The sequence below is a fragment of the Quercus robur genome, chromosome 4 (assembly GCF_932294415.1).
Source record: "Quercus robur chromosome 4, dhQueRobu3.1, whole genome shotgun sequence".
Taxonomy (NCBI): domain Eukaryota; kingdom Viridiplantae; phylum Streptophyta; class Magnoliopsida; order Fagales; family Fagaceae; genus Quercus; species Quercus robur.
The window spans coordinates 35,109,611-35,181,007 of NC_065537.1; the positions used below are offsets into that span (position 1 = coordinate 35,109,611).

Consider the following 71,397-nt stretch of genomic DNA (forward strand, 5'->3'; position numbering starts at 1 on the left):
TAGCCAAAGTTCAAAGAAAATCCAATTAAATTTTGATTGGATTTTCAATTTTACATCACTTGTTTCATTTAATTTTTAATTTTGTGCCAAGTGAAATATTTAGTGTAAAAATTAAAGAGTTCAAATCCAATTAGATTCTAAATTAGATTTTAGTTGGAGTCCAATTTTATGTCGTGAGTCCATCTTTTTTTTTTTTTTGGCAATTGAATTATTGGGTACAAAAACTGAAGAGTCTAAGTTCAATTAAATTATAAATTATATATATAATGAGAAACAGTTACATATTTTAGAAATGTACGGTTTAAAAAAAGTGTGAGCTAATACCATAAATAATTTGAACATCTTCTTAAAAAAATGTATAATTTAAATTGTGTAATTGTAATTGTTTCTAATGGTACCCATGCTACATATTACTGCAGATATTCCGATCTCGAATCAATATAATCAAATTGCTGGAGGCTCATCAATGTTTCTATAAAATCCTATTGAACCTAATCAAAAGTCTACACCAACGGATCATCATATCAGTTATCAAATTCAAAGTTACTATAAGAATTCATATCAACGCCACTTTATAAAGACGCTATCTAGGGTCAAAACTTGAGGCTAATTATTTAATGGTTCGATTCTCAAAAAAAAAAGTATTTAATGGTTCAAACTTCAAAGTGTACAAGACTACAAGGTCTTCTCTATAGCCAATATCTAAGATTGGCTATGAGCTGTTTACAATATGCAAATCCATCAAACTGATAATGGATGGTGTCAATATAAAATAAAATCGAAAGTCAATATTAAAAAAAAAGTTATTTTTAGAATAATGATATGTAACATCCTGAAGCTTTAAAAACTTATGTTGCATAATACTTTAAAATAATGAAATGTAAAATAGTGAAACTTTAAAATCTTATGTATATATATAGTCATTAAACTGTCCAATGCACAAAATAATTAATAATAAAAATTAGTTTATATATACGTTCACTTTTATTATTGGTACAATCATTTGAAATTAATCAAATTCTATAATTTGTACAAAGAACTATTGAAATATTATTTAAATAAATCCTGATTTCTTTGTCTTCTTCTATTGGATACATATTTTTTATTTGTAGCTTAAGATTTTGCTAGTCAGAAATTGTTTCAATCACCATATCATTGTATTACAAATTATAGATTATAAATGATATATTTTATACTTCACGCTTAAAAAACAGAAGAGTTTACCATATGATAATTGTATGGGTAGGTAGAGCTTCAGTTTGAAGTTTTTGCTTGACTTTTTTTTTTCTTCAAAATATATAGTATTTTAAAATGCTTAGAGATGAGTTTTTAGTGTTACTTCGACAATCCTCCAACACACTCAATACAAAAGACATTAAAATTTAATAAAAGAAAGAGAATTGTCGGGTCTGTGTTTATAGCGCGCAAATGATGATTTTTGTTTATAAATGATTTTACAAACGAGTTGAGTTGATATGTAATAAAAATAGTGTTCATCCAAATAATAAAAAAAATAATGTTTTTCCAACCAAAACTTCTAACGAAAAAAAAAAAAAAAAAAAAAGTAAGAAATTAAGCAAGTAGGCTACATTCTGTTGATTTATGTGTGAATGAGTGGCCCTACCTATCTTAAAAACTGTTCAACCAAATTAAGTGAGTGAGTGAGGAAATGTTGACAACAAGCCAAGATTTCAGAGGAATTTAATTGTGGTGATAATAATGAATTGAATAAATCTGACCTATATTAGTATCTATGGGGCACAGTGCATTGCGGCCGCCAGCTATTCATATATGTACGTTTTTTTTTTTTTGGTAGGAACATATGTACAATCGTAGTAGTAGTGGTCTACTAATCATGATGGGACTGGCCTGGCCTCCAGACCCAGTGCAAGCGGCCTTGTGTTGTCCCTATATATTATATATAGCCTATAGCCTATACTACATTATCTTTAATCTCTAATCGATCGATTTCATATTTTGCTGTAAAACCTGTAAATGTTGTTAAATACTGTTTGGCATGTGATTTCAAACCACAATTTTCAGTATTTAAATACTAAAAATTGTGGTTATAAAAAAAATCCAGAAATGTTTTCGTTTTCTTTGTTTGTTGTTTTATTGTAAGTTCATGGTTTTAATACCAACCAAAAGTTTCTCTTTTACCATCCTTTCCACAATTTTTTTTTTTTTCTCTTTTACTATATATTACAAGTTCACAGTACTCACAATATTAGCATTGTGAAACCCTGATTTTAAAGTGAGAAGGAGAGAGAGAGGGAAGTATATCATGCATTTAAGTATTTACTATATAGCAAGTAAACAGAATTGTGAGAGGATATGCTGGCTCTCATCTATATTCGTATATGTCAAAAAACAAACTAAAGCTTTATTTGGATTCGCAACATGTTTTGGACGTCTGCGTTTCAGGCACTTTTTTTTTTAACCAGCATGTTATGCACTGTTTATTGGCCATGAACAGTGATTTTAGGCTAATAAACAGTAAAAAAAATATTTTTTTATTGTTTTCAGAATTCAGATTTTAGCAAAATAAGTTGTATCCAAACGCACACTAAGGCCCTGTTTGGTATGGCAACTCAAACACATGTTTTCAGGTTTTAAACAATATTACACGTATTTTTATACACTTTTTCACCACACGTATTTCAACACATACTTTCAAATAAGAAAACACATGTTTTCAAGTGCATGTACCAAACACCCCTTAAAGATTTTGCAGAATGGGGTTTTCAGTGTCATTTTAAGGGGCTAAAAAAATGAAAGAAAGTTATATTTGTCAAAGTAGTTCAAGACTCATTGAAAGCGTAAAATTCTTTGATAAATTGTCTTGATATCATGTTAGAGATAACTACCTTCTATATATATATATATATATATATATATATATAAATGTTAGAAATAAGGAATCAAATTCAACTTTTATTGAGAACAATATTGAGTGTAAATATACACATACAATATTATAAAACTAATCTTTCATTAACATAATAATGAGTTTCACTAATTAAAATAATTAATAAATCAACCATTCATGTTAAAGGATAAGGTATCATATCAATGAGTACCTAATAATTTTTCTAAATAAAGCTAGTAGTTTTGTAGCCAAAATCCTTCTATTTTAGTATAAATTTGGATCTAAATGTTCCTCCCCATTTATTGAGAAAAAAAAAAAAAAAAAAAAAACATACACACTCGTTGCGTGGTTTTGTGATGGGTGCTTTGTGGTTTATAATTCTTCCAATTTTTTAAACATTTGTAATTGGTTAAATGCCAAATCCAATTGTTAGTTAGGTTATGTTTGGTTCAATGGAAGAGAAGAGAAATGAAAAGGGAAGGGAAAGGAAAAAGAGAGGGGAAAGAAAGTTATTCCTCAACTGTGTTTGGATAAAAAGAGAAAGAGAAAGGAAAAATGTGAGGCATTTTACACTTTTATTCTTTTAAATTATAAATTAATAAAGATATGAATGTCATTTCACAAAAATAGTCAAAACATTTTAAGGGTATAAGAGTAAGTTTAGGAGAAAAAATAATGGATTTCATAAAAACCTTTTTCCTCCCATTCTTCTTCCTAGCTATCATTTCTAACCAAACAAAGGAAGGTCATTCCTTTCTTTTCTTCCATCTTCCATCAAGCCAAACAAAGCCTTAAGAATTAAGATACTAGTGCATTTAAGAAATGTTTATTCTAGAAATAATGTCGGACAAGCTGATACACAAAGTTTTGGACAGAAAAGACAGGAAGCATGACTCACCAACAAATCAGATAAGATTAAAAATACTGAAAAGTGGAAAGAGTTTGAAGGAATAATAAGAAGAATGTGTTTATTCCAACGTACGCACAAGTGCACAACACAAAATCACAAGGCGGGCTACTTTTTTTTATTTACTTTTTTGACTCCCTTTATAATGTGAATGGCATGTGGCTTTGCCCTCAAAGTTATACTTATTGGGTTTGAGCCCACCTAACCATTCCCTTGTTTATTCTATGCTTTTCAGGCTCAAGTGGGCCATGTAAATTTTTTCGGTAATTAAGGATTTTCTAATTATGGCAAATGAGCCCAAGAAAAACCTATTAATTTCCATGGAATTGATAGCTTTACATTATGTTATGTACTTATCACCTGGTATTATTGTGAACCCAAACAGGTGGGGTCCGTAAGGCCCATTTCACCTACCAACAGATAACAGAAGCAGAGACATCGATCTCATCAATCTAAAGGGGTCTACGTTTAGATATTTTTCTTTTTTATTTAAAAGACTAAATTGCAATTTACACCATTATAATATGAGATGGTTTTGATTTTTTTTTCTTCTAAAGTTTTAAAATTTGGATCTGTTACCCTAAAGGCATTGTTTGGATTTAAGTCATTCTGTCAATGCACAATGATAGGTATTTATTAAGTATGAATTAAGCTCAAAACGATATCGTTCTTTTCAATCAAAATTACATCGTTCTGAACCCAATTAAAGCCATGTAATATATTATCATGAAGTTTGTTGCTTGTCCATGAATGCTCAGGCACTTCCATTATGATAAGTTATCAATCTAATGGGTCTACATTTAGATATGTTTCTTTTATTTAAAATTTATGATTGAGAAAAAAAAAAAAAAAAAAAAAAAAGAATCTTGAAGCTTGTTGCTCATCCATGAATGCCTAGGCAGATACATGAGATAATCAATAGGATTTTAACACTTATCTTATTAAATCCTAGAGGTGGTTTTAACCTTAAAGTTGTGTTTGGTTGGGTGAAAAGAGGGAAGATAAAAAATAAAAAGAAAAGAAAGAAAAATAGAAGAGAAAATGAGATTTTCTTTGGTTGGAGAGAAAATAGGGAGAAAGGAAGATGGTGAGGTGGAGGAGTTATTACGTGGGCCCACCATTCATTTTCTTTTCAAACTAGAGAAAAAAGTAAGAGAGAAAATGGACCATAAACATAAAAATTATCCTTGTTATCCCATTATTTCAAATTACGATAAGAGCAAAATAGGTTTTTTTTTTTTTTTTTTTTTGGGGGGGGGAGGGGGGTTATACTTTTCTATCCTCTTTACCAAACACACCAAATAGAAAATTAAAACATTATCTATCCTCTCAACAATTTCCATTCTCCCACTTCTCCATCCTCTCAACCAAACTATAAGTAATTCTCAAATTTAATGAAAGCCAACTTGTTTGTTTCACATTTCAAAAATAAAGTTGAAATGGTGCAAAGATCATAAATTGTTATCTATGTATGCGCACTGAAACTAAATTGATAGTGCTTTGATCCTAAAAGTGTCCAATCATATGTATGCACATGTCAAATGATTCAAAATAGTGTCTTAAGAGATATAGGAGTTATATGATGTAACTTTTAAAGTGATAGTCTTAATCAAGCCGTTTTGATGTATGATAAAAGTGACTATGTGTTAGTTTTTCTAAATCACCTCTCATATCTGTTTGTAACTTGCACATTAATTCGTATCACTCACTACACGCATATTCTTTACTACAATTGGTACACTGCAAGATGGTAGTAGATTAGGCCTTTCATAGATATACATATACGGAAGTATGTTGTAATATTGAGCTAAATTGGAAATTCCTTGAAATTGTGTGTCAAATCATGTTCTTTCATTAGAAGTTATGTCCATGTTTTTTTTGGACAATTATTGAACAAGGCTTAATGTCAACAAATTCTCTAATAGATTATCTTCTTGTATTTAAACCAACTGGACGTGGTCCTATTGCTTTTTTAATTTTCCTAGTTGTGTGAACAAGGCTTCTACCCCTTACCTTTTCAAATTTAGCTTTTTGGCTACCTTTCCTTTTGTCATTTTTCCCAAGTGAGCTGATTCCATCTCTGCCAAGTTGAAAGTTTTCCCAACTACTTCCCTTCGTGGTTCTTCTTTCTGAGTTCCCCGAGGTACCAGTCCTTTGTTCATGAATTGTTAGTCCCCAAGTTCTCTGATTCCTTTTTGTATCATTGGGTGGTTGATAAGGACGTATCTGTTCTTTGCTTTTTGTGTTTCTGGGCACTTCTTTTGACCTGTCTTAATCCCATCCTAGTTTTGCTATATGTCCTGAGGACCTCAAGCTCTTAGCAGTCCCTAGGTATCCCGGCCTAGATCTTTTTATTGGACTCCCTTTTGATTTTCTGATTTTTGGCAAGCTGGGCTTCTTCCTTTCTTCCCTTCGTGGGTCTTGGGCTTAAATCTTTTTTAATAGATTTAGGCCTACCATCCTTTTTCCTTGTTGTGAGCTCAAGCCTTTTATTATTATTTTTTTTTCATGGAGTTTAACTTACTGTGCCACTCAGGGCCTTGGTATAGCATTATAACCTTTTAGACCTCAACACACTGATATGATTCAATGTGATTAAAAAAAAAAAAAGAACCATCAAATGTGACTAGTTATGGTCATATGTGCTGTGATCTTGGTATATTAAAAGATGTCAATTAGTTGAGTTACAAGTCTCTTGGTTCTAATATAATATTTTGGTGATTAGTCATAGCAGATTAACTAGCAGAGGTGCCATACCCTTAAAAAAAAAAGTATTTTGAATTTTTTTTCTTCAATTATATATATATATATATATATATATATATATGTAGTAGTGGGGTTTGCATTGCTAAATGGATTTATGCATACGGCAGGCCGAGCTGTAGCCGAAAATCGAATTAGGGCCGAAAAGGGTTGACTAACTCAAGCCCAGAATAGGAGTATATTCTGGTGAGAGCCCATGGTCCAACATCAGATCAGCTGGAAGCCTGGACTCTGGAATTATTATTATTATTATTATTATTTTTGAGTAAAAGTTTAGAAATTAGTTGGAACTAACCACTTGAAAGTGTAACAAAAATAAAAAATTCAGACCACGCAAACAATTGAATAATTTTAGTAGCACGAAACTTTCACACCTATTTTGCCACAAACGACTGTGCCATGGTGGACTATAACTGAGAATATGTATTATTATATGACCCATCATTTTTTTTCTCTATTAATTACAATTTACCATATAAAACGGTTATATTAAAATGTATATGAAAGTGAAAGTGAAAGTGTGTGACACTAAAAAAATTCTATAATATATTTACAAACTATTGTTCACTAATTCTTATTAAACTTATTAACAACATCATTTTTTACAGGTTCCTTTATTGATTTTTTGTTCATCAAAAAAATCAATAAAGGAATCTGTAAATTGACACACGCTACTAGAGTGGTCACTGGTGGTAGAAGTAGACGTCAGGGCACACGCACATTGTTTGGCGCCGTTGCACGCCACGAATCACAATCAGCAAATTATTAATAACATTGGAATTTCCCACGCAAAATTATGAAAAGAAAAATGAAAGGAAGGAAAGAAAGCCCTAGAAAGTAGGAATTTCCCTCCTTTCATTTTCATCAATTACAAACCAAGCAATCTCCTTTCATTTCTCTTCCTCCTCCTCCTCCTATAATACCTCTCTATCGAATTAAAAACACATAATAATAATATATATAATAATCCCAGCAGTAACACAACAACAATGAAGAAACAACAGTTATGAATTTCAAAAAAAATTAGAGAAAAAGGGAATGGTGGGGTCAAGGCCGAGTCTACCTTCATGGTTAACTGCAGCAACTACAAGGGTTGATTTTGAAGGAAACCTTTCGTCCATGTCTTCTTCTTCTGTTTCTGATATGAATTTGGGGTTTGGAGAGAGGACTTTCTCTGCCGCTGGTGCCGCTGCCATCTCTGCTGTTCTCTTTAACCCTCTCGATATCGCCAAGGTGGAACAATATACCTATATATATATGTGCTTTACAGTCACTTTCTCTCTAATTTTCTGCCATTTATTTGATTGATTGATAGATACGAATGGGGAGGGAGACAATTGTTTGAACTTAGACCTCTTGCTCTGATGATATCATATTAAGTTCAGATATTAGGAAGGAATTTAATCATTATTCTAATACTTGGCATTTTTAGTCTTTAACTTGAGGTTTCGTTTCTATGACGACAATATATATATATATATATATATATATTTTTTTTTTTGAGGATGTGTATTATTATTATTATGTCCAGACAAGGTTGCAAGCACAGGCTGCGGGAGTTCCCTATCACTATCAGGGACCATGTCATATGGCATGTTTTTACACAAACACGGTATGCTTACACCTTGTTTTGTGATTCTTTACTTCCAACTTATTACTGTTTATTGCATTTTGTTTAAATAACACAACACTTCTTAAACAAAACAATGTTACTAGAACAACGTTACCAAACGGGCATAGTTATTACTGTTTGTGCAAGAAAGGAAACTTTGATGTCGGTTATGTTGAATGCTTATTGTCTTTTATGTTTTAGATGCTTCCCGATTTGAGATCGACCCCATCATCTGCACGTGCAGTTCTTGGCTCTGAACCACCAGTATGCCCTTCAGATTGTAGCCGGTATACGGGAACACTGGATGTTTTATACAAAGTCATACGTAAGGTTAGTAATCATTCATATATGAGTGTATGCCAAAATTTGTTTCATAACCCAAGTTTCAAAATATTTTTGATGCTTAGCAGCTGGCCTCTTGCAATGTCTTTATACTTTCTAAAATGATAGAAGCAAATAAATAAGCTTGCATTCTTTTGTTTTTCAAGGAGGAGACTTCTGTATATCTACCCTTAAAAATCGTTTCTTTCAATCGAGTTGTGAATTGAATATTTTCTGAATCACTGTCCTGTTTCTTAATAATGCTTTACACTCAGGATTCAGGATCTCTATTATTGATATACTGATGCAGGATTAGGTTTTTGAGGACTCATTGCTTAAAGGTAGAAGGGAAAAAAGGGATTATGAAGTTTATTGCATTTTTAGGGATAGTTTTAACATTTACTGCTTGCATTTATCTCCTTTTACAAGTTTGTAGCCTTTCTGTAGCTTCGTGAGTATTGCATGCCAAATAAGTTTAGGATGTCAATCAATATGAAAATTGTATTTAAACCAAGTTCATTAGTGTCAGCGTAGCACATGCATGACACTTACAATCAGGCTTCTTATAAATGCTGTTAAGTTGCTCTGTCCATGTCTTGCAGATGCACCTGCTGTTATGTGCAGCTTAAAGATGTATTTGTTTTTATATTATCAACTTTGTGTTTGGTCTGCAAATCACTTATCTCTAGAGGCTTCAAGGAGTGAATTTGTGCAGGAAGGCTTTGCTAGGCTGTGGAGAGGCACAAATGCAAGCTTAGTGTTGGCTGTGCCAACTGTAAGTCTCTCTTAGCTTGGAATTTGTTTTATAGTTTCTTCTCAGGATTGATCCAAGCATAACCTATTGTTTGTATCTTTTGTTGTTAGCTGTCTTGATGAAAGTTATTATTATTAATTGACAACCAGGTTGGCATCTACTTGCCTTGTTATGATATATTCCGTAATTCAATGGAAGAATTTACGACTCAGAATGCTCCAAACTTGACTCCATATGTCCCATTAGTTGCAGGGTCTGTTTCACGGTCATTAGCTTGTGTTTCTTGTTACCCTGTTGAACTGGCAAGGACCCGCATGCAGGTCAGTAGTGTTGTATTTGTGTAATACTGAGCTTTTCATCCAAACCAAGAACTTGGTTTTAGTATTCCTTGTACATTTAATAAATTTATAGGAGATTTGACTTTAAAAAAACAGAAATGGAAAAGAGAGAACAGGAAAGGAAAGGAGTAACTTCATTTGTATTGGATTGCTTACATTGTGCTTATTTGAGAGAACATATTTTCATTGGTATATTAGGTTTATAAAAATAAGCTAGGCAAAAAGTACAATTGTACTTGAAAAATTAAAGCTTTAAAAAGTTGTACATGAGCTAAATGGAAATTAGCTCTGTCAACAAGAACTACTTGTATGGAGAATTTGTGCTACATATGTGCAGGGAACTACTGTAATGGAGAATTGTTTCTGATTGATGTTCTTCATTCTGGTTTTCTTGTCTTTTTAATATAGGCTTTTAAAGAAACCCAAATTGGGGTGAAGCCTCCAGGAGTGTGGAAGACATTGCTTGAGGTCATCAACCCACTCAAGAGCACAAACCTTCTTCAAAATTGTGAGTGTGTACTTCTGATATGATTTGTCTAGGTTTTAGTGAGTTCTGTCTCTCATACCCTCTTAGATATGTGGATTTGTAGTTGATGTTTTAGGCAAGATGATGTGGTGATCTTGTAGTTGAGTTGTAAATAATGGAAGATCAGGATTAGGTGACAAGAACAGAGAGAAGAATGAAAGAAGAGATATTAGAAAATAAGTTCAGGAATTAGGACTCTAGTAATTAGTCTTTTGCGTGGATCCTTAGTATATAACATGATTACATCATTAAGTTAATATAACAAGACAACAAAAAATCCTTAGTCCCAAATCTATGGGGTTAGATATGGACCCTCAACAAGCTTATCATGGTTTCACATGTATTCTTATCCACCTTCTATGTTCACCCTTCCTCATTGGTAATGCTAACAATCCCCTTGAAGTTGGAGTATATAGATAAGCATGCCTAGCTCGGAAGACAATTGTTGAAAGAAAATGCATGCTAAGAACTTCAGAAGAATAACAACCAGTTGATCATTTGAGTGAACATAGAGATTGACAATTTGTTTCCTCTTCAATAAATCTTGACTGATGGTCAGATTTCTATGTGCTTGGTGTGCTCATGGAAAATAGGATTGTTATCTTGTGGCCTATTTGTCACAAGTTGTAATATTTGTTTTATGGGTAATAAATATATCTTATTAAAAAAAGAAGCAGATGTACAAAAGAAGAATATAAGGAGGACACAAGTCATATTACCCTCAAATAGCACATAAGGTCTATTCAGATCCAAAGAGCCATCCCATAGCAACAAAATCTTTACTCATCCAATATTCGTAAGTTGGATCTCCCATATTAGGGGGATTACCTGTCAAATGTTTTAATTTTCATTTTTCTCACAGAAGCTTTCACACCATGTTCCCAAGCTAGACAGTTAAACTATTCAACTTCTTGTGATAATTGTTTTAAGCATACCCTCATCCTCAAGAAATGTTGGTTTTTCCTTAGCCATGGCTTCTGCAGTCATATCGAACACAATAAACACATATTGGGACAAGAACCCAATCCAACACAACCAAGCTGATTCAAACCAGAATTAGAAAGGGAAAAAAAATGCATCTAACAAAGGGAAAAAAAATGCATCTAACAAAGGGAAAAACTTAAAAATAGAAAAAAAAAAAAAAAAAAAGCTGAAAAAACTTAAAGGTGTGACACACTCATAAGCTGAAAACCAGAATAATAACTAGCATCACCAAACAACCAATAGCCAACATAAGGACCTAAAAAAGCAACAAACATCACAGAATTCTTATTTGTGTGGAAGACTGAGTAACTCAAATCCATAGAATTGAGAAAAAACTTCATAAAATAAACAAATAACCAACATCTAGGTCCCCCTAAAAAGTCCATTTGGTCCATATGGAAGTGATCCTGTCAATATCAGTAGCAAATCCCCAAAAAGTGCAGATTGAGAGAAGAGAGCTGAAATTTGGGGAAAAGAAGAAATGAAGGGTAAAGGACTCACATAATATGGCTTCAAAAAATTTCGAAATAAATCGCCACAATAGAATTGGTTGTCTGTACTGGTGCTGATGGCATCATATGAATGTTGAAGTTAGCATGCCCCTGTTATCTAACAATGACCTCCAGATTGTTGTAATGGTTTTAGGGTTGGATAAGATTACTTTGGTGCCAAGTTGATTTGTAAAGTATGGAAGATTTGGGTTAGTTGAGAAGAAAGAGAGAAAAGAGATTGGAAAATAGGTTTAGGGCTCAATTTAATCCCTCAATTGTAGCATATCTTATATTTGAGTGATATGACAATTACTAAAATAGCTAGTGCTAATGCTAACAATGGTAATCCATGAAAATTAAAATTTTCATTGGATACTCAGAAGTCCTATTTGTATATTTCTTTCTTGGGTTTTATCAGATATATGATTCTCATTTTAACAGTGCAAAACTATCGTGTATTGTGGACCGGACTTGGAGCACAACTTGCACGTGATGTTCCTTTCTCTGCAATCTGCTGGTCAACTCTCGAGCCGGTGAGATATCATCTTTTCGAACATTTCAATGGATGCAGTATGATTTCTTATCGTGTGTTGCTCCTGCACATATGTCCAACTTGGTGCCACTTTCTCTTGCTGCTTTGTGCAGATCCGAAGAAGAATTCTTGGACTGGTGGGTGATGAAGCCAGTGCACCCTGCATCCTTGGAACAAACTTTTCTGCTGGTTTTGTTGCAGGAATCCTTGCGGCTGCTGCTACATGTCCGCTAGATGTGGCAAGAACCCGTCGGCAGATAGAGGTTTATTTCCGACCCCCATCCTAGTGAACAAGGTTTCTCTCCAAACTAGTTTGAAGAGAAACTCTTCAAACTCCTATTTCTTTTTATTGGATGTGAAATTGAAAATCTAATCGTTAAACTACATAACTCGTCAAATTTCGTTCAAATTGGATGTTATTTACTATTTGATGAATAAACTTATTTTTTATACATAATATTAGACTACAAAAACTTAAAATTTAAATATTTGATTGATGACGTATCTATTGATCTTCTTAAGATTTTGCAAACATGGAGGACATAATAAGAGCATGTAATCCAACGGTTAGATATTCAAATTTCACATTCAATAAAAAGATATTTGAGGAGTTTGAAGGATTTGGAGAGAAACCTTTTCCCATCCTAGTGCTCTTTACTCTTTTCTACTCTTTCAACAAAGTAAAGAGATGAATATAAAACAAACTTGGCCACCAAATAAAAGTGCATTTTAAATTAGATAAAGAGTGAAGAGAGTCAAGATAAAAGAACCAATAAAAAATGTTGTCAAATTCTTCTTCCATTTGTGGGTTTGAATATGCATAAATGACATGTACAGGGAATGGATCCAAAACATTTGGCAGGTCAAAAATATGAAATATGGTCCAATGTATGGCAATGAGCTTCTATTAACAAAAAGTTTTCTTGTGCTATAATATGGTATGCAAGTTTTCTTAGAGGAGGAAATCCTATCATCTCTCATATACTCAACATAAAGCAAGTAATATCCTGCCATCATGCTTTACGAAAAAAGGGTTACCTTAAACTTCCATGCATTTTCTAGTGACTGAGAACAAAAGTGGAAGCATTAGAAACAGATAGTTGGCAACCTTCTGACTGGTAAATGCAAAATTACCTGATGCGAATTTACAATGAAATTTCTTTCATTCAATTACATGTGATATCTTTTCCCCCCTCTCTGTCCTTTTTTACAAGTGAAATATTTGTTCACTACAGAAACAAAATAACTGGAATCCTGGCATAAATTATAAGTTGGCTCCTTCTATGATTTGGCTGTTAATATGGTTTTCTTTTGTAAATTTAGAAAGATCCTGTGAGGGCATTAAAGATGACGACAAGGGAAACTTTGGTGGAAATTTGGAGGTATGTAGCAGTCTTTGGTATCAGATACAAACTGTACGATTCCATATCACTATTGCATCCAAAATTTTAACCGTAGGATGATCCCATTTAGAACATGTTTAATTCCTATATTAAAATTCATATTTTGGTCTTCCAAATTGCTAGCATACGATACAAGCCTTAAACTTTTTGCTTGGATCAGGGATGGTGGAATGAGGGGGCTATTTACCGGACTTGGTCCCCGTATTGCTCGTGCTGGCCCCTCTGTTGGCATTGTTGTCTCCTTTTATGAAGTTGTAAAGTATGCTTTACACCAGAGATACCTAACTCAATGATCAGGAGCCACTCCCTCAGCCTTTGGGATGACTAACATCGATGGTGCATTCCTTTTACAAAGCTAACTGTTCTTTGCACATGGATGATCACATCAATGTTTGAAAGGAATAAACAGAGTTACACCCAGGTCCACTTACCAAGATATTTCCAATAAACAGAGTTAGACAAGGTCCTACTTGACGTTGATGTGCCTGCCATTGCAGGATGTTTGTGCTTGAGATCCAACAAATAATGCTTATGCAAAAATAAATTTCTTTTTCTGAAGTCTGAAGTACCAAGATCACAATACTATTTTTCATTTCTTTTACATTTCAAAAGCTTGTTTTCAGCATTGTAACAGAATCTCTCTTCAATTGCAATTGCAAGTACCACAGATTCTTTAAGGCAATTTCTTTAGTACCACATCTTTAAGATGTTACTATGCAAAATATAAAGGTAGTGGCTAGAAAATGTGCAGTTTACAAGATTTCTATTGCACGCTTGAGAGAGTGTGAGCGGGGTTTACCCTTTATGCAACGAAGTGCATGTATGCTTGTGGCCCGGATACTAGCACAAAGTGATAAACAGAAACTAAATAAATTGAAGACTGCTTTAGAGGAATGTAAATTATTTGTCTCATAATTTGGTGTGTTGGGCTGCTCAGTGGTTACTGGGATGGATTTATTTAGATCTCTTCTTTACTTTTTTTGGGTTATTTTATAATAGAGATGGATCGGGACCGTCTTCAGTTGAATATATTCTGGGGGCAAAAAAAAAAAAATCATTCACCAAAATAATAATGCCATTCAATTAATTTGCCAAAACAAACGAACGCCACCAACAATCAATGAAAAAGAGAGGAAAATTATCCCCAATATCATATATCTATGCTATGCACAAGGCAATTTCTTATCATCTAAAAATCTTATATTTCCTTCCTAGAGCTAGAAGCCGTAGGAAGAGGCATCAAGAGGATGGATGAGGTATGTGAGCACCAGCGCCAGAACCATCAGCACGTATGCAATCCCTTGGTCAATTGAAGTACCTGAATACAACAACAATGTCCACATGAATGAATCACATTTTTCAACGCATATATAATAATAATATAGCGCTTATTTGCCTGAATCACACTCACACGCACAAAGAAATTCAATTTTGGGTTCTTAGATAGTAATGTAGGAAACAAAAATTTCTAATCTGTAAGATTTCGTCAGTAGAATTACATTAGAAATGAAATTTGAACAAACAATGTAAACAAGATACAACACCCAAATAGCTAAACGAGAAAGAAATTAAAAAAAGAAAAAGAAAACAATGCGTAGGTAAGGAACACTTCGAACATCCAAAAAGAAAAAAAGAGCAAACTTTTCGGATCTACAAAAGGCAATGAAAGAAAGAAGGAAGTGTATATAATAATACCATCGCTGGTGGGAGCAGGAGCAGGAGCTGGAGATTGAGCCTCAACCACAATGGCAAATAGTAGAGCAAATATGAGCACTACCCCAATAACACCACCACTTGATGATGAAGAACCAAAACACACTGCCATTTTAATTGAGACACAGACACAGAGAGATATGAAAAAGAGAACGAGAATGATTTTGTGAATTGTGAGGGCGTGTGGGAGAAAGTTTAGTTAATATATAAATATAAATAGAGGGTCTTGATATTCAACCTTGGAGAGGAATCCGGCTGGCCACAATGTTGTATAATCAATATTGTATTACGTTAAATAATTACTAATTTTTTTGACTCTGGCTCTACCTTTCCATTTCTTTTCTTTCTTTTTTTTTACAATTTTCAAGGCCATGTGATGGTTTTGTCTTATTTCAATTTTTTATTTATTATATTTTTGGGTACAGTATAGATCCACTCTGTCTGCTTCTATAATTGGAGTGGGACCTACCATTTGTATTGTACCCCAACAAATTTTAACGGCTAAAATGTTTGATATCTTATTTTTATTTTTTCAAAATTTTAATTATTTATTTATAATTGTTGGGACACTGCAAAACTGTGATAAATCATCCAACTGACCAATATTCAAACTTGAATTTTAGCGAAATTCTTATTAGAAATTAATGTAATCCACTTCATTTTTTTCATTTGAAAAATCAATAGTAAGATATCCAAACATTTTGTTTGGATTCCCTCTTGCACGGCTACTTTTCAGCCTTGCTGGCATTCAAATTTTAAATTGAGTTTAATTTTGCAAATTAATTAAACAATCATGACAATAACTCATTTAAATTATAAAATTTGGGAATTTACTATGTAGTATTTTGGATAAAGTTTGTTCCTCTTTTTTTATTTATTTTTTTTTAAAGCTCATATTTGAAGCAAATTTTCAAAAGTTTACTATGAATGTCCCAATTTTTCTTATTATAAGTTTTTGTGATACTTCATGAAAATAGCCACGGTTATATTTAAACTTAAGCTAATTATTATTGTATATGTTAAGTTATATACTTTCATACATACATACACCAATTTGCAAAATGGGAAAAAAAAAAATTTTTTAAGCACAATTTCTCATCTTTTCATAACATGATTTCAATAATATATTTCATTCTCATACGCACAGTAACTATATATACATATATTAAAAAAAAGGGGTTATGGAATCTCATTTTACTCCTACCGAATATCTTTTTCCTTTGAGCCTGTGCCTGTGGCATTTTCTAGCTCTGGTGAGAGGGAAACAAGTTGGCATTCTAGCCAGGGGATTTGCATAGTTTTCATCTACAATACAATAACAGCAAGTTAAACAGCTTGTAGGTGTACGGCCTGCCTATCTTTGATGTCTTTACTCTTTACTTATTGCCATTGTCACTTTCCGGCGTTTGCTCTCTCTCTCTCTCTCTCTGCTACCATAATCACTCGTTAGTTGGGTGAATTTTAAAATTCAAATTCAAATTCAAAGTCAAAGAAACGTTAAAGAAGAAGACACTGCCAAGTTGGCATCTGCCGCATCTCTTTACAGCTTCATGTTATCATATATTAAGTACAACTGGATTTTTAGACCATTTTGGCTACAAACCAACTTTTGTAAGGAATAATCAAAGGGAAAGAAAATTACACTTCTCTTTCGGTTTCACAAATCATACTACTACATTTTCTTATTATTTGACTATAACTTCAAATTGGAAGATATTACTATATGTCAAGTAACCTACGATTTTTTTTTTTTTTTTTTGTGGGTCCACATACAAGACAACCACAAAGTGGTTAAAGATCCGGTTATCCACAATATTTAGCAAATTAATAGCCAATATTTAATTAATATTTTCCATATCAGACGGTTGTTAATCCAATCATGGGCACCACACAACATGCCATGATGATATACGCACATGCTATAGTGAAGGTCTGCCACATGGGTCGGTAGCATCCATATATTTTCTAAAAAAGAGCTTCATAAGTTCATATACTTTCCACAAATAAAAATCACTAATGCATCTAACACAAAGCATCTACCAAACGCTTAGAACAGTCAAGCCAGAGGTGATTCCGCCGCAAATGCATTGTCTAGATTCCCAAGATCCCAACAACAAAACCAACATAATTATTCCCGCAGAACTTTTTTTTTTGATAGGTAGATTACAAACATTTCATTTTCTACCATTCCTATTGTTGAGTTGTTTCCCTTTTTTTTTTTTTTTTAGATTAAACAGATAGAAAATAAATTGAAAGCTTTTATCCTTTTCATTTAAAATAAAAATAAGAACTTCACAAAAACCTGATAAAAATGTATATAAAATAAGAATTCCTACGCAAGAAATAGATTAAATTGCAAACTATACCCTTAAAGTTTGGGAGTGAATTTTACATCTATACCCACATAAACTTGCCATGCATGTGTTAGTTTGTTCAATAAAATAAAACCACATCATTTTTGTAGCCTAAAAAAATTAAATAATTAAAAACAATATGGCATCATTTTATTAGATGAACTAAGCACATATGACAAACTTATGTGTCACTTAATAAAAAATATGTATGGAGGAGCAATTGATGCTAACAAAATAAAATTTCATGAGGCAAAATCCAAATTATGAAATTTTAGGATGTAAAATATAAACACCTTCAAACTTTTTGGGTGTAGTTTGCAATTAAGCCAAAATAGTATATAGAGGGAGGGGGTTGGAGGGGTTCCAACTCAGATGGCCATGCACCACATGAGGTTTTAGAACCGTTCCGGTATCACTTGATCAACATGATTATTCCAGCAAACTTGATATACTGAAATTTTGTACTATCACGTTTAATAGCAAGTAGAATAATGGAAGATTGACACACAAAAAATCATCAAATTACAAACCATTAAATTCACAATGCAGGAGGAAATTAATATACACAAGCATTCATAAAACACTCTCTCCCAACGTTTTTTCACCCAGCACTCTTAACCTGCATTAAAAATGTAAGTAAAGCCAGTCACCTTAACTGCAAGAAGAAAAGGCAAACTGGATGACTATTAACTATATAAATGTTACCATGGGACACAATGCTACACCATAGGCAAAAGGGTCAAAAATAAATAATTTCTAGTAAAGATAACTGTTAAATGCTACTTTTATGTGCTTTCAAATATAATTTACAATGAATCAAACAAATTCAGACATTTCTACCCTCTTTTGGCTGTGTTAGTTTCAACACCCTAGAATAGGAGCAGAATCTCCAAGAGGAGCATGTTCAAAATTTAAACATCCTGGAGATATAGAGCTGATCCTTCCCCCACCCTCTCTCTCTCTCTCTCACAGACACCAGTGAAGAAAAATGTTGCTCTATGAAATGGGATAACATACAAATCTAGTGCCCAAAAGGAGAATCCTACACATCATGTTTTGGATGATTATGTTATTGAATTAAAAAGGCAATCTTTTTTTTAGTTCAGTTGTTACAACATGTGAGGAGGGGGGTTTCGATCCTAGTTCTCATAAAAGAGACCGGGCAGTGCCTAGCCTCTTAGCCTTAATTCAACAAAAAATCTCACTGCTGACCACACCATTGAGTTTTACTTCAACACTGAGGAACTTCATTGCATAGATGATGGTACAACCTATCTTAGAAGGCAAAAAGGTAACTTTAATAATTTCATTAGCAAGAATAAAATATCAGTTCCTGCAGACTTTTTGCTTACGATAAGTTTGGGGGGGGAGGGTTCAAACCTAGGTTCTCCATGTGAGAACTGGGAATGCTACTGAGCTACAAGCTCTTGGCTAGTTCCTGCTGACCTGTTTCCATCAAATTATCAATGTTTTCCGCTAGAGAGAGCATGTTAATTGAATTATGTGGACAGCTGGGCATAATGAATAGCACTTCAAAATCAAATAAACAAGAAGATTAGATATGCACAATGGCGCAGTACAAAGAGCAGAAAACAGAATCCCTAGGAATGATCACGAAGAGATCCCCCATGAAGCCTATTTATGAGGCAATTGGCAAATTCAAAAACACACTGGTGTAAGGATGTTCTACATAGGGGTTGAATATCACATAAGCCCTTAGATTCATCGATGTGATGAAATGTGACTATTGGAATAGGCAGCCACCAACTGTTGACACAGCGCTGACCTCTAAAAACCAAGCAATCTTTTAGGAATTCTAGAAAATAGCTTACTTGATATGTTCACACAGCTAATTTGGATCCACGGTTCCAGAAGCATTGCCTTCTCCAGTTAGAATGTGGTCTGGGTCCTGCATGAAAAAAATACACTTATTAGGAAATTGCAAAACAAATTAAATAAGGGAGAAGTAAAGCAAGTAGGCATCTACCTCCATTCCCCATTTTATGTAATCTGGGGACTCACAGGCCTTGTATTCATCAACCAAACTCTCAATTATGTCTCGTGATTCATCAAATTCTGAAAGGTCATTGTCCTGTACAAGTTTTAGATTATATTAAAATAAGACAAATATAATCCCAGAACACAATAAAGCTGGAACAGCCCCAAAAGAGTATCTTATCTATCACCAATATTACTCTTTAGTCACAAAGGTCTTATGGTAAAGAGTAATATGCATATACTCGACATAGGTAGCTGATCGGAAATGTAGATATGATATGCCTCTGAAATACACTAATATTTTTTCATAAAATTTATAAATTCTGTCCAACATTGCAATTTGCAAATAAGGGAAGTAAAAAACACAGATGATTTCAACAGGTGCAGTGCCCATGACTTGAAAAATTAGATCTGCAATGAAACTATTAAACTTTATAATCATGAAAACTCACGGCAAACATTGGGAACTTCCGGTAATTGTCAAGAAAAGCTTGCTTCTTTCTCAACTTCTCATACTGACTCAAACACTTGCTGAAAAGGTGCCGGATGCTAGTATGGCTTGCTAACATAAGACCACTGACCTAACAAATGCAGAATACACCAAATTTATTGCCCGTTTGCTCAACTCTTTATTCTAATAAATAACACGTTAGTTCATAAGTAAAACGGACAAGTAGATTACCCAAAACTATTTCGTCAACAAAATTTGATTAAGAAAATTTGTATTCTCTGAAATGAACTTTAAAGAACAGAATATCAACAGAAAAAGTAACAAAAGGAACTTGAAGATAAGACATGGAGTCCTACCCTATGAGCAGTTTGAACATATGGGGACTTTCTAGACAGAGCAACCTACAAAAAAAGAGACAAAAGTGTTGTATAATTCCAGATAATAAAATTACAAAAGAATAGAGTGAAGCTCAGGAGTAATTGCTTTTGCTATGGAAAGCCACCTGAATGCTTGCAGGGCCCCACTCAATAAAGTTAACAAGCTTTCTTTCACGTATCCTCTGCAAACTTTCATGAACCTGATCACAGAGAAGGCAAATATCAAGATGCAGCAGCGTTGAAAAACTTTGCAAAAGAAAAAAAGAAGCCATATAGAGATTCCTGATAGCTCAACAGTGTATAATAGAAAAATTTTATTCCAAGAATACTACCAAAGATTTGAATGTAAGCGATACTAATTGAAGGTAATGATTTTTTTTTTTCTTTTTTTGATAAACGGTGATGTATGACAGTCTATTACATATGGCTCCCAAAAAGATATCTGAATTTGCAGACACGTGAACTAGTCTTAATAATATAATAATTTCAATTTTTTGATTGGGAGTTACAAACGCACCCGATGAGGCTTGAACACATGACCTCACCCTAGAACTTATAAGGGCTGCTGGTTGAGCTAGAGCCTAGAGCTCATTGGCAATATACTAATTTCAATTTTTTATGGCCAAAAGTTAAAAGAAACTGAGATTGAAGTACAGTCTGTCACATAATAACATTGAGCTAGTCTATCCATACAATCAATTGTATAGGAATTCGTAAGAAAATATCCTGACACTTTTAAGTTGCTCAAATATTACCTGAGTAGGGTCCACTTCCCCTTGGATGATATTCAATATTGATATATACTTTGCTTGACTAGCTTCTTTTGTTCGAGCATATGAGGAAACCATAATATTCTTTGTCTGCAGAGTGCAAAAGAGATCTATTTCAAAGGAATGCTATATTGTGCATGAATGGGAGAACTAAAAGCAAAGAATCTTGCCTGCAGAAGTCTTCTCATGACATCAAGTACAGTGGTTTTACGAATCACATTAGCCTGCCAAGAAAAGATATATTTGTGTTAGACTTTACTGAAATACTTCTTTATAAGCATAACTTGCCTAATACAAAATTTATGAGACAGCAAACAATCAGAGAGAGAGAGAGAGGTGAAAAACATAGTAGATTCCTGACTTGCTCAACTTTAATGAGGTCAAAATGTTTAAATAGAAATTTCAAAGTAATAAAGATTCATAATTATTTTTACAGAACTGCCATGATTCTGAACATAATTTTCTGCAGAGATGCTATGAAATAAAGAACATTCATATCTGAATATTACCTGGCGCTCCACTGTGAGAGGTGTATATCCTGTCATTAGAAAATGGCATCTTGGGGTAGGAATTAAAGAAGCAAGAAGGCCAACCAAGTCATTGTTCATGTAACCTGGATATCGCAGAGTGGTTGTACTGGCAGACATTACAGTGGAGACCAGAGAATTTGTTTGAGCAAATGTAGGATTTGATAAATGAAGACGTTCCACAGCAATTCTATTCAATGCAGTGTTATCAAGAACAACAACGCAATCAGCATTTAATGTAAGTCGCTTAAGTGTCAAAAGTGAGTTGTAGGGCTGGACCACCACATCACTCGTCTCCATCTGGTTTGGAAATACACTATATGTCTGAACCAGTTTTTTGCTGTAGCGATCATTTAGAGTTTCCAACAGATATGAACCCATACCTGCACCATTTTAAGTGAGAGCACACAATAAATATACAAGTAAGGAAGCACTTCAAGCATTCATGCACGTGCAACTGTGCATATACTACAAAATACAAAAGGTAAGTAAAAGATACCCATCATTGGGTTAAAATTTAATGATAATAATTGTGCTTGAGGTTCTCATAATTCCATTTTTTATTCATCTTTAAACTGCTAAGAGCAATCTGAATTTAGTCCAACACCCAGCACAAAGCACTTCTAATCAGCTCTAATTTCCATTGAAATAATGCCAAAGAGTAAATGTAAGATTTACTTTAATTACTCAGCAATGCTGTAAAAAGATAAGTGCTGTCCCCAAATATACAAAATATTTTAAAACCTTGGTTTTAGAGGTGAACGGTAAAGACATAGAGTAGTAAGAACCTGAGCCTGTTCCTCCAGCAATAGAGTGACATAAAACAAAACCCTCAAGACTATCACTTCCATCTGCTTCTCTATCAATCATGTCCATTATATCCTCTTCAACACCCTTCCCCTGATCATAAATTAACCATATGACTGATATAAAAAGCAGATAAAATATGCCCTAAACAAGCAAGAGAGATCTGAAAAATAATTTAAGCGTTTAAAGTATAAACTGGATTGCACATCATGACCTTTCTTGCAAAAGCCAACAAATAATGAATCTCTGAATGATTGAAGCATGAGTGATTAACTGAAATGGTTACTATTTACACTCAAATTGGAAGTATGAACTTGTGAAACAATACTTTAACAGCAAGAAACTTGTAGTGTATAGAAATATTTTCAGTTTTCTTTTATGGATATTGCAATGGTTCTATTTGCAATAATGCTATGTATTATTTTGAATTTATAATTCTTCCATTTTACTAGATGAAACAACAAATTAGACTAAAAAGACTACTAAATTGCTTTCACCCATCTTATAGCTGAATTTGAACCATAGATATCACAAATGCATTAACCTGCAAATATAGCAATGACCCCAAATGAAAAGCTTTGGGTACACATAAAACCCTTAAAGCATTGACTCAGAATCTACAGAGAAAATCAAGCAACAGACCTGATGATAACCACTGGCCCAATTATTTCCTGCACCACCTCCATGATCTGAAACAAAGATATTCTCATGATTGTAGAGATTTCGATATTCACTATTCTGGATGCCGTTAATCACTCTAGGCTCGAGGTCGATCAGCAATGCTCGTGGGATGTAGTGCTGATCATCAGCTTGATAGAAAAACACATCTTTCCTGTCACCTCCCTACACCATTTCAAACTCAATAATTCTATATTTGGAATAACGATGAAAAAGGTATAACTTGCTAAGAAGCTCACTGAAAAAGATTGTAAGTTTCCTAGTGACCCTCACAATAACTAATTTGACATTAGATTGCTAAGAAAGACTAGAAAAAAATGAAAAAAGAAGATAAATTGTGAATCAAATTTTCATTATTAGGCATCCAAGTATGCAAATTTGAACCAAATACACACAGTACAACAACCAAACCTTTGTCCCAAAATTTTGGGATTGGCTATGAATCCCCATCAAAACATATATATGTGTGTGTGTGTGTGCGCGCGCATGTGTGTGCGTGTGTGCATGTGTGTGTGTGTGTGTGTGTTTGCGTGCGTGCATGCTATAAGTTTGTGAGAGTCGATTGAATCAATACAATCTTCATTACCTTTTTTTCGTTTTTGTTTGTCTCCCTTCCTTTGGGGGTAACAAGTTATATCAACAAAGAATTAATGAACAACTCTTGAAGTGCCCTTGTGGTGTTGCCGAATTACATGATACATCACAATTCTCTTTAATTATGTACCCAACATTATACTCAGTAATTGAATTGATACCTGAAATTTCTCCTATTATTTCCTCAAGCGCAGCATCATTTTTTAGTATTGATGTATGAGAAACCCCACGAATTTTGATCACCTTAAGGATTTGATTTTTGTCACTGAACCATAGTGATTCAAGTGCTAACAAGCTCAGCATGTTCACTGTCTCATCTCCATCCCCATAGACAAACTCTGGTTGTTCATCCAAAACCATTTTCTACTAATGATATTTTAAGTTTCATCTAATTTTTTTTGGTTCCCTGGACTTAAATAAACTCACCCTTCCTCGTTAACTAGGAAGCAAGGACACTTCATTTAGAGTGCCGTGTCGTATCCGTGTGTAACAGTGCCGTCATTTTATGTTATAATTTTTCATAAATTCACCGTGTCGTACCCCAGTTTCAGTGTCAGTGTCCGTGTCCGTGCTTCTTAATGGCTCTCTTGTCTAAATCTAGTAATGTGCAGTGCCTAACAACAATTAAAAGTAAAGAACAACGATCGCCATTGGCATAAGCATGAAACCCTAACAAAAACACTACATACTTCCACAACACACACTCGTTTTTTTGACATGAAAGTGAAAGTGAAAGTGAAAGTGAGAAGAGAGAAGGAGGGGGGGGACCTGAGTAGCGAAATCTTCGAGAATGCCATCCTTGCTGATGCCATGTTCGAGGCAGAGCTGCTTCCAGAACTCCATCCCGATCTGATTCCCACATTGTCCCACCTGGAGCGTGATGATCTCCCGAGGCATTTTCCTTCACTTTCTCGGGAAACTTAGGGTTTGCCGCGCGAGGAAGATGTTTCAAAATGAGAGGGAAATTAACAAGAGGAAATAATAATCCACTTCCACTTCCACTTCCACGGAGAGTCTGAGTCTAAATAGGAACTGTGAATTTTTTGCTAAAAAGAAACTTTTTAGTAGTACTGTAGTGTTTGAATTAAGCCTGAGCCGGCCATTTTTGGTGAATGGAGAATGCTAAAGTGTGCGCTATGTGCAGTGGGCTTTTTTGGTTAAATCGGGCTGGGCTGGGCTGGGCTGGGCTGGGCTGCTTCCTGCGGCACTAGGCCCAAATATTCTGAGTAAGAGAGTTGAGACCGGTCCAACTGCAATACTATTTGATCCGATTTGTGTGTAAATTATATCTCGTTTGCCAGGAGCACGCTTACGGCGGGCAAAATTGTTTCAGATGAGTCGGGGTAAGCAAATATGATAATAATAAGATAAAATAAAGTAAAATTGTTTCAGATGAGTCGTGGTAGGCAAATATGATAATAATAAGATAAAATAAAGTATTTTGACTTCTTTATTAAGGTAAACGGATGATCCCTACTTAAGAAAAAATAATCACAGTTTAACAACAATTATTTTATAAGAAAAGTAAGGGAAACAAGTGGGTAGTATATGGGTTGATTAAAAAAGGAAAGAAATCGGATTAAATCTTATCCGCAGGACCAAAACCAGAGAGGAAAGAATGCCTCTTCTCAAAGTGAATAATGTCCCAGGGAGATCCTGTCGTGAAAATTAATCACTTTGAGAGAAGCGGACTTGAATGGTTGGTGCACAAGAGAACTCTTTATTTCCGATAGAGAGCAGGACTTTGAGAGAGAGAGAGAGAGGGAATCAACTTATTGGTGCATGTCTGCTGCTCTAACTCTCTATCTTTTTCTTTCCTTCTCTTTTAATATTCCCCTTTCTTATCTTTTTTCTTACTACTTCTTTTTCTTAATACTTGTTTTCTATTTCCTAATTTTCAAATTCCTAATACCGTGGTGCTTGTGTCGTCTCCCTTCCTGTACACGGCAAGGGCCTCTTTATAGTGCCTATCATGACCGGACTACCACTGGTCCGTCTGTGTGCCACTTCCCATCGCTAGACAAAAGAAAACTATTTTGTTTGTTTGTCTGCCGTGGCACCCTTTCTTGCTATGGTGTGGGTGTCTTCTCTCTCTCTATCCCTCATAGCATGCACCTAGTGGTTCCAATTCAGCTTTGCTTCTTTTGGGTGGTATATCATCCCAACAGGACATTTCCCCCAAAAGAGCTCGAGCAGGAACCTCAAAATAGGTTTTTCCCCTCTCCCCACCGCCAAACCATACTCTCTTACCTCTGACCCATGACCTCACCGTGTCCTGTATTGATTGGGAATAGACTGGTGAGGTCTAGGCCTGCGTGTGCCTCTCTTCCATATATGTCCAAAATTTATCTGCTGCTTATGCGTTTGCCATGGTTGGTTTGCATAGTCTGCTGTTTGTTTTTTACTATTTTCTGGTTTCCCTTTCCTTTATGGTTTGCCCCACTTAGGGGCTGGGCCTTGCTCGATGATGGGCTTTACTTTTCTTCAGCCCACCCTTTTTCTTGCTACCATCTCCTACCATACCACTCTATCATTCATGCTGTGACGTTGTTTGCCTCAATCCTGCTGTGCCTCTTTGGGCCTGCCGTTTATTCTTCTCCCAATGGCCTAGTATGGCCATTGGTTTTTTCATTACATCACTAGCGAGCTCTCGTGTCCCATTTGTTTTTCCTTGGGCGTCCCGAGCCCATTTGCTTTCACTGGGTTTCCTCGGCCATTTTCTTAACTTTGCATTCTCATGGGCTTTTACTGAGTTCTTTGGGCTTCCTCGGACCAATTACATTATCCCTCATCCTTGGGGTTCATGGGTTTGCTATCAACCCCTTACTTTCTTTGGGCCTATAGTGGCCTATTCTCACTTTTCCACATCATATACTGCCCATGGTTTGTTTTTTCTCTCTTTCCGGGCTCCTTTAAGCCCATTTTCCCTCTCAAGTCCCATTTGTTTATCTCATGGGCCTGTGATCCATTATTCTTGCCGCTTGGGCTTAATGGGTTTTCTATCCATTTGCCAACTATTTTCTGTCCATGTTGCTGGGCTTCTCCTTTCCACTTGGGCTTCCAAAATGGCCATCAACATTATGCTACGTGTAGGTTAACATTTTGGTAATGTTGTTTTAGTGTTATTTAAGCATTGTGAAAATACCCGTAGGTAAAAAGATGTTGTGAAAATACGTGTTGTGTTATTTAAACAACACGACCAAACACCCCTTAAGTTTTGGGCTAATATACATTCTACTTGTTGGGCCTTGGCTCTGTCTCTCATGCAAAATTTGAGAGAGTCCATTTCTTGGTTTCTATGCAAGGTTCTTGTGTGCTCAACGCATGGTTAAGTATGCGTACGCACCCCAAACCCAAATTTGGGAAAATCTTGTCTTTATCAATCTATTTGTTTTTCTACATGTTGTTTGATTCTATTTGACTCTGTTTAGGTCATTTAATTATGTTTATTGTTTTACATGTTTGTTTTAGTATCTTGCCATGATTGTTTTGTAATATTTTTCCTTTTGTGTTTATTTAATTGTTAGTTTTCCTTTTTAATATACTCTGTTTGATTGTGTTTTATTTGTTTTCTTTTATATTGTGATGCAATCTTTAGCATGTTGTGTGTGTTATTTTTAATTAAGTGCATAATGTATGTTTAGGTTAAAGATTAGGGCTCCTTTAATAACTTCTTTATTTAAACGTGGCTTAGCAACACATAATGGAGGCTAGTCCACAAGTCAGGCAGTCTTGAGTGTATAACACTGTTGATGGCTGTTGATGGCCATTTCGGAAGCCCAAGTGGAAGGGAGAAGCCCAGCAACACGGACAGAAAGTAGTTGGCAAATGGATAGAAAACCCATTAAGCTCAAGCGGCAGGAATAATGGATTATAGGCCCATGAGATAAACAAATGGGTCTTGAAGAGGTAAATGGGCTTAAAGGAGCTTGGAAAGAGAGAAAAAACAAACCATGGGCAGTATATGATGTGGAAAAGTGAGAATGGGCCGCGGCAGACCCAAAGTAATGAAAACAAAGAAAGTAAGGGGTTGATGACAAGCCCATGAACCCCAAGGATGATGAATAATGTAATTGGACCAAGGAAGTCCAAAGAATTCAGTAAAAGCCCATGGTAATGCGAAGTTAGGAAAAGGGCTGAGGAAGCCCAAGGAAAGCAAACGGGCCCGAGACGCCCAAGGGAAAACAAATGGGACATAGGAGCCCGCTAGTAATGTAACATAAGAACCAATGGTCTTGCTGGGCCATTAGGGGAAGAATAAACGGTAGGCCCAAAGGGGCCCAGCCAGATTGAAACAAAACAATTTCGCAGTAGGAATGATAGAGTGGAATGGTAGGAGATAGTAGCAAGAAGAAGGGTGGGCTAAAGAAAAAGCAAAGCCCACCATCAAGCAAGGCCTAGCCTCGAATAGGGCAAGCCATAAAGGAAAGGGAAACCAGAAAATGGTCAAGAACGGACGGCAGACTGTGCAGACCAACCACGGCAGACGAATGAGCAGCAGGTAGATTTTGGACATACATGAAAGAGAGGCACGTGCAAGGCCCAAATCTCGCCAGCCTGTACCCAGCCAATACATGACATAGTGAGGTCATGGGTCAGAGGTAAGAGGGCATGGTTTGGCGGTAGGGAGAGGGGAAAACCTATTTTGAGGTTCTTGTTAGGTCTCTTTTGGGGGAAGTGTCCTGCTGGGATGACATACCACCCAAAAGGGCAAAGCTGAGCTGGAACCACCGGGTGCATGCCATGAGGGATAGGAAGAGAGAAGACATTTACACCGTAACATGAAAGGGTACCACGACAGACAAACAAATAAAATGGCTTTCTTTTGTCTAGCGATGGGGAGTAGTACACAGTCGGACCAGTGGTGGTCGACAGGTACACTCAGACCAGGCAAAGGTGGTTAAGGGCTAAAATAGTAAAATCCGGTCACGGCAGGCACTATAAAGAGGCCCTTGCCATGTACAGGAACCACAACAATAGTAAGCATCACGGTACTGAAAACTTGAAAGTCAGGAAATAGAAACAAGGATTAAGAAATAAAAAAGATAAGAAAAAGGGGAATATTAGAAAAATGAAAGAAAAAGATAGAGGGTTAGAACGGCAGGCATGCACCAATAGGTTGATTCCCTCTCTCCTTCTCAAAATCTTGCTCTCAGCCGGAAACGAAAGGTGGTCCTGTGTACCAACCATTCAGGTTCACTTCTCTCAAAGTGATTAATTTCCATGGTAGGATCTCCTTGAGAGATTATTCACTTTGAGAAGAAGTGTTCTTCCCTCTCTAGTTCTGATCCTGCGGATCAGACTTGATCTAATTTATTTACTCTCTCAATCAACTCACATATTACCCACTTGTTCCTCTTTAGTTTTCTTATAAAATGATTGTTGCTAAAACTGTGATTATCTTTTTTTCTTAAGTAAGGTTTATCTGTTCACCTTAATAAAGATCTCAAGATATTTGATTTTGTTATTATTATTATATCTGTTTGCTGCAATTCATTTGAAATAGTTCTGCCCGCTGTAAGCGTGCTCCTAGCAGACGAGGCATAGTTTGTGCATAAGTCGGATCAAGTTGAGTTGCAGTTGGACCGGTCTTAACTCCCATACCTAAAATACTCGGGCCCAATACTGTAGGAGGCAGCCCAGCACAATTTAACCAAAAAAGGCCCACCACAATGGCCATTTTGGAAGCCCAAGTGGAAAGAAGAAGCCTAGCAACATGGACAGAAAAGAGTTGGCAAATGGATAGAAAACCCATTAAGCCTAAGCGGCAAGAATAATGAATCACAGGCCCATGAGATAAACAAATGGGCCTTGAGAGGGTAAATGGGCTTAAAGGAGCTCGGAAAAAGAGAAAAAACAAACCATGGCTAGTATAATAGCTAACTCTGTAAATATAGTGAAAAGGTGCTACAACAGAATAACTAGTACAAAAAGTAAAGATACCACAGCAGGACAACTGATGCAGCAAACGTGATAAAAACGTGCTTCGGCAGAATGATTAAATACAGTAGATATAATTTATAATGAGAGAAATCAAATATATTTGCAATCAAAATCAAGTATTGAATTTTCTCATAGGATAAGTAAACCAAGAAAGAACCCAAACCCCAACTTGAACAACCTTGTCATAGGCTTTTGCCATCAAAGTTGTGCATTTTGGAGAATAAGATTAAATGGCTACTAGCTATTACTTTTGGAGACATCAAAGAGTGGGTTTGCTAAGATGGAGGGAAAATATGGTCTATGGATGCATGCCCCTATTCTTACCGTATTTTTCTCTCTTTGTTTTATCACTTTCTTTCTTTCTTTCTCTCCATTTTTTTTTACTCTTAGTTTCTTATTACTCTCCTACCATGGGTTATTTCCCCTTTTTGGTCTTTCCTTTTCCTGGGTCCCTTTCTCTGGGTTCTTACTACTCTCTTATCATGAGTTTTCCCCCTTAAGTGCCTCCCTCCATTGAGTCTCCCTCTTCCGGTGTTTTTCTTTCTTCTGTGTTTTTCCTTCCCCCATTTTTCTGCCATGGTTACCTCCCTTTTATAGTGAATTGATTCAATGAGATTTCTCCCTTTTACCCTTAGGGCTTTACCAATTGTTTTTGGTTTGTTGTGGGCATCCCTTTAGGACTACCCACCAAGCCATTGGTTGCCCCAGCCACTACCATTGCTCAGAATACGTTAGTTGCACCATTACTCATTTCATGACCAAATTCCCTTTTGTTTGTTCTTGCTGTATACCTATACCTCTAGGTGACTAACCAATAAGGATTGGACTACCTCACTACCTAGCTCTATGACATGCATCAGATGGTCCTTACCATTTATTACTTCTTTTGGGTAAGATACCATCTCAGTAAGGTATATTCCCAAAAGAAGTCATGGCAGGAAACCAAATATAGACTCTCTTTTCCCCCTATCACCAAACCACACCCTTTGAATCCCCTTGACCGTGGGCCTACCTCCCTTGTATTAGCTGGGTATAGGTTGGTGGTGCTCCGGCCCTTCTGTGCTTGCTCCACTATTTTCTGTGTTTGTCTCCCACACCGTTTCTGTCGTAGCAGATTAGCTTTGTTTTATTCTATTGTGTGGCTCTATCTTATTTCTTCATGCATTTCCTGCTGTGTTTTGTCATTTCCTTTAGTTTGACTTTTCCTTCATGCAATTCCTGCTATTGACACTTCCTACTGTTCCTTGTTTCCTTTCATCGTACTTTTTCATTTTAGTTTTCACGCCTATCTTTTATACAAAAGGATTTGGGCCTTTATGGGCCAAATAATGTTAACTGGAACAAAAGGGTCTTGGGCCCACTTTATCTTCATCTGCCGAAGCCATTCTGCCAGAGAATTGTATTTTGTGGCAAAGCTGTATTCTGTGGCAGATTTGTATTCTGCTGCAGATTGCTTTTCCTTGCATTTATTTCTTTGAACCTCTCTTGCTCTTTGTCTTCTTGGTGGGCCTTTGGGCCTTACTTTTCATTGGGCTTTCCTCCGTATAAGCTTTTGGGTACGGATTCAAAAAATGGGCATCAACACTATGCACCTGTTCTTTTTGTAGCTGCATGACAGTTTGTTTTTGGACAAAACTTCTTGATTATCGCTTAAAAAAAGCATTTCACCTCACAGAATAGTATAGTGAAACCATTATTGTTGTTTTGCTTTTTAGTTGCTTAATGTTGAAACCATTATTGTTATTGGCAGTATAATGAAACCATTGTTGTTGGCCGTTTGTTTTATTTGTATTATTATCATTAAATTTTTTTTTTTTGGTTGATTTGCTTTTTAATTGCTTAATTGTGTGGAAAGATCAATTGTAGTCACCAAACTTGATTTTACAATTAGTACTTTGCTCTTGAATTGAATTAGGAGTTAGATTGTAATTCCTAGGAGTGAAGACCACTATAAGTAAAAATGATATATATGTTCACACTAGTTAACTTACGTTTTTTGATAATTAAAAATGTAAGTTCTGACCATATTAGAGATTGATTCTTCTTGAATTAAATCCAAGTCCCAATATATATATATATATATATCAAGTTCTCATTTTGACTTGAGAACTTGATCCCTGCTTACTCGTTCTTTTGGTAAGAAACCAAGTGTTATACTTTGATGCATTTTTTAAATCTCTCAGTTCATCATTTAACTTAAGAGAGTAATTTTAACGTCATCGAAGTATGATTTTTTATTTTGTTAGGGAAGCTCAGAATCCTACTTGTACACTCCTTTTTTACTTCTAGGTTGAAAAGACCTTTGCTCAACATGTGATATATCCCAATGACTACAATTGGCTGCAATGATATGCTTCTCCTCTTGTGCTGTTGTTGTTACTCTTTAGGTATTGTTTCTTAATCACATGATTGTAAACAGTGGTCTTAACTGTTTTATGAATTGATTTCTGCTATTCCACTTGTAAAAATAGTGTCACAACCATGGCACTTCCAAACATTTGATTTATGCTCCTCAAGATTTATGCTCCTCAACTGCTCTTTTCCTTTTATCTACTTCCAAATTCAATGATGTATATCGTTCAGCTTTTCCTGACTTACATATATACCAAGCACACATTTCAATACCACTTTATTAACTGGTTAAAAAAAGGGATAACTAAGGTTAATTGATATTCTATCTTTATAAATTAATTGTGTAGTCGAAATCTAACTTAGTCATATCTCGGCCTGCCACAGTTTTCTTTTGAAAACTGTCAAATAAAGTGAGTAGATTGTTATAAAAAAACAATTATTTATGGTTTTTAAGAAAAAAATAAAATAAAACAAACCCCTAGGGTACTTGTATACAAGAACCTTCCAAGAAGTTTCTTTCCACTTACTTTTTCCATTTTCCAAACCCACTCACGTGACCTACTCTATTTATTTCCTCATATCACCTAATTCTTGACTATTCTTTCTTCTCATTTCATTTTCAAGACTTATTTTAGGAGTACACTTTTACTCTTTTCCACGACTATATTTTATGCAGTAGACTATAACTAATTGTTTATTATTTTTACATGAAATCATGTCCCAGAATTTTGGCATTTCTACCGTGTGTCTGTTAGTGGCTATATGCTCTCTTCAGTCTTCTCTTCTCCTATTTTTATCTTCTTATGTTTTCTTTTGTTTATTGTTTTTTATTTTTATCTCACCCCGACTTTGCTTCATCTTGTTCTCTTTTTCCCCCATCTCTTGTGTTAAGATCAAATGTTTTAAGGCAGGGGTTTTGCTTTTAAGGGAAACAAAAAAAGCCCAAAATGCACACCCAATATGATTCAGAATGGACCCGAATTCTATTCGATGTGGAATAAGAGGATTTCTCATTTTAGTTTGCATACCAGTACAAGATTTTTCGCTGGTTCCGAACAGAACGGAACAAAATTCAAAACATTGATCATACTGCTTTTGTTGTATATTTTTATTTTGTTTTTGTTTTTTTGGTTTTGTCGCTTTCATTTCATAATTGACCAAGTCATTGGATGTTCTGCAGTCTGCACATAGACCTTCCCTCCCCATTCCCAAATAAAAAACACTTTGAAAGAAAAAAATCGAAAGCAACCACAAGAAAAGAAGAAAGATAAAAAAACAAAAGAAAGGTGGGCTTTACCAAATACCAACCAAATTACTAACCACCACCAGTTTCAATTCAGCAGCTTTCATTTCAATGCTTTCTGCTTTCACTGGGCCAGATAAGTGGTAGTCCCAAAGGGAGATTAATTTATGAATAGTAACTATAATAATCATAATAATACAATTACGCGACACCCTTCATCACCTTCTCTTTCCTATCATTCTACATTATTGGTATAGGCACAAAAAAAAGTTCCACTCCAATTGCAAAACACCTATAACAATATACATACTAGTTCTAACTGAAAAATTGGGATAAATCATCAAATATCACTATTATCAAACTTTTCATAGTCCATACATAAATAATATAAAAAATCCCACATCGAACCCCAAGACATTCCCACCAGACTACTAGCTGGTACAGACCAAAACATAGGACACAATATTATTTATGGATTAAAGATTGCTATTTTCACGTATGCTTTTGCTACTTCCCCAGAAATTCAATCTTTGTCTAATGTAATAATGTAAATCACAGAAGACAAAAGAAAAAAAAAAAAAAAAAATTCAAAGGTAGATAACAAGTCATCAGTCACAACTCACAACCCCTAAAAATGAAAAATTCTATTAAGGCCACAAGAAGGATCCCATGGCAAACTTTCTCTTATGGTCAACATCTCCAATGATTGGTAGCCCATACTCTCTAAGCAAACAATCAAGCTTCCACTCCGGCATGGTCTCATAGTCAGCTTGAGTGTACCTAGGATAGTGCAGTGGCATCTGAAAGTGCCCACACCACTCCCTCCTCGTGTGTTGCTCTCCTCCGTTTTGAGAGTAGGGTCTACTACTCATTGACTCCATTCCTCCACTCATGTTTCTAAAATCACTATATATAGAGAGAGAGAGATTGAGAGAGTTTTGGTTTTTTTACTAGTAGTTGTGGCAAACTGGTCTGGCCTCTCTTTTAGTATTTATAGAGAGTTTTGTGTTGGGAATATTCTTCAAGCATATATAGCGGGTAATGTTATTGCAATTTACTATTGACAGTTGTAATAATAGGTTTTTGATTTTCAAGAAAATGTAGAATCATGTGGGGAAGGTTTTGGCGTTTGAATCAATATTACAGTTTTACCAGAAATTAAAAGTATTGTTGCTTTAAGAAATAGAAATAATCATATTGACTTACCCAAAAAAAAAAAAAAAAAAAAGAGAAAAATAAATAATCATATTGTTATGCAAAGTCAACATTGAGCTGGTTCACTTCACCATGTTTAATGTGATACTTGTCCACCATTACCTAGAGAGAGAGAAAAAAAAAAAAACCTTTTTCCAGCATCAGATATTTTCTTTTCAACTTCTCCAAGGCATTTTAATAAGTTCCAACTTTTCTACCAAAGTCCTACATACACAACCGGTGGCTCTTGATTAAGATTTTTTTAGAGTTCTATCAAATAAATTTTTTTAAATCTTAACAATTCTTTTATAATTTAAGGATATAGATTTTGCCATGTTAGCATTCCACTAAAAATATTTTTAAAATAATAAGATAATATTGTAAAAAAAAACCAAAAAAAAAAAAAAAAACTCAAAAACCAAGACTAATATCGTTAACGCGTTTGCATTTGCGGAGGGTGGAAAAAAAAAAAAAAATCACCCCCTTCCCTCCCGATGGAGATCTGCCAATTTGGTTTCCACCTCCAACAAAATTATAGACGATTTTTTTTTTTTCTTCAGCAACTTGCATATGTGCTTTGTGCTCAACCCCTCACTTAAAAAGTTCCAATTTTTAATGTCAACTGTAATCTCTTTCCCCCTAAATTCTAGATTCTTTCTTTCTTTGGTTTTGAAACCCTTTTCTTTTGATTTCTTTTAAACTCAGCTGTTTGTTTCTCATTTTAAGATTTTCTAGTTTGGAAAATGAAATCAACCTAACACATTAAATTCGTTTGTTCTCTTGGGACCAAACAGGGGGATGGGTTTGTAACATTTGTTCCTATTAATTTTATTTTTACCGTACTGAACAAAACAATCTCAATGGATCTGAATCATCTGATACAGAGTGGTGACTTTGATTAGCTAACTTTGATAGGGCGGTATTCGGGGAGGAGCAGGAAGCCGGTATCGGGGTGGTGCTACGCGACAGTGAAGGGCAGGTGCTGGCGGCATTTTCGGAAAAGGTTAGGCTGCCAGCAACAGTTGAGGTCCTCGACATGATGGTGGCACGAAGAGCAGCTCTGTTTGCAAGGGAACTTGGCTTTAGCCGGGTTTGTTTTGAAGGGAATGCGGAGTTAGTGGTGAAATGCTTGCAGTCGGGGTCGGCATCAAATGCATTGACAGGCCACTTAGTATAAGACTTTATGTTTATAAGGGGGTATTTTCAGTCCTCCTCTATTATCCATGTAAGGTGGCAGGGCAATCATGTAACCCATGTGCTAGCTAGGGATGCTAGGTTTTCTTTTCCTTTAAGAGTTTGGATGGAGGAAGTGCCTCCAAATATTTTCAGCTTTGTTGTAAAAGATTTGTAGTAGTTTTGTTTTTTTCTCCCTCCCTAAGAAGGGAGGTTTCTCCAAAAAAAAAAAAAGAGTGGTGACTTTGATTGGGATAAAATAAACTTTCTTTGATTATGGGTTCATCTTTTATATATATATCTTGTGTGATAAATATCTTAAAGAGAAATTTGTTAAAAGAAGTTGACTCGGATGTTTTTTTTTGGAGATTGTAGTCTTCAACAATGTAAATTTTCTGAGATGGAGTTTGGCGGTTGATATATTTTTTCCCCCTTTGGAAAGGTTAACGTGAGAATCTAATTGTTTTATTTGCAACATTATTTTATTATTTTAAGAAAATTTTAAGTGGAATGCACAGAATCTAAACCCTTAAATCATATAAAGAATGCTAAAGATTTATAGAAATCTATTTAGTAAAGTACTCTAAGAACTCTAGAGGATCTAAATCCCGGTGATCTTGTCCATGCTTAAATAGAGTGAAAGTGAATAAACCTACTAGTTATTTTTTAAAATCTTGGTCTTTCAATTAACAAAACCTGCTTTGTGTCCCCAGTCTAATTTTTACCTGTATTGGCATTCCCCATCATTTAATTATTAAGACCTTCAAACTATTAAACCTCACACAGTCCAAAATTACAAGACCTTTGGAAGTTGAAATACATAAAATAAAAGAGAACTGCATGCATTAGCAAATTTCAAGTTCAGAGCATGTAGCAACTTGTGAAATGCAAATGCTACCATAATCAAGCAGATCCCATGGCCAACAATTGTACTATTCGATGGTCCAAAAAACAAAGAGTGATCGTAGTATTAATTTTAGAAGAGATCCAGAAAAATTATTTCTTATTAATTTTAAAAGAATTCTAAAAAAAAGTACAACTTAAAATAAAGATAATGTTAGAAAAACATGTAGATTATACAAGATCATTAGACTTTAAATATATATATATATATAATATGTATGTATTATAAAATTTTTTAGGGAGGTTAAAAAAAATCCATTTAATTATTAATTTATTTAAGAAGTAAAAGAGGGAAGGGGTGCAAATTGCAACAGTGAGGCAAGCCATGCCTCTCATTGGCCTTCGATTCAAGAAGCTTATCAAATAAACAATAAAAGATCCAAAGTTGTGCGGTATCTTACGCCATTCTGCTAGTGATTAAACTCATTGACTTATGATTTTTATTTTTTATTTTTCAGTGTGATTTGAGAAAATCTAAGTGCAATTTTTTAAAGTAAAATAATATTAAAATTTTTAATTAAATTCAATCATATAACAAGATCGTTGACATTTGATATTATTTGTACTATAGAATCCAAAATATGCGTTAGAATATATAATGTACTGCATCTCTGAGAAACATATAACAAGATCGTTGACATTTGACAAAGAATTCAAACTATTATTATGAAATCTACCATGAAGGATCATTCTCTGCAATAGCACTTTTATGGCCTAAAATATATAGGAAAAAATGACTGAAAAGAAAACATACAACTTGTTTTGGCATTTTCTAATTGGGTACTGGTACTGGAACCTTCATTTTTAGGTGAACAAACTAAATTAGATGTACATTAAATTGTTCCTATGCTATCGTGAAGGATTGCCTATCATTTCTGAACCGATTAAAATAAGGTTTTCAATGTTGATGTAACCCTTTACCACTATACTATGTCTATTAAATGCAACCATACGAGTGTGTTCGTTCAATATTTCTTGTCCACACAATCACTTTGTGGAGTAGGAGGCATGGCAACCAATTTCTCCATCAATCACAGAGAGCATTCATCATTCAATATGTACGAAACTATACATTCTAACAGTCATCTTCGTTATCAATTTATATCCATACCCAAATTACAAGTGATGATGAATGAATTGCATAACCAGAAAGAAATGTAGACCACATATGGTGGCATGACTTCTTGTATCATAGCTGTCGGTGGGTGGTGAAGGAAACAACCAGCATTAGATGCCATAGCCCCACACAAAATCCAGTGCGATCCTACAACTTTCATTACTTCTTTTTTGGTGGGGGAGGGAGGGATCCATCAATTTACTTGCAATGTATTTCCATTTCCCATACTTGGGTAAAATTTGTATGTTGTTTATGTTGACACTCTAAAGCTTTGGTAATTTTGGGTTCAAGTGATAGTTCAGTGATAATGATATCCTGTCATCTATTTAAGGCTTAAATCCCGACTCCTCCCTTTTCCATTATCTACTTATCTAAAAAAAAACAAAGTTTGAACAACTTTAGATGTTCAAATTTCCGAAAAAGAATGCGAAAGACAATTTAGTTTTGATGTCTTTATCTTGCACATCACTCTATTCAGTGGCGGAATTATGAATTTTTTCTAAGGGGATCAAACTTTAAGAAGTGTTTGACAGATTTCATTGTATTAATTTATGGGATATATCATATCAATTGCCATAATCCAGATTCCTGTTCTAAGAGAACAATATCTATTCTTAGGTTGACGACTTTGGCCCTTTCACTTAAATTTAAAAAAAAAAGAAAAAAAAAAAAGAAAAGAGGAAGGAAGAAGAGTGTTGACCCTTTCTAAATTTTATAAACTAGTTATAGAACAAATTGAAAAAGAAAAAGAAAAAGAAAAATTGTGTGAAAAGTTAGTGTAAACTACTAATTTTTTTTTTTGATTAAGTGTAAACTACAATTTAGATATGTTAGATAAAACCAAACAATTATAAGCAATTTTTTCTCTTTTATCTCAAAACCAAATATTAATACATCAATATATAATAAACAAACAAGATTATCATTCATATATATATATATATAAATATATATATATATATATATAAACTATTGTTGAGGGCCATTTGTGAGAATCCAGGTGGAAAGAAAGAAAGCCAATAACAAGGGCAACAAAGAATTGACAAAGCAGACAGCAAAACCATTAGGCCCAAGCGGCAGGAATAATGGATCAAAGACCCAAGAAATAAACAAATGAGTCTTGAAGAGGCAAGTGGGCTCAAAGAAGCCTGGAAAGAGAGAAATAACATCCCATGGGCAGTGCATGAGATAAAAAAGCAAGAAAGGGCTGCCGTAGGCCCAAGGTAATGCAAACTAAGAAAGTAAGGGGTTTATGGCAGGCCCATAAACCCCAAGGATGAGAATAAGGTTATTGGGCCAGGAAAGTCTAATGAAGTTAGTAAAAAGTTCATGGGAATGTAGAATTAGCAAAAGGGCCGAGGAAGCCTAAAAAAAGCAAACGGGCCGAGGATGCCCAAAGGAAAGTCAAAAGGGACATAGGAGCCCATAAATAAAAGTAAACTAGTGGCCATGCCAAGCCACTGAGAGAAGGAATAAACGGCTAGCCTAAAAGAGGTCCAGTAGGATTAAGTTATTCCGGCAGGAATAACAATACGACATTGCAAGAAATAGAGGAAACCAAGGAGTGGGTCAAAGAAATGTAAGACCCATCATCAAATAAAGTCTAGCTCTTGAATGGAGCGAGAAAACAAAGAACAGCCCACATAAGAGGTCAAAAAACACGTACGGCGAGCCTCTAGACTGCAGCAGACGAATGGGCAGCAGGTAAGTTTTGGACACATATGGAATGAAGGCATGCGCAAGGCCTAGGCACCACTAGCCTGTACCCAGCCAATACAGAGCATGGTGAGGTCGGGGGGTTAGAGGATCAGAGGGCATGATTTGGTGGTAGGGAGAGGGGAAAATCTATTTTTATGGTTCCGGCTCAGGCTCTTTCGGGGAGGTGTCCTGCTGGAATGGCTTACTATTCAAAAGAGGCAAACTGAGTTGGAACCATTAGGTGTATGCCATGAGAGATAGGGAGAGAGAAATGACCCAGACCGTGGCAGGAAAGGGTGCCACGGTAGACTAGCAAATAAAATACACTTCCTTGTCTAGTGATGGGAGGACGACACACAGGCGGAACAGTGATGGTCGGCCAGTACACCCAGACCAAACAAAGGAAGTTAAGGGTCAAAACAGTAAAATCGGGTCATGGCAGACACTATAAAAGTAGGGTCTTGCCGTGAACAGAAGGAAAGACGGAACTTGGAAAAAAGAAATAGAAAACTTAAAAGAAATAAGCAAAGAAAACGAAGTGAGAAAAAAGAAAGGAATAGGGAGAATTAGAAAGATGAGCATGCATCGGTAGATTAATCCCTTCTCTCCCTCATGAAACCCGGCCCTCTGTAAGAAAAAACTCGAAAGCACCTACGCAGAAAACCACTCAGGCCCGTTTCCCTCAGGGCTATTAACCTCTACGGCAGGACTCTTTCCTGAGAGATTGACTGCTTTGAGGAGGGACGTTCTCCCCTTTGTGGTTCTGCTCCCGCGGATTGAATTTCCGGTCGATTTCCTCTAGTATTCCGACTAACCCATGACTATAAACATTTGATGCTCTTCACTATTCTTTTTCTTTCTCTTCCGTAAAAAGAAAACAAATTGTATTGTTATTGTAATTGATGTTAAGGGTTATTTGGTCAATTCCCCATTAAAGTGGCTAGATATTTTTCCGTTTATTTTATTATTACTATGCCTGTCTGCCACAATTTGTCTGAAACAGTTTCGCCTGCCGTGAACACGTCCCTAGCAGATTTGGCCTAGTTTGCGCACAAGCCGGACCAACTTAAGCTGAAACTAGGCCGGTCCCGACTCTCTTATCCAGAAAACTTGGGCTTAGTGCAGCAAGAGGCAGTCCAACACCACTAACACAGCCCACCCCCTTACAACTATTTTATGACATTCATTCCTAACAATACTGTTATTTGTTCGCTCAATTACAAGGTTATATATTTTATTATATAAAGTTAATATAGAGATGTAAACGGATTTATTATTAATTTTTTCAAAGTAAGTTAGAAAAGAAGCCACTAATTGAAAGTTAGCAAACTTTTTTAAAACTTGGAAAAATGATACGATGGTACAATTGTACCAAACACAGCATTGAGCACACAGTAAGAATTTTTGACATTACATGGTAAACTAAAACTAATTTAGTTAGTTGGTTGGTTCTAAAGAATCTAAACTAATGTCTAAATTCAGTTCGTTTTAGTATTTATTCTTTTTTTTTTTTTTTTGAAATTTTTTAGTATTTATTCTTTAGTAGAAGCTGAATGGTCTCTCAAATGTAATGTTTTTGGCTCTTTTAATGTATATAAATGCCCCTATTATTTTGAGTCTGATATTAGGAACAAAGCTTGTTCCTTTGTATAGCTTTGGTTTTTTCCTTCGTTATTAAAGTATTTTCTTGCATAAAAAAAAGCAGGAGAGAGAGAGAGACTTTTTTTTTTTTTGGGTAGTGTCGATCTAGAGTGGTTTGAAATGTGTTTAAGAAGAATTTGGATTTTGTAGGGTTTGGAATGTCATGAGGCTAAGAAATGGGCCATGTGATGGGTATCTTTTTTATTTTTTATTTTTACCAATTTAATTGTTGGGTTTTTCTAGATTACTTCAAAGTTTTGATGGACCAATTGTAAATATTTAGGACCTAAATTTTACATTTTGATAGGTCAAATTCTTTTAAAAAAAAAAAATTCAAGCAAACCAAATTCTAACTAAAATTTGAGTGGAGCCCGCAAGTAAATTTTTGTTGAGTTAGTGGTTTTATTGCATATTCAACCTAGAGTTAACAAAAAAAATTTTAAAAACAAGGGGAGCCACAACTCCAACGTGACTCTGCCACTGAGGGTGTGTTTAGATATCGCTTATTTTGCTGAAAACTGAAAACACCGTAGCAAAATAATTTTTAAATGTGTAAGTAATGTCGTGGGACCCATTTTTAATGAAAGTTTTGTTGAAAAAAGAGATTTGTGGGTCCCGTGAACAATGCATGGGACCCACTGGAAAGCACTGAAATGCGCTTCTCAATGAAAAAAAAAGCATGAAACACTGGACGCCAGATGTGGACGTGTATCCAAACGTACACTGACTCTACTATCACAATAGCAGAAACTTCTACTACCAACTTTTAATTAGGGATCAATGAATTTATTAAACAAAAATGTGAGAATATCATAAAAAGAAACCCCACTATCGAGTGTTCGTTTGAGAACAACTTATCTAGTCTTTTGCTAAATTTTTTTTGCTGAAAGTGTTATAAAAGTATACATGCACCTTAAAATTTAAAAAAAAAAAAGAAAAGAAAAAGAAAAAGTGAGGTTTTTAAAAGTTGTATATAAAAGTTAAAAGCTGAGACTCTTGAGCATGTCAAACATTCAAGGTAGGTAGAGTCTGATTACATTCAAATTACTAATATCTTCTACTCTTCTATTGTAATAAAAACAATATAAAATGTGAATTTGGATAGTGCGTTTTGCGCGTTTCAATGTGGTTGCGTTTTTTTTTGTGTGGCTTCCGTGCACTGTTCACAGGACCTGTAAGTACAGATTTCAACAAATTTTTCTTTAAAATTGGGTCCCACGGCACTATTTATATATTTAAAAATTATTTTACTATAGTGTTTTTAATTTTTAGTTTTCAGTTTTCAACAATAAGCAGTATACAAATAGGTCCAAAGTGAGTAATTGTGAAGTCAAGCAACTTAAAACATTAAACACAGCACCATCACTTGTAAATGACCTGAACCACCAAAACCATCATTAGCCCCTTTTGTGGCTACCACATCACAACCACAACCACCACTTTCTTGTCAACCTGCATGGCATGGGCCACAACAGACCCGATAGTATTCCAGACACCATAATGAGTGATGCATTTCTTGTCAACCTGCATGGCATGGGCCACAACAGACCCAACAGTATTCCAGACACCATAATGAGTGATGCATGCATTTCTTGTCAACCTGCATGGCATGGGCCACAACGCATGGGCCACAACAGGCCTGACAGTATTCCAGACACCATAATGAGTGATGCATTACTCATAGTCACAGCAAAGGCAGAGGCATCTAAACTTTTATTTTTATTTATGGAAAATGCTAACGGATGCTTTTAAGGCAATCGTTAATAATTCATTTAAAAAAAGTTTTTATGGGAAAAGAAAAAAAAAGTAATTAATGTTTTGACAAATTTTTTTTTTTTTTCCATAAAAATAGTGTCAAAACTTTCCTAAAATGAATTGTTAATCATTGACCTAAAGGCCCTCGTCAGCATGCCCATTTATTTATTTATTTATATGAGTCAAGTTAATAGATATCTTTATGGAAAATTGTTAATAAACTATATTAGAAAATGTTTTAATATTATTTTTATGGAAAATATAAAGAACTATCAGAAAAATTATTCAATTTATTATTTTCCTATAAAATATTTTTAAAAATAGTTTTTAAACGGATACGCAACATATCCCTATTTATATATGTTTCTTTTTTGTTTTTTCTTTTTCTTTTGTGAAAGAGTGTGCAATTTATAACCCCAATCACATGAGTGGATAGTTGTGCCCGACTTATTTAATATATAGTTAATTTTATTATTTATTTTTTTTGAAAAATAAATTTCGTTTGGGAACCTATTTAAAGACCCTACAATTAAGAATTGGTATGCTTTGCTTGACTAGTAAAAGTTTCAGTTAACGGGATGTGCTAGGGTATCTGTTAACTTTTCTCCTAATTTTATTAGGGTAAAATTAGGGTTCAAATTTTCTCCAATGGATTGATGCTGATTCCAGACAATCCTAGGTGTTGACTCTAAGCAACCATTGAATTTGATTCCTAAATTTCTTTGAAGAATTTTTTGTTGAATCAACTTGTCAGTGAAAAAAAAATCAGTTTTTAATTTTTAATTATATATATATATATTTTTTGATATTGGTAAAAAAGAAAAAGAAAAAAGATCAGGTTTACGAAAATAAAAAACACATAGTTCGAGCCAAAAAAGTATGAATTAACTCCTCGCTAGAGGAAACTAATCCGTCATAACTGATTGGGTACAATGAAGGAAAAACTCAATGAAAAATACCATTTCCCAATCCTATCAAGGTGACCTACATCATTGAAACAGTTTGGGACGGGAAAAAGTGTAATACTGACAACACAGCACAATTTGATGATTACATAATGAGATGTGAGTCATGCAGTTAAGGATGAGACGATGATTTTGAACAGGTTTGGGACAGCGCTCATTGATACCTCGAAAAGGAGCTTGTTTTCAGTAGGTCACACCTTAGATTAGGCATTCACCTTAGTCTGAAACTATGAACAGATCACTAAGCCCAAGTTTGTGGAGTGCTTCGAACCTGCATTTAGTTCTCAACCTTTAGGTAGTATACCACTGATAGCTCCACCATAACCCAAACCCAAACCTGGTAATGAGCTAGTTAGTAGAGATAACACAGGAAAAATGGGGTAGCAAACCCCACAAACTGATTTCTCAGATCCGATCCGATCCGATGCTTTCAGTACCAGGGTTTTCATCATGCAGCTGCCAAATGTGACAATAAAGTCATTATTGATGGAGATCATACAGGTGACGAAAATGACCTTAAAGAAAAAATCTGAGCCTAAGATGACAGTCAGGACAAAATATTCAAGTTGTAGTACTTCCAAGTAGAACACCAAGGGTGTAGTCTCGATATACCAAAGTGGATTTAGTTAATTGTTTATTAGAAAATCCTAAAGAGGCAACAAAAGAAAAGAACTTAAGCATCATAAGCCCAAAAGAGCCTAAAAGGGACATCAAATGAAAATTCCATTCTCCATGTAGCCTAACATGCACCCAATAGTTCTATCAGTAGATCTACATGCATGTGTCTCTTTGAGGTCATGCTTGGTTATACTTCTCGGATGCCTTCAGATATTCTCCCGATGTGACTGCATATTAAGAGTATTTGAGTTAGCAGGAGCATTTGCAGGACATGTTATTACATCATGAGATCCGCAAACAAATTTAAGCAAGTGATAATCACTATAAAAGTCAAGCTTATTCATGCTTTATGGAATTTGAATTAGAGGAATATATAATGGTTCCAATTAGGCCCAAGTGGGTTCCCTCCAAAACCACTAGGAAACTGCAAGCTTGTAGTACCACACCATTCAAAGTGGTGAAGCAGGTCATACCGAATACTTAATGTCATTGATGTTTCATCTTATAGAGGTCTAGCAGTTATCCTAGATGACCTTTTTTATGAGCCTTCCCATGACTTAATTGTGAACCTTATACCTAATCCAGCACCAATAAACCTTCCATCAAAATGTAAAGAACACATTGATACTCTTTTGGATGAACAGATTATTTTCACCGGCGACAGAAGAGATCAACGCTACATTCGCTACTAGTTCGTTGGAAGAGATGACCAAACTTAGATTGCACTTGGATCACCAGAGAGGAGCCATAACAACTAGACCTTGAACTCTTGGAGAGATACTAAAACCACCAAAGAGCAACACTTGACAGAGTTAAGTTTCTCCCACTTTGAGGTAGTTGGCACATACACCAGATGCAGGTCCCTAATCACATGGCTAAACAATGGATGCCTGCTGTTAGTTAGGCCCAATTGACTTAATAAATCCTGTTTAATTTGGAATTTTAATGTTATTGGATTTTATGTAATTACTTAAATTTTAATTTTATTGGATTTCATGTAATTACTTAAAGAGTTATTTCCTTTCTTACTTGGTTAACAAAGTATCATTTCCCTTCCCTGCTTGGTTAGCAAGTTAGTTCCTTTCCTGATGAAATTTGGGAGTCCTATTTAAAGGCCCCAAAACTTAGTATTGGTTTCTTCAGCTGATTAATAAAAAGAACTGTTGGAATTTTCTCCAAAGGCTTGATGTTGACTTCAGGCAGCCCTAGATGCTAACTCCAATGCTTTATTTTCTTTTCCCCGCTTAATGCTGGTTCTAAACAATCTTAAGGTTTTGATTCTCAGGCTTATCCATCCCTCTTATTTATTTATTTATTTATATTTTTTCTGGTTCATTGTCCCTACAAATTTCTTTTAGAATGTTGTGCTATATCACTACATGCAAAGAACTTTAAAATGATATGCTCAGATACATTGAATGCTTTTCTTAAAAGTAAAGCTCAATCAAGACTATAAGAAATACAGAAGACCAGTTACATGTTAATGGACATTTGTTAGGATTCCCTCCATCTAAATCTTCTAAACTCAGACATCTTAATAGGCAATGTAAATCAGTAAAAGACAAAACTGATATATATATATATATATATATATTCCTTTCAAGAAAGAGATACCAGAGAATGTTGCACTTCACTTAGAGATAAATTATCATGATGAATCTGTTCTTCGGTCAACATAAACTTCAAGAAGACTTTCTGAATCTTCATTTAGCATCTTTGGCAATTCGATTAGCATACTTGGAGGGGCAAAATACATGTGTAGTGACATCATGCAAACAACAATACCCAAGAAAAGCTGCAGCAGCACAAGAAAAAAAAAACTTATTATTTGGCAATTGCCAGATGAAATGGGAAGTGAATATGACATAAGGAGCACCAGATAAATGGTCAAGTTTTACAAGGATCTTGTTATCCATGAATGGCGAAGATATGAATTGAAACTTCTAACCAATTATATGTTTTCATAGCATTTAAGGGCATAAACTACTCCTAAAGAATGGCAAAACATTGATTTAAAAATTTCTATAGAACATAAAACAATTTCAATCCAGTTATAGTACTCAAATGCTTACTACGAAATAAGAAAATTATAGGAAATGCAGAAGAAACCAATTTCACAGGCATGGAATCTTACCTGCAACGTTGGCCTGAAATCAAAGAGGAATAGAGACAGAACCGTCGTCAGTGGCATTGCCATTGATGTGGAATACACCTAAAGCAAAAGCAAAAGCAAAAATAAAACAACAATTAAGAGGAATGCAAGAGAACAATGAGTTTTTTATCCCAAGTACCCAAATAAAAATACCTTACATTCCTAGTTATCACAAGTAAAATGTATCAATGAGACAAGTGCAAGCCAAATGGGCACTCAATATAAACTTATGGAGAAACAGACAAAAGCACAGAAACTGCAAACAGGTGAAAGGAGTCACCTTTACAATATTGTCAGCATATTTCATTAACCAAGAAACCAAAAGTCCTGTTGAACCTAGATTTAACACCACCAGCCAGGTTGTGAAACTGTATCCATTGAAAAGGCGTTGCCACCATGGCCCTTTCTCAAATTCATTTCTGAAATCATCCAAGAGAAGCCGTGCCATATTGAAAATAGCCCCAAATCTGGAAAAATATGTACCATTCTGAATTATTTCTAGCCCAAAGCTTCTAATAACTACAGGCATCTTGCTCATGATAATCACCTTTCACAAGCTTGAAAGTCGTAACATTTTAGTTGACAAGTGACCATGTAACATAATCTGATGTTTCCAAAACAAGTATATTTAATTTTCTGCAAGGGAAAATAACAGTTTTATTATTTTCTGCAATTTTAGAAATTGGCATCAGAATGCCACACTATGTATCCCTAGGTAGATTATGGCTATTTCTCTTATTCAAATTCTTAAATGAGGATTTACCTAACTAGATAGAAATGGAGCTCTTTTTACAAGTAGGTGCCAAGGGTGTTTTGCAGGGAAGATCTGTATTACCCATTGTTGTTTTGAAAAACATCTTGCAAACATCACCTGATCATTTAAATTGACACCTAAGGAAAACTCATGCAGAAATATAGGTGGAGTACTTATGAGGACACTGCTAAATCTTAATATTGTTGTAAATATCAAATACAAATCCAATCTTTTAGGTACAAACTTAATAAGCCACAAGGACCACACAATTCCAGTTTTTCAATCTATGGACAATGTAAGCTGTTCTGCCTGAAGGTTTTTAATTGTTCTCTATACTTTTTATCAATATTATTAAGTAATTATTTACAATTAGTAACATCCACCTGGAGTAAAAAAAAAATGCAAAATAAATAACCAACTTTCAAGAATTTTGTGCAACTAATCACATAGGCAACAAAGGAGGCAGGTAAAATCTACTTACAAAAAAGAACTTTCAAGAATCCATCATTAAAATACGTGCATAGTTTTGGTTATATATATACTCTGTTCTCTTAAAACCGAGAGTTTATCAGCAGTATGTAAAGAAAGGCCACCTACGTGTATAATTGTACATTCTGCCAGTATAAAGTATCATCATTCTTCTTCATCAAAAACTCTGTGTATATGCCAGCTAATGCTGAAAGACAAGCAGACAGAATTCCAAACATGTATCCCTGAATTGGTGCTGAGAAAAGGGAGTCACATGAAGCCTCTCCACAGCCTTTGACCTTGATTAAGAGAATACAAAAAGTTCTTTCTGAAGGCAATATTCACATGTAGGGGATAACATAAACTAAATTATTTAAAAAGTGAGATAGCAGTCAAAGTAAACAAGTGCAAATATATAGGAATTGCTAAAGAGAAATCACAGCATAGCTCAAGATCAGGTCTGATTGGTCCAAAACTATGCTATAACAGCTGCATGTAGAGTATTCTATGTATCAACAAACATCGTGATCCATACCAAACAAACTCGATACTGGTATTGATAGATTGCTATGCATCAATCAGTAGTCAGATTAGATATTATATCACATTCTCAATTATAAAAGCCTACATTCCCCAAAAGGAAAAAATAGAATTGAAAGGCAAAAATTTATTTTAAGCATTGTTTATCACATTTGCAAAGTATACCTTTATTTATTGCACTATATGAGCTTGTTCCCAATTACTAGGCATCTCTGTATGCTTCTCACAAACTCTTATTTGGAATTCAGGTATCATGCGGTACATTTAGGGCATGTTTGGCACACTAAATGAGAATTACAATAGGAATGATAATCTTTATTATGGGGAAAATGTATTGTAATGGTATAACTAAATGTATTCATATGTTTGGTTGTGAATTGTAACATTAGAATAAAACTTATGATCTATTTTAGGAAATATCCTACTCATACAATTATATTTTCTAAAAAATAATATTTTTTGAATTTAAGAGAGATGACTTATTTTTTGATGATTTTTTTTTTTTTTTCATAATTGTTATTTGTATATAGAAAGTTTGTTTATTTGGAAATATATTAATTTTAGAAATTATTACACCTATTAAGGAATAACTATTATAATTCTTTTAAAGATAAATAATTACTCCTCATTTTAAAAGAATATCTATTTATAAGGAATGACTATTCCTTGTAATAAAAACATAACCAAACTATAGAATAGCTAAACCTTAGAAATAACTATTACATTACAATGCCTATTACAGTTAACCAAACATGCCCTAATTCTTTTTTATATGTCCATCCCTAATTACCCAGTCTTACTAATTGTCATCTTGGAGCCATTTTTGATTATTGAATGAGAGCAAGCCAATAATTATAGGCATGGAAACATAACACTTTCCAATTTCATAACTTGGTTACAAGGTGATATACAAGAGTTGATTGACACCTTGGTGAATTGAAGTCATCAATTCTCTTTTAGTTCTTATTACAATTTCATAACAGTCAAAATGTTTCTCAATATAAACACTATTGATTGTAGAGCTACAATTAGATGGTCAGATCAACTACTGTAATAGGATAGCTGCTTTGCAAAAACAATAATGACTGCAGGTATGCAGGTAACATGTGAAATAGAAATTTCAAGCACACTAATATTCATGGACACCTTGAGCATCTATAATATATAGTTTAAGACAAAATCAATAAGGGGCAGATCAGATTACAGGCAATTACAATATAAACCAGAAAATTAAGGATACACACAAATGATTTAGCAGCACCTGGCTCATAGTTGTTCCAACGGCCAATAGAACAATTGCCATCCACTGCAAATTAGAAAGCTTTCTCCTCAGGAATAGCCTATCACAGGAAATAAAAATATTTGCTATTTTGTGAAATTAGATCAACAACAGAAAGAAAAAAACTACAATAAATTTGAAGTAGGCAAAAAACCATTTTGGGGATCATTGTCAATTTGGTCCTATTATTTTCAACTTGCAATCAATTTCTGTTAGCGAGTTGATTAGTAGAGACCATATTGACATTGTAAAGTTGTGAATTTGAGCTTTCAGACTACAAGTTGAAAATAACAGGGACTCTGCCAAATTGACTACAAGTTGAAGATAATAGAGACTAAATTGACTGTTACCAAAATGTAAGAATCAAATTGATAGTGATCCCATAATGTAGGGACCAGAAATGGTAATTTTGCCTTTAAAGTAAATCTCAATGATCAATAAATGAAGACAATTTGAATAGAAAAAATAGTTGATGAGTTGTAGCTCCTTAAAAGACTAGAGAAGCACCTGAACAATATTCCAGTTGTGACAATCTTGAGATTTCCCATGATTTGATATGTGGATGCATCCACATATGCTAGGGTAGCAAACTGAACATTGTTGTGGATCAGGTATATGATTGAAGGAATAGGGAACAAACGGACACTCTTCCAATCTGTAGTCATCTTTGGAGGTGGTGACTTCTGGATCTCTTTCCAAAGAAGAAAACTCGATACTAGAAGCTGAAATATTAACAGGCAATGAATTAGTTTGACAGTGTAGACAATACGTTTCTAGTCTGAAAATCGACGGAAAATATGTAACAAATTTTTATTATTTATTGTGAAGATGGATTACAATCTAGGAAGCACGGACGAATACGGGTACGGGTATGACAGAGCAACACGAGCAATTTCTGAATATTTACAAACATGACACAATAGGTACAACAAATGTCCGTCTGTGCTTCTAGTTCTAGATTACATTCACTATGATAATCCTATACAAAAGTATTTATTTCTCCGATTCTTCTCTTTGACAGTAATTTCAATTCAAGGGTTTAGAGAGAATTTTCATTCTTCGCATTCTTTTAGAGTGAAGTATTTCAATTTGACTCTACTCTACAGTTTACAGAAGACCAAGGCAAGCACAGACAGTGAAAAAAAGTAAGTACCTTAAAAACTTCGGCCAGAAAGGGAACAGTTGCGTAGTCATACCTATATCTGCCATTAGTCATTGAAAGCGTCGTCAAAATTCCCTGTGGAACAAAGAAGATATTTATATTTTGGTGCTGTAATCTGTAATCTCAAAATTTGGTTGGTTATGGGAAAAGTTGCTCATTTTTGGAGTCAACACTCATACAAATATATAAAAAAACAATCCATGTTAAATCAGTAAGAATGAATGAAGACATTTGCTAATAAGAGAAGAGAAGACCTGAGAGCTGGTCAGAAGGGTCAGCAGAGACGCCACCAGATACCACTGCATATTTGCTCCGATTCCGAGACCGAGATACAAGACTTCTGTGAGGGTGATCACCCAAAACCAAAGCGCTGCGTTTTTGCCTTGTTCACCATCGTTGGTTCCTTTTCCTCATTAGTGTTTTTTTGTTTTTTATTGAACAAGCAGACTTGGTTGTAGGTCGTTGATACCCATTTTCGTGATACCCCTTTTTTTTTTTTTTTTTTTTTTGGTGTATAATATTTTTTATTTATTTATATTAAGCATGAGTGCATGACCCAATGCCCGTGTAACATATTTAAGGAAAATTGAAGATGTGTGGTTTGAAGGGTATAGGTTAGTTTCTTTTAGATCTTTTACATGAGCTTAGCCTATGCGTAATACCAAGTGGGTAAGAGACATTGGTATCACTTCAGCCTTATAGAGAAAGTCTTGTACCTAAAATTTTCACCCACAAAAGACTCCATGCTCTGGCTAACTGTGCTCCTAATTTTCGACCCAACTCCATTTTCCACACAAAAACATAGCTGGCACTAAAACTAGGCAGTCTAGCCCATTGTAGCGAACATTTGTAGCTGCTAAGACCCTGCAACGACCATAAGTAGTAGCTATTTAGAGCAAATAACTTTATTTCCCAAATCATGCTAATAGCATGTCAAACTTTTCCCTAAACAAAAGCAACCCAAGGCAAGACATCAAATTAGTGTCATGGGGAATAAAACCTCTTCTACTACCCAAAAACCAGTCATTGGTGTAGACACCATATTTTGTACCCGTTAATAAATTTTGGTCATCGGCCCTAATGATGAGTTTGACATATGTCAACCAAAGGTAATTAAAGAATTCACAATAGTTTGGAAGTAATTACAACTCAAAAGTGCTCAAATCGCTTTGAAATCAATACTAAAAAATGACCTTTGCTCACTGTTTTGACCATAAATTTTGATTCACAAAGAATTTTTGGGTAAAGTTTGTTTCATTGGAAAGTAGACATCCTGGGCTTCAATTTGAGCACAAATTTTTCCTAATTTGGACTTATATTGAGTGAGTTATGACTGTTTGAAGTTGGGCCAACTAGGCACTCCGATTTTCTAGGTTTTAAAACTTCCTTTTAAGGGCCCAAAACATCATTATTTGATGTGGGCCGGCCCATAGACCCTTGAGAACGTCTAGAGATCATTAAAAAACCCTAAAAATCCTAATTTTAACTTATAAATACTCACCTTATGTTTCCAATCAAAACCCTAGCTAGAGAGAATGATTTTTTGGCCTCCATCTTCTTTAAAACCTTTTTTTCTCTTTTCAAAACTCGAGGATAGCACCTTAGAATGCTTTTTACAAAATTAAAACCTCTCTTTAGTTAGTTCTAAGGTAGAAACTATTTTCCAAAATTGATTTCTCAAAAACTTTTTTCAATTAAAGTTTGTTCTTGAGTTGTGATTACCTAAACTATTGTATTCTTTTAATTATTCTTGTCCTACCAATCTAATCTTTGTGTTGTGGCACTAAGGGGTCTGTTAAACAAACTCTAAACTCATAATCTAAAGCAAGGTGAGTTTTCTTTCCATGAACACTTTCTTTGTTTAATAAAATTCACATGAGTTTCTTAACATAGTTTTTATATTTGTTTTATTTGATTTGTTTGATGTTCATGACTATGTTTGATATGTATTAATCTTATTCTAGGTTGTTTATAATATGTTCTTCTTGTTCTTATATTGTTATTGAAATTCCTAGGTTAGTTTAACATGTTTATTGATTTAATGTAGTTTAGTTTAATTGTTTGTTTTGTTTCATGTTTTGTTGTTTATGTTGATGTTTTATGTTTTTGTTTTAGGTTAGTTTAGTTTTTTAGGGTTTCTAACACGCTTGTTTGATCTCACGTGTTATATGTTTGTTTAATTAAATCTCTAAAAATGTAGTTTTTTTTTTCTAAATCTATATTAAAGGCTGCGTACGCATACTTGAGTATGCACACTCACCTCAAATCCAGAATAGGGTAAAATCTTGTTTTTATTATCTTTGATCATTTTCCATATGTTATTTGATTTTGTTTGACTCTGTTTTAAGTTAATTATTTAGGTTTAATTGCTTTCCATGTTTGTTTGAATCTTTTGCCATGTTTGTTTTATTTTGTTTGTTTGTGTTTGGTTTGTTTCCTTTTATATTGTGATATGTTTCTAACATGTTATGTGCTTCCTTAAGTGCATGATGTATGTTTAGGATAAGGATTATGGCTCTTAATAAACTCTTTAATCAAATATGGTTTAGCAACACATAATGGAGGCCAGCTCACAAGTCGAGTGGTGTTGGGTGCCTAACACCTCCCAAGCCGTACCCAAACTCTGGACCCATAATTTGGTACGTGGACCCATGTGTGTAAGTGATTGGCTCAAAATGCCCAATATGGTTCCTAGATCTAATCTAGGTAGTGACTCCATTAATCCATAGTGGTGACTCCACTGGGGAAAACATGAAGTTTAACTCTGACGTGTTGTTAGGCCATAATTAAATAAAGATTTTATTAATTGAGCCCAATCCTGTTTTATTTTGTTTGCATACATTTCATTTGGTTCTTTTGTCCCTTTTACCCCGATTGGTGATGAGTAGGAAGATGGAAGGCTCCACTAGAGCCCAAATCTTCTGGAGTTCATCCCACCAACTCACAATCAATGCCATTGCCTATGATGGGCTTTGAGTATGTTAATGGTTTGCCACCAATCCACAAAGGTCCACTTAGGCCCTCGGTTGGAATCATGGTCCAAAATTCCCCTTAGGTTCTTTAAAAATGTTCATTTGTGGAGTCAAGCCCAAAATTTCAAATGTATGATGAACAAAAGCTAATGGTGTTTCAACAAGAGAGATAGCAAAGTGCCAATAATAAAAATGCAAAAAATACACTTAGAACATCAAATCTGAAACTTTTACCCATTAGACAGCATAAAGAGAAAATTGAGAGAGGGAAAGTTCCTATGTACTAGTATTTCCACCCACCAAGTTCCTTTGTACTAGTATTTAATTTTTTTTTTCTTTTAGTCCAACTTATATGTATTATTGTGTTTTTTATTTATTTTTTATTTTTTTTATTTATCAAAATGTGTTATTTATCCATACACACAATAAAGTTTGTAACTTTGTGTTATTTAAGTTGCAATGTTTTGGTGGGCATGCATGCCAGGTGCTTGAGAGAATGATTAAACATGTATACCTGCAATTAGCATGCTCTATTTCTGTTTTGTTAAAAAATAAAAACTCTGTGGGCATTGTGTGGTGTAGCATTTTTAAATCTCATTCAATTAATATATACCTTGAAAGAGATAGTGAACCCCATCTTTTGTTTTCATTTTAAACTGGTTCCTGTCTAATTTGTAGGATGTTTTGGTCTCCAAGTCAAGAATATTTCATCTGGGTCTTACTATTTTTTGTTTTTGACTTTTTAAATATAATGAAAATGATTTATATTTCAAAATATTTTTTTTTTCAAAAAATTATAAAATTGGATGAAAAATATGATTAGATTCAAGTTCAGAAAATATTTTTGATGCTTAAAGCTTGTGTGTTGATCTATTGTACTTTATTAGTTTTTAGTGAGACTGTTTGAAAATTCTTGAAAAAAAAAGGTTTTCTTTCTAGGAATTTTCAATTTATTTTATTCTCAGGAAAGTTCCTTCTTAGTTCTGAACATAGTAATTCAATTCCTAACCTTTGATGACCACTGATAATAGTTTTTCAATCTGGAAGAAATGGAAATAGAGTTTTAGTATGGTTATCTTACTCAATTCAAGTAAGGGAAAAAGGGAGATGCTATCTTGCAGCTTGTTCATTAGTGTTCCAGGTCATTTGCAAAAAATAAGTGCTTTAAATACTCCTCACTTGAGAATTAGCAGCTGCATGTACTCCTTCCAATTGATTTCAAGGGGAGATGACTATCTTCTTATCCCTTGCCTTTCAATCTCAAATTAATATATAATAAAAAGCCCCATTAAAAATTGGAGGACCACCACTTTCGGTGGTTCTTCATTCACGCTAGTGTAGTGATTGTTAAGACCTTTTTTTCTTTTCTTTTTTTGGAGTTATTGTCATTGTTTTTCCTTTTACTTTTCCCCTTCTTGTTTAAAGTGTTTTTACTTTTCACCTATCTACTCAGGCATAATAAAATGATATGCAAATAGTCCTTGATAATTTTGCTTTGTGATACTAATTATTATGATGAATCGTAAACTAATATCAACATTCACCAGTTTTTTACTGGGTATACAGAAGGTAGGTTTGCTTGTCGTTCGTGGCCATTGATACTGAAGCTAAAAGAATGGCCTCCATCTACTTTATTTGAACACTTGCCACGTCATGGTGATGAGTTTATCTGTTGCATGCCGATTAAGGAATATACATATCCACACAAGGGTATTTTAAGCATTGCTCTCCAGTTGCCCAAAAAATCAAATATGGGTCCCAAGACTAATATTGCATATGGAGTTGCTCAGGAGCTTGGCCATGGAGACTCTGTCACTAAGCTTCACTGTGACATGTCTGATGCGATATGTTTGGTCTTGTTTGATGTGCATTGATAATAGCTTAATTTTGCATATTTATATCATTATTGGAAAGTATTATTATACTTATTTTGAGTTAATTCATGCATTTTATATTTGATTTTGGAATAATGTTGAATAATCAATTTTGTGCTTAATTGAATTTTATTGTGTGAATTTGTCTTTTGTAGGAGAATGGAATTAAATAAGTGGATTTTTGCAAAAAAGAAAGCTAATGGACTTTACTTTTACAAGGGCCATGATGAAGTTAAAGAAGGCCAACCCAATTTAAGTCCAATTGGAGCAATGGAGCAAGGAATCAAAGGAAATTTGCAACAAATCCAAGTCCAATTTGGATTAGGATTCCAACCTGCACATCAATTAGTATTTTTAGCATAAATTTCGACTCAGACGTCCAATCGAGATGATTCAAGTTGTGATGGAAATTTAACTTCAAGGGCTACAACTTTGTAGTTTACCAAAAGTTCTAATTCTGAGGTTAAATGGGCCAAAATCGTCGGTTAATTGTAGCCTAAAAATCTGGGATTTTCTCCAAACGGGAATTCAAACTTGTAATAGGATTCCTTGACCTATTTAAAGGCTCTTTAGGGCTAAATTCAGGGAGGCTAGTGTGACAGCTGGGGTCAGAACATATAGGTCGCGGCTACCTCTTTGGTTTTCTTCCATGATAGTTAGTTTTAATAATTTGTCTAGTTTAATGTTTAGGATTTCATTCTTGTGTTTTATTTCTATTATTAGGAGTAGCTAAATTTATAATTGAGTTTGGGGATGAAACCTTGTTAAGGATTATCAGTATTATTTACGTGATTTGATTTTTCCCACAATATTTGTTCTTTAATGATTTAAATTGTTCTTACTTCATATCAATTGACTAGAGATGAGATTCTAGATATGAGTTCAATTATGTTTTTCTTATGATTTAGGATTTTTCTTAATTAGTTAAATGTTTGGTCTATTATTTCTTGATTTTAAAATTGGATATCTCTTGTGATTTGTTTGGCTATGAATACAATTGATGATTTGATTTTATACCTAAGAAGCGAAGAAGAGCATGCTTTAAATATTTAAATAGAAGTTTTAATGATAATATTTTCCATGGTAGCAAGATTGATTTCTAGATTATCATGTAGTGGTTGGGAAAAATTAATGATTGTAAATATATGCTGATATGAATTAAAAATGCAGATTCCAAAACCTTAATTCCTTTCTCTAGATTGTTTACATCTCTTTACTTCTTTACATTATATCTTTTGCTTAGTTTAATTATTTGCTTAGTTTATTTAATTTCAAGCAACCTATTTTTATTAAATTAGATTAGGATTAATTTGGTTAAAATTTGATTAATTTTCCTACGTTCATTCAAGTTCTTGTGGGTCTGACCTCGTTCTTGTCAGGCTATACTTCAGTACGGTTCGTACACTTGCGAGTACTTTAAAATTTCACAACATTGTTGAAGCTCCTGCTAATCAATTTGTTCTGTTTGTTAAAGGAAAATTTTTGTTTGGTTGAAGTACTACATGAAAATGTCTATATGAGTTTGTATAGGTCAAAGGAAGTATATGTGAGGGCTAGACGAGTTTGGTAAGGGTTGGCATTTGGTAAACACTGCATGTCCGTTAATTACTGCTCATCACACATTTTACAGAAATCTCTAGTACCTTCATGTTGACATAAAGCGATGGCTCACATTTTCTCCTTTGAAAGCCATTTGACAAAAGCAGTCGTCAATCTTACTACAATTGGACATTGAGATCTTGTGTGGGAGGGATAGAGCTATTGGTGTTGGTGCAAAATATGTGGATGATGCAGTTGAACTTATGACTGAGGAAGGAGAAAAGTGATGAATTCTCCTATTGCACAACACATCAACATTTCGTATCAATAAGTTATGCAATTGAGCCTTGGCAAAGAAAAAAGAGTAGAAATGATCCACTTCAAAACAATTTTTTAGTTTGAGATTTTGAATGTTGTTAAAAAAAAAAAATGTATTTTGGGTACTCTCTCTAAAATATTTTAGTTGACAAGAGTTGATTTTTTTAGTTGGCTATGATGGAAGATATTTAGTCATTATCTTGTCAATTGGTGTATCAATGGCCTCTATATTTTGAATTTTGTGTAAAAAACACATATATTGGATACTTTATCGTCTCTCTTGATATAGAACTTTTTAGTCGTTAAGAACTTTGAAAAAAAAAAATTTAGTTTGAGTTTTAAATGTTGTGAAAAACTCATGCATTTTGGTTCTCTCTTTATGTTGATATAGAACATTTTAGTTGTCAATAGTTGGCAAAAAAAAAAAAAAAGTTGGCTGAGATGATAGATCTTTAGTCATCATCTTGTCAATTGGATTATCAATGGATTTTTCATTACCTCATGTATTTATTAAAAAATGTTACTAAAATTAAAATGTAGAAAGTTTAAGAAAAATAATAATTGGAAAATTTATTTTATTGATCTTAAATCCAAATCTAAATTTAGGAATCAAAACAATGAAATTTCAAATTCTTCATTGTATAAAAGGACCCAAACGAGGAATTTAAAAATCAATGGCTTTTTAAATCTATTAATTTTAAAATAAATGGGTTTCATATCAAGCAAATGGACCTGTTGTGTAACATTTTTATTGTCATTTTGGTCTTGCAAATAGAGGTTTTAGGGGCTATTTTGGTCAATTTTAGATTTCAAGGGTCCTTTGGTCATTTTTTAGGTTTTAGGGGTATTTCAATAATTTTAAGGTTTTTTTTGGGGGGGGGGGGGGGGGCATTATAGTAATTTTTTAGGTTCTAAGTGTATTTCAGTCATTTTTTAGGTTACAGGGTCATTTCGATCATTTTTAAGGTTTCAGTGTCATTTAGTTATTTTTTTTTTTGTTTTAAAGGTGTTCTAGTAATTTTAAAGGGTTTTGAAGGTATTTTGGTCATTTTCAAGTGTTAGGGGGTTGTTGGTCACTGTTTTAGGCTTTGAGGGTATTTTGGTCATTTTTAGGTTTCAAGGGTATTTTAGTAATTTTTAGGTTTCAGGGGCATTACGGTCATTTTTTATATTCTAAGGGTATTTTAGTCATTTTTTAGGTTTCAAGGTCATTTCAGTCATTTTCTAGGTTCTAAGGGTATTTCGGTAATTTTAGAGGGACTTGGGGGTATTTTGGTCAATTTTTAGGTTTTAAGGGTATTTCAGTCCTTTATAAAGTTTCGGGGTTATTTCAGTTATTTTTTAGGTGCTAAGGGTATTTTAGTCATTTTTAAATTTCTAAGGGTATTTTTTATATTCTCTAGGTATAGGGGCATTACAGTCATTTTCTTTTTATTCAAGGGTATTTTGAGAATTTTTTAGGTTTCTTGATTATTTCGATCACTTTTTTTTTTAATGTTTTGGGGTAATTTCGATCATTTTTTAGATTCTAATGGTATTTTGATCATTTTTTTTAGGTTCTAAAGATATTTTGTTCATTTTTTAGGTTCAAAGGGTATTTTGGTAATTGTTGAGGTTTTCGGAGGTATTTTCGCCATTTTCAAGTTTTATGATGTATTTTGGTTATTTTATAGGTTTCAAGGGTATTTCAAAATTTTTTAAGGTTTTATACTCATTTCAGTCATTTTTGGGACTCTGTGGGTATTTCAGTCATTTTTTAGGTTTAAGGTGCATTATGGTCGTTTTTAGGTTCTAAGGGTATTACAGTCACTTTTTAAGTTACAAGATAATTTCAGTCATTTTTTAGGTTTCATAGTCATTTAGGTCATTTTTTAGTATCTAAGGGTATTTCGATTATTATTTAGGTTTAAAGGGTATTTTAGTCATTTTTTAGCTTTTAGGGTTATTTTGGGGTAATTTTTGAGAGTTTCGGGGTAATTTTGGTCATTTTTAAGTGTTAGGATGCGTTTTGGTAATTTTAGTATATTTAAGGGCATTTCTAAAATTTTAGAGGTTTCAAGAATATTTTTGTTATATATATTCGTCGATTATTAGGTACGGTGAGATTGGGTTGGGTTGGGTTGGGTTGACTACACTCATTTGTAATGTTGGTTCTACTTAATGTGATGATAGAACTATCAAATGTGAGTGAAAAATAAGATAAACATTGAATGTGACAAAGGTATGGTCAAATGTGATGATGAAATTGTCAAATGTGAGAAAAAAAATAAGAGTACAACTAAATGTGGTAAAAGTATAGTCATATGTGATGTTGGTACTACTTAATGTAACAATGAAACCATCAAATGTGAGAAAAAAAAATAAAGGAATTACCGAATGTGACAAAAGTACAGTTGTATGTGATGTTGGTACTGCCTAATGTGACAATAGAATTATCAAATGTGATAAAAAAAAAAATTTAAAGTATCACCAAATGTGAGAAAAGTATGATCAAATATGATATTGATACTGCTTAATTTGACAATGAAACCATCAAATATGTGAAAAAAAGAAGAAGAAAGGAAACCACCAAATGTGACAAAAGAACTATTACATGTGATGTTGGAACTGTACAATGTGAGGATGAAACCTTCAAATGTGAGAAAAAAAAAAAGAGAACTACCAAATGTGATAAAAGAACTGTCACATATGATGTTGGAATTGCACAATATAAGGATGAAACTGACAAATGTGAGAAAAAAAAAAGGGTACCATGAAATGTGACAAAAAAAAGGTCACATGTGATGTTGGAACTGCACAATGTGAGGATGAAACCGTCAAATGTAAGAAAAAATAAGGGAATTATCAAATGTAACAAAAGAACCGTTACATGTGATGTTAGAACTATTGCATAATATGAGAATGAGACCGTCAAATGTGATGTTTTGGTAATCTAGTATAGCAAATTGACTACTAGTAGGTACCATACCTCCAAAAAAAAGGAGTACAGTAAAATTACCTAGCTTATATATATATATATATATATATATATATATTGGGGAAATAATTTGGCTCAACCTTATTGGCTGCTCTTTCCTAGTCATAGTAGGTTCTTGAAGGGTATAGTAGGTGACTACAACAACTGAGACTAGCTAATTAGAATCCACTATGTCTTTTAGGAAGAAAAATATGTAAGGCAAAATACTTGGACCACAAACAGCATGAGCATAAGACCTTATCTTGGATGAAAACTTCATGTACAAGACCTCATCCTGATCCATGACCATGAGGTGCTATTGGCATCCCTTGCCCACTTTGTAGTATGCATGAGTTAAGCTTATGCAAAAAATCTAAAATGAACCGACTCATACCCTTCAAACCACATTTTCTCAATTTCTTCCATATACCAAACAGGTTTGGGCCACGGTTAAAAAATAAAATAAAATAAAATACATGGATTAGGCTCACAAGAAAGTTGAGCTTGGCCAAATCAGGCTTGTAGATGTAGTGAAAAAGACAATCAACAGTGGCTTAATCCACCACTGAACCCACCATTACCAAGGCCTCAGGTTGCCTTGCTTCCTTTAAATACTTGAGTGACTTGGTGATACTTTTTCTTCCTTGTAAAAATGTCTTAATTAAGCTCACTGTGGATGTCAACTAATAGAGAAAAAAATTTGTGTGAAAAAAAAATTTTGATTTTTATCTTCACAAAATTGTATAATGTTGAAAGGCTTCAATGAGTATGCGAGTTGTTGAATATATTCTACGGCCTACAAAGTCTTAGAACTAGGGATGGAAAAATAGGCTCGACCCGCGGGTACCCGGTCCGACCCGACCCTAATGGGGCGGGTTTTACCCGATCCATGAAGCAAATGGGGCGAGTTTGGGTTTTAACAAAAAAACCCGAAACGAGTTCGGGTCGGGTCCGGGTATTATGCAAACCCGGCCTGGACCTGACTCGTATACATATTTAATATTTAAAAAAAAAAATTTAAAACCCCTTACCCTAGATATAAATATACTCTACACTCTGTAACAACTAGTCTCACATGCTGCCTCTCCTTCTTCATCTCTCAGCTCAGCTTTCTCAATCACACGCTGCTCTTCATCTCTCAGCTCTCTCATTCACACAGCCACAAGCAGTCAAGCCTAGCTCTCTGACTCTCTCATTGTTCTTCGTTTCGTCCTCGCCGATCTCGCACAGCCCTGAGCCCTCTCATCCTCCTCACCATCTCGCACCGATTCCTTGCCAGTCAGCCACCCCTTCACGGCCTCGCTCCACCTCTCTCTATTTATTTTTTTTTTCTTGGGTCCTTGCCGATCTCGCACAACCCTGAGCCCTCTCATCCTCCTCACACATCTCGCACCGATTCCTTGCTAGTTAGCCACCCCTTCATGGCCTCACTCAGCTGCCCCCCTCACAGCCTCGCTTAGCTTCACTCTCACGGCCTTGCTCCACCTCTTTCTCTATTTTTTTTTTTTCTGGGTTCAGTTCGTCCATGTGAGTTTGTGTTTGTGTTTATGATCTCTGTGATTGTGCTTATGTTAGGATTTGTGTTTGTGATTTTTGAAGGGGAAAATCATAAATTTGAAATTTGTGTTAGGTTTGTGATTTTGAAAGGGAAAATTATAAATATGAAAGTTGTGTTTGTGATTTGTGTTTATGTTTGTGTATGGGATTTTGGGTTGAAAAATGATAAATCTGAGATTTGTGCATTTGTAATTTGTGTTTCTGATTTTGGGACAGGAATGACGGGACGGGGCCCGACGGGACTCGACGGGGCAAGTTTGGGGTGAAAAAAATAACCCGTTTATAAAATGGGCCGGGTTCAAGTCACGGAGGCAGACCTGCGAGTTGGGTTCGGGTATAAAAACCCGCCCCAAACACGACCTATTGCCATTCCTAGGATTTTATTAAAAAATAACTATAAAAGTCAATCTATATTATTAGTTAGACAACGTTTCAAACATATTTGGTTTCTAACAATTCAAGTTCTTTGCACTCAATTTTGCCCAATAAATTTACACTTGGAAATTGAGTGTCATTGTACTTGATTTTGCCCGGTGAATTTGCATTGAAAAATCAAGTGTCTAACACTCGATTTTCTCATAACAAAATCGAGTCATTTGGACTCAATTTGTTAGAAATGAAATTTTGTTTCAAACCTTGCCCAACTAATAATATAGTTTGGGTTTTATAGTTATTTTTTAATAAAATCCCCATTCCTACTTAGAACTCACAAAGTCATCTCCATATTCTACGGCCTTGACGGCAGAGTATGCGTGTTGCAGGTTTAAATATCATTTGTAAATAAATTTTCCCCTAGTCTGAAATGCTGCTGAGCGCTGTCCTTCATATTTACATGTATATGTTTGATGCCTCACAATGACAAAAATTGGTGCAAGCAAACCTCTAGCAACACTTTCTTTTCCTTGTAAAATTTTTTTAATGCTAGAAATGTGTGTAACAAAGTTGATTTTGAATCTGATCATTTCCAAAATCATTTCCTTCACATACGTACACAGTAAGTATTTATATCTGAATTAGGACACAAAATCATTTACCTTTTGCTACAAAAGTAGCCATACCAATCCAGAAAACTCAAGAGAGTAAAAATTAAAAACATTATCAGAATCTCTAAATGTTTTTTCCCCCAAAAATGAAATGAAGAGAAAGATAAAATATTTGAATGTAGCCGAGGGTTCAGAATGGTCCAAAACAAAAGCTTTTTGGGCATCCTACGATTCGGCATATAACTGTGCGAAGGAATTAGTATTTGTGTTAGAGAGAGATTTACCCCTCTCTGCTGGGACCTTCGCATAATAATAATAATACATTTCAATTGTAATGTATGAAAATTAGATCTAAAAATAAAACCGATCCCATAACAGAAAAAATAAAATATTGGGCTCGGCGATCTGCTTTCAATACAATTTTCGAAGGCAAACTTGGATAAGAGTGCATCGATTTTGTATGGCGCTCCCTCCATAGGTCCCTCGGTAATTTTAAAAAGCAAAAAATTAATTAAATTCAAGATGCTCAGTGAATACGAACCAGAATATAATTCATCTTGCTTGATGCTTTATGATTATAACAAATCAACCAGCAAGCAATCGATTTGTATTACTCTTCATCGCATCTATTGCAACAAAACAAAGAGAGCATTTGCAGAACCCTAATTTCTAAGACCCTGTAGTGTAGATGTGTTTGTAGTTGTGAATATGGCTGACTATATATAGCGGTACAATGGAGCTCTGATGCACCTAAACCGTAGGATGAAGTCACGAGTTTTTTTTTTTTTTTTTTTCAGATCTAATGGTCTACCGTTGCACGAAAAAGAGTAATTTGTTTTAAATATAAATTTAAGGTTAAAACAAAAATTTATAATATACTCCATTTGCCCACTACCTCACATTTGGCTCACCAAAATCTGTACTGACCCATGTGCCCAGAGGTATCGGATTGTTTTTGTAATTCTAGTTTTATTAATTGGGTCATGCTAACGAGTGCCCTTAGGGTACTGGTTAAAAATCTATTTTAGGAAAATTTTAACATCATTTTTATAGAAAATGGAAAAAAATTGTCAAAACATTAATTGTTTTTTTTTTTCCCATAAAAATTTTCTTTAATTGGATTATTAACCAGTATCCTAAGAGCACTCGTTAGTATTTTCCTTATTAATTTGTTTACTTTCCCTTTTCCTACATAAAAATGAAAAAGTGATTTAATAGTGGTTCATTAAGGGGGTGTTTATAAGGGAGAATTATTAGGTACTCCCGGAGTACTATAAATACATACTCCCTTTTCTCACATAAATGGTAGGTCCTACCATAAATTTAATTAGTGGAACCTACCATTCATGTAAGAGAAGGAAGTACGCATTTATGGTACTCTGAGAGTACACAATAATTTCCCCTTTTTAAGTCATTTGTTAATAGATCATTTAAAAAAAAATTAATATCACTTTTATGAAAAAATATAAAAAGTTGTCATAAAATCAATTACTTTTTTTTTTCTAATAAAAAATTTCTAAATTTTTTTTCTAAATCAACACTCTTAGAGCATCTATTAACTTATCCCTTTAACAATTAAAGACATTCAATAAAACAAGACAAGAAGTTTTATTGTTTATTGTTAATCCTAGGTCATATGCTATTATATTTATAAAGTACATCTTATTTAAACCTCAAAAGCTTGGTCTAGTGATTTACAAGACTCATATATGAGGTCTTGAGTTCATCTCCTATCGAGCCTTAAGAGCCTTATAACTCAATAAGTTGGCAATTCTTAATGTCTTCAATGGAGACATTTAGGGTTGTGGGGGCATTTTTTTTGTTCACCAATATGATATTCGGGAAGCCAAGATCGAGACTCGACTTTGGGCTTAAAATATGGCCCAAAGGCTATCGGTGAAGTGTGAAAGACTCATTTTGCTCAAGGTATGGGTTGCATCCAACAAAGATTATAATAAAGCCCCAAAAATACCCCCTGCAAAGATAAGTTAGCACAAAGGATGGCTCACCACAAAAAGTGCTTAAATAATAGTCTAGCGGTAAACAGGAGAAACTTCCAGCGGTAGATGTTTGGAAAATTAATAAATGTATCCGCATAGTAAAAAATTATGCATTTCTTCCATATTCAGTTCATATAAAAGTGGGCCCATTATAACAAATACACAAGTGGAAAATGGTCCAGCAGTGAATATGATAGACCTCTAGCGGTAACGTTTGATTAGTTAATAAATATGTTTACATGATAAAAATCATATATTTTCCTCATTATTATTAAGTCAACATGAGCGAAAACTTCTATAGTATCCAAGACATTATGGCCTTCATGATAATAGCAATAAATAAGGATTAAAGGCTCCATAATTATAAGTAAAAGAGGAAAAAATAGGATGGAATAAAGGGATAGAAAAAGTGTCCATCTAGTGTAGCCAATGTTTAAACAAGATTTCTATGTGCCATATTATGCCCATAGTGATGAATATATGTGTATAGTAAGTGATAGGAGTGACTTTATGGAAAGTATGAGTGAATATATGGAAATATGAAAGATGAAGTGGTGTTTGGCTATTTTCGGGAATGGTGTAAAGAGGGGCTGTTTATGACTATTTTAAGATGTTGGGATTTTTTGAGGAGATGAAATGGGACGTTTATGGGTAAGTGTACATGGATATTTATGGATCAAAAGCTGATTTATGAACTAAAGGACTGATTTATAAGTTGAAAATAACATGATGGGTGAGGAATTTTATGAGGAGATCCTGTCTCTTTGATGAATTAATGGTAGTTTCTTTTATAGTGAAGCTTAAGGGATTGATTAGCAAAATTTAGAAGGGACCAAGTTTGACAGCAGCAAAATCTCAGAATATCTCCTCTGAAATTTGACCCAAAATGGTGAGACTTGCTTTTAGAGTGCTTTGCTTTTTTGGGTAATGCAGTTGGAGGCTGAGATACTCCTAATCTAGGCATTGAATGTTGGGACTTGGAGATTAATTTCATCCAATAGGATTAGAGCAAGTATGAGGACTAGAGATCTTGCTTGCTGCAATTAGAATCAGAGCTCAAGAGGGTTGGTTAACACTCCAAGCTAGGTGTCAACCATTGATGCCTTTGTTGGAGCTTTTGCTGGACACCCCCTTATGCCCTCTAAACCACTTTTCCCAAAATTTTCCCTTTAAGGATTCATGGGCTTAGTTCATGTATCAATTACATACATTTTTAGTAATAAAATAAACTATTTAGTTGAGGATTTCATGAGCTTTGAAGTCTTGGTTATGGCTTCCTTGAGTTGTGACCAAAACTTGGAGAAGAAGGGTATTTATTACCCATTAGCTTTTAGGTGTCAGCCTAGCCTCTAGTACTATTCATGTCAAAATTAGAAGTGGCAGAGAGGCTGATGGGATAGATGGCCAGCTCCTAGTTTGGTTTGGAAGCTTGGTTTCTTCTTGGGGTGATCTCCAGTGAAGGTAGAACTGAAGGGAGTTATCTAACTGGGTCAATTTGCACGCATGGGCTGTTTTGGTTGAGATTTCATGTTGGGCTTGGCTATGAGGGTTGAGTATTTTGGTGGGCCTCTAACTTGGTGGTTCTCTCCAATTGGGCCTATCCTTTTACTTTCTCTTTGTGAGTCCTACAAAATAGACAGAGCTACCATACATTGTTATGGATTTTTATTCCACATGGGCTTTAGTTGTTAGTAAAAATGAAATGTATTCATGAGCTTTAATTAATATTTATTATAGGTTCTAGGTATTAATTTCCATGAGTTTTAAATAACAATTTGTATAGTTTCTCATAATTCTTGACATGGATTATTTTGTAAATGATATTTTCTTTAGGACTTTTAAATAATGACCTCCAATGTTTCTTGTGAATATTATTTACCATGGGTTTTAAATAGAGGCAATATCCATTGGTTTCAAATAAAATATGATAACAACCACTATAGTGGAATAATGTGATATTCTCATGGGTTTTTCTATAGATAATTATAATATGCTTGTAAGGTGAATAATTACTGTAGGGACCTAGTTTGAACTCCTAGCCCAAAAGGTATATGGACTTAGGCCAAAAAAGTCCAAAATAATAAATTTGTAGAGAATGGGTTGGAAAATTGGGTTTTAATGAATTAAGTAACAAATAAACAGATCTTGATGACAAAGAAAGGAAGATAACAAATTTACACTAAGGAAAAATATCCTCGGCAATGTTCGAGGAGACTGATTCCTATAAATTGCTCTTGAAGCTTTATTACAATTTTGATTCCTAATTGCTGCAGTATTTCTCTTCTTTTTTCCGATCCCCTCCTCATGTAAGGGCTTAGCTAAATAATGATAATAAAATTTGATAAGATATGAGTTTTTGGGCTTTTGTGATGGTTTATATCATGACCCAATTTAGATAATGAGATAGGAAATATTTTTGGGCCAATGGGATGAGAAATATTCATGGAGGCAAAATAATTTATGGGTGATATCTTGGTATTTTTTGGTGAATAAATAAATGTGATTAAATAGGATTGGGACAAGTGGCATGAGTGAAAAAAATTGTACCTCAACATTTATGGTCCGTTTGGTTGGAGGGATGGAAAAGTAGAAGAATAGAAAATGGTGGGAGGATGGAAAAGTGGGAGGATAGAAATGATTTTAATTTTTCTCATTTTTGTTTGGTTGGGAGTGGAAAAGTGGAGGGATGGAAAAAGTGAATTTGTATAAATTTACTCATACACCCTTGTTAAAAAAATGATGGTCAATTAAAACAAAAAAGTGACAAAAAAAAAAAAGCAATCACCCAATTTATTGAAAAAAAAAAAATCATGTTCCAAAAAAAAAAAATCATGTCTAGTTAAACCAAAAATAAAAATAAAAATAAAAGAAAAATAAAACAACTATCACACCCATAGAAAAAAAAAAGGAAAAAAAAAAAGAAAAAAAAGGACAACGTGCCCACCCACAACCCAGGAAATCAAAAATGAAAAAAAAAAGAAAAAAGCAACGTCCAGTTGTCCAGGAAAGAAAAGAAAATAAATGAAAGAGGCAATGTGCCCAACACACACAAGAAGAAGAAGAAGAAGAAGAAGAAAGGAATTGGACATGGGCATTTTTGTCCATTAAGCAGTCTCATTTTCTCTCTTTAGTTTTCTCTCCATTTTAAGGAGAAAGCTTTTTGGTGAGCTCGGGGAGAAAATACTTGGGCCGCACAATTTATTTTCCTTCCTCCCACCTAACCAAACACACTCAAAAAGTTTTTTTTTTCTCATTTTCTCTCCAAAGTTTTCCATCTATCCTATTTCACCTCTAAACAAACACACCCTTAGCCCCCTAAGTATGTGTGATCAGCTTGCCTTTGGTCACACATACAATGAATGAATCCACAAACTTGTGTTGCGTGGGTTGAAAGAGAGAGATGGTGAGCTTGAAAGAGAGAGCTTTTTCCTCTTTTTCTAAGAGTGAGAGAACCCTTTTATCTCCTTCCTAACTTCTTTCATCCTCCTTTTTTGATACAATTCTTTTTTATTGAGCTTTTCTTTTGCATTTATAGTTGATAGAGATAATTTTGTTGTTGGTTGAACTAAAGCTGCTGGCAAGGAGGTTAAAGAGATTGATCCTCTTTTGCCACTACATGATCTATGGTGTTGTTATTTCCATTATTTCAGCAGTAATTGAGAAGGATAATCCAATTAGTGTACCTCTGAAGTAGGTGCTAAGAAGAGATATTTTAGTCATGAAACTGCATGGGCTCCAGCCACTGCTGATGTTTTGTATCCAACGGTAAGAGCTTCTGTCAAAACCCAATTTTATTTATGGGTCTTCGTGAGCCCATTAATGACTAGCCTAATTGAATAAGTTGAGAAATTGATAATAAAGTGTTTTACTAACCACATCATAAGGCCAATATCTTTGGTGATGTGATATTGTTCCGCTGTTAGATTGTATATCATGATTTGATGTGCCACTAGGATCTAGAGATGCTAAATTTAATAGTTGTTTGGTTCATGGAGGACATATCTAGATGAGTGGATGTAGACACCGCATTTTGTACCCCTTACAACTTGGGCCCCCATTCCCCAATGATGCTCGAACTCTGTTAGGGTACATTTTTTTTTTACACCTAATTTTAGTTAAGTACCACCTATTTATTTTCAAACACCATTAATAAGTTATTGAGCTTTCACAAATATTTTTTGCCCTATTATTATGTTAACCACAAATGTTTCATATCTTATTATCTAAATTAGGTCATGATATAAACTATCACAAAAAAGCTCAAAAACTAATATCTTATCTAATTTCATTATCATTATTTTACTAAACCCAAAACCGGCCCTACAAGCCCATTGCCAACTTGGCAAAATATTATATCATAAGTATTTCACTTAAAGTCCAATAATTAACAATGTTTTAAGTTCTTAAACCTATTACTACAATATTACATGCCTATGAAATCTATCTTATAAAACCCATGGTAACCATTTATGTTATGTGATGCTATTCATTTTTCCAAAACTCATGGCAAACATATGTCAAGCCCATGGAGAATTATGAATTTGTGTTACTAATATAAAAACCCATGGAAAGTTATGATTTATCTTAAACCCATAATATTTATTTATTTCATACCATATTATAAACCCATGGTAACTATTTATGTTACGTAACCATGGTTGTCAAAATCGCAATCCGGATCGTAAAATCGCACGATTTTATGATCCCACCTCACAAAAAAGTTTAAAATCGTAGTAGGATCACGAAAATGGTAGGATCGTGTAGGATTGCATAGGATCATAGGATCGTATGGGATCCTACCGATCCTACCATTTGGTTTGATTATTATATATATATATATATATATATATATATATATAAAACCGAAACTTTTGAAACTTCCATAATTTTCCACGTCAGCACAATATTAAAAAAAAAATCATAAACAAAAAAAAAAAAAAACTTTTAAACCCAAAAAAATTACTTAAACGCAAAATCAGAGGAGCCTTAAACCCCTAACACGCTCTACCTTCTCCTTCCTCTAAAACGCAGACAATGCTCTACCGTTCCTCCACACGCAAATCGCAGCTCAATGGCTCAACAGCTCGACCTTCTCTGGCACCACCCTTCTCCAGTTCTATATTTGTCGGCCCCATCGTTTGATTATCTCTTCAGCCCTTAAGTATACTCATCCAAAACCTTCTTCTCTCTAACCACTTCGCCCCTTCCTAACGCAGACCTCTGGGTTTCATCCTCTGGGTTTCAAAATCTAGGTTTAATCCTCTCTATCATTCTCTCTAAGGTATTAGCCCAAACTGCTGACTCTTCCAAAGAAGGTAACTCTTTTCTCTCTTTACGATTAAATCTGTTAGTACGAATCGCATCAGATATCTATGAAATGTTTTAACTTTTATTTATTTGTACTAATTCGTTAATGTTTGAATTGCTTTCAGTTTGATTATTGTTGATTTCAATTAATTTACACCTACGGATTTGTTAAATTAAATTTTTTTTTTTTAAATTTGATTTCTTTCTCTGATTTTGTAGTTGTTAAATCATGTTCTTCTTCTTCATCTTTCTTCTCCAACCCAGGTTAGTTAACTTTCCTAGAATCAAAATAGTTTCACTTTTCATAGACACACACCATCTGTTTGATATAAAGCTTCCAAAGTATTTTTCACGATCAGACAAACTTAACCAAATTGAGCATCTATTTGGGTGTTGAGGAAAAAAACAACAGTGAAGAAAAAGTAAATGGAAGCACAATCAATTGTGAAGGTTCCTTTTAGATACAACCTTTGTGAATTGTGAATTTTTCTATGGTATTCTATTTTATTTCATTTTTGTTGCAAATGCTTGCATTTTTCTTTTTTCTTTTTTTCATGTTTGTAGCTGAACATGATTAAGGAGGGGTTACATATGATTCTTTGTACTACAAGACAAGGACAGTCAGGTATTTACCTTTCCTTTATTATGTACTGTTTCTTGCATATTTATTAATAATATGTTTCTAGAAAGAATTTGAAATTGGAATGTTAGCAGATTGGCCAAGAAGTACAAATTATAAAACTCAATTCCTTCAACTACCAGGTCTTACTCATGTTATCCTTTTATAAAATTTGGTCTGATTCTCTTAGATGGTACTATGATAGTAACGTGGGAATTTAATAGTAAATTTTTTTGTCTTGATTCTAAGCAAAAAAATAAAGTTACTATGTCTGATTTTTATTTTATATAAATTGAAGTTTTTTTCACTAATTCAGTTTGCTGTGTATGTTCTATACTTAATTTTCTTTACTGAATTTAATGTGAAAAAAAATGTTTTCTTACATGGTCTTGACATTGATTTGACTTAATTTATATTCAATTTATTTTCCATTTTTAAATTATTCAATCAAGCTCACAAATTACAATTCAGACCCTGATATTAAATTCACTTACAAATGGTTTTTTTGTCAAGAAATGCTTTTTTGCTTGATGATTTTTGTTTCCC

At 34.3% G+C, this 71,397-nt stretch overlaps 4 protein-coding genes and 1 non-coding gene across 11 annotated transcripts; 1 reads left to right on the top strand and 4 right to left on the bottom strand.

The window, feature by feature from the left end:
- The first annotated feature begins 7,323 nt into the window (after nucleotides 1-7,323).
- On the top strand, nucleotides 7,324-14,182 carry LOC126721202 (mitochondrial carrier protein MTM1). Of its 4 annotated transcripts, none has more exons than XR_007653875.1 (10): nucleotides 7,324-7,772; nucleotides 8,071-8,151; nucleotides 8,353-8,481; nucleotides 9,188-9,247; nucleotides 9,376-9,546; nucleotides 9,973-10,072; nucleotides 12,007-12,098; nucleotides 12,211-12,392; nucleotides 13,421-13,479; nucleotides 13,661-13,742. XR_007653875.1 is itself a non-coding variant. In XM_050424237.1 (10 exons), the coding sequence occupies exons 1-10, from the start codon at nucleotides 7,578-7,580 to the stop codon at nucleotides 13,791-13,793; spliced, it is 1,170 nt and encodes a 389-aa protein (XP_050280194.1). In that variant the 5' UTR covers nucleotides 7,327-7,577; the 3' UTR covers nucleotides 13,794-14,182. The 4 variants fall into 4 exon arrangements, 3 of the variants coding, with proteins under 3 accessions (XP_050280194.1, XP_050280196.1, XP_050280195.1); XM_050424237.1 differs by having other exon boundaries at nucleotides 7,327-7,772; nucleotides 12,211-12,360; nucleotides 13,661-14,182; XM_050424239.1 differs by lacking the exon at nucleotides 7,324-7,772 and having other exon boundaries at nucleotides 9,172-9,247; nucleotides 12,211-12,360; nucleotides 13,661-14,182.
- Nucleotides 14,183-14,557: 375 nt separating this feature from the next.
- Nucleotides 14,558-15,470, bottom strand: LOC126721203 (arabinogalactan protein 20-like). Its single transcript, XM_050424241.1, has 2 exons — nucleotides 15,196-15,470; nucleotides 14,558-14,818 (listed from the first exon to the last, which is right to left on the bottom strand). Exons 1-2 carry the CDS (start codon nucleotides 15,323-15,325, stop codon nucleotides 14,718-14,720), a joined length of 231 nt encoding a protein of 76 aa, XP_050280198.1. The 5' UTR covers nucleotides 15,326-15,470; the 3' UTR covers nucleotides 14,558-14,717.
- Nucleotides 15,471-17,983: 2,513 nt separating this feature from the next.
- LOC126721200 (tubulin gamma-1 chain) lies at nucleotides 17,984-24,889 on the bottom strand. Of its 2 annotated transcripts, none has more exons than XM_050424235.1 (12): nucleotides 24,538-24,888; nucleotides 23,140-23,340; nucleotides 22,479-22,590; nucleotides 21,673-22,073; nucleotides 21,334-21,387; nucleotides 21,149-21,253; nucleotides 20,519-20,593; nucleotides 20,373-20,417; nucleotides 20,018-20,146; nucleotides 19,555-19,659; nucleotides 19,400-19,476; nucleotides 17,984-18,186 (listed from the first exon to the last, which is right to left on the bottom strand). In XM_050424235.1, the coding sequence occupies exons 1-11, from the start codon at nucleotides 24,664-24,666 to the stop codon at nucleotides 19,417-19,419; spliced, it is 1,416 nt and encodes a 471-aa protein (XP_050280192.1). In that variant the 5' UTR covers nucleotides 24,667-24,888; the 3' UTR covers nucleotides 17,984-18,186; nucleotides 19,400-19,416. The 2 variants fall into 2 exon arrangements, with proteins under 2 accessions (XP_050280192.1, XP_050280193.1); XM_050424236.1 differs by lacking the exon at nucleotides 17,984-18,186 and adding an exon at nucleotides 18,860-19,013 and having other exon boundaries at nucleotides 24,538-24,889.
- Nucleotides 24,890-44,294: 19,405 nt separating this feature from the next.
- Nucleotides 44,295-51,178, bottom strand: LOC126721204 (CMP-sialic acid transporter 1-like). 3 transcript variants are annotated; one of them, XM_050424242.1, is made up of 9 exons: nucleotides 50,981-51,178; nucleotides 50,718-50,801; nucleotides 50,072-50,286; nucleotides 49,547-49,625; nucleotides 47,875-48,044; nucleotides 46,804-46,990; nucleotides 46,506-46,583; nucleotides 45,986-46,166; nucleotides 44,295-44,598 (listed from the first exon to the last, which is right to left on the bottom strand). In XM_050424242.1, exons 1-8 carry the CDS (start codon nucleotides 51,029-51,031, stop codon nucleotides 46,020-46,022), a joined length of 1,011 nt encoding a protein of 336 aa, XP_050280199.1. In that variant the 5' UTR covers nucleotides 51,032-51,178; the 3' UTR covers nucleotides 44,295-44,598; nucleotides 45,986-46,019. The 3 variants fall into 3 exon arrangements, with proteins under 3 accessions (XP_050280199.1, XP_050280200.1, XP_050280201.1); XM_050424243.1 differs by having other exon boundaries at nucleotides 50,718-50,766; nucleotides 50,981-51,176; XM_050424244.1 differs by having other exon boundaries at nucleotides 50,761-50,801; nucleotides 50,981-51,176.
- An 11,919-nt stretch (nucleotides 51,179-63,097) lies between these two features.
- LOC126724620 (small nucleolar RNA snoR145) lies at nucleotides 63,098-63,233 on the bottom strand. Its single transcript, XR_007655061.1, has one exon. It is a non-coding gene; the product is annotated as a small nucleolar RNA snoR145 (small nucleolar RNA).
- Between the last annotated feature and the right edge of the window lie 8,164 nt (nucleotides 63,234-71,397).

Bases quoted from the DNA above. Each gene is read 5' to 3' on its own strand.
- LOC126721202 (XM_050424237.1), top strand. From the start codon at position 7,578: ATGGTGGGGTCAAGGCCGAGTCTACCTTCATGGTTAACTGCAGCAACT. The intron at 7,773-8,070 runs GTGGAACAATAT...TATTATGTCCAG, and splicing joins ACCCTCTCGATATCGCCAAG to ACAAGGTTGCAAGCACAGGC. The intron at 8,482-9,187 runs GTTAGTAATCAT...GAATTTGTGCAG, and splicing joins TATACAAAGTCATACGTAAG to GAAGGCTTTGCTAGGCTGTG.
- LOC126721203 (XM_050424241.1), bottom strand. From the start codon at position 15,325: ATGGCAGTGTGTTTTGGTTCTTCATCATCAAGTGGTGGTGTTATTGGG. The intron at 14,819-15,195 runs GTATTATTATAT...TGTTGTATTCAG, and splicing joins TCCTGCTCCCACCAGCGATG to GTACTTCAATTGACCAAGGG.
- LOC126721200 (XM_050424235.1), bottom strand. From the start codon at position 24,666: ATGCCTCGGGAGATCATCACGCTCCAGGTGGGACAATGTGGGAATCAG. The intron at 21,388-21,672 runs GTAATATTCAGA...TTTTCTTGGCAG, and splicing joins CTCTCACAGTGGAGCGCCAG to GCTAATGTGATTCGTAAAAC. The intron at 20,147-20,372 runs GTAGGACTCCAT...TGCATTTGTTAG, and splicing joins ATGTTCAAACTGCTCATAGG to GTCAGTGGTCTTATGTTAGC.
- LOC126721204 (XM_050424242.1), bottom strand. From the start codon at position 51,031: ATGCAGTGGTATCTGGTGGCGTCTCTGCTGACCCTTCTGACCAGCTCT. The intron at 50,802-50,980 runs GTCTTCTCTTCT...TTTGTTCCACAG, and splicing joins CCCTTCTGACCAGCTCTCAG to GGAATTTTGACGACGCTTTC. The intron at 48,045-49,546 runs GTGCTGCTAAAT...CTCTTAATCAAG, and splicing joins TTGGAACAACTATGAGCCAG to GTCAAAGGCTGTGGAGAGGC.